Genomic DNA, 72,089 nt, shown 5'->3' on the forward strand with positions numbered 1-72,089 from the left:
TACTCTGTTGAACATACACAGCTGTTCTTTCTTAACTTGTCAGATAAACACAATCGTGGAACCCCTTTTCCCCCTCATTCCTTGTATTTGTTTTCCAGGGTTGCCACAACAAAGTAGGACAGGCTGGGTGGCTTCAACTCCTAAATAACAGGAGTTGGTTTTCCCACAATCAGGCTGCTAGAAGCCTGAGGTCAAGGTGTGGGCAGGGTGGGTCTCTGCGGAGCGCTCCCACCTTGGCTTGCACAGGGCCACCCTTCTGCTGAGTCTTCACGTGGTCTTCCCTGTGGTCCGTGTTCTAACTTCCTCTTCTTGTGGGGACGCCAGTCCTACTGGGTTAGAGCCTGCCATGATGCCTTCATTTTATCTGAATTACCTCCTGAGGGACTCTTTTTCCAAATACAGTCGCCTTCTGAGGCCCTGAGGCTTAGGGCTTCTACATGAATTCTGGGGAGGTGCGATTCAGCCCATAACACTCCTCACAGTGTAATCAGCACCCAGTTCTGGTTTATCCTGTTTCCCCAATGACTCGGAAGTTTGTTCATCCCCTCATTGGGCTGCTCTATCCCTGCCTTTCCAGATGCACTTCTCATTTCAGTCATCACTCCTTTCCCCATGCACCGACTGTTTTCGTAACCTGGGTACCCCCCTCCCCCAGTCTCTCTTATATAATGTGTGCATATGTCAAGCTCCAGACCATATCCTAGGTCAGTGATGGTGAACCTTTTGAGCTCAGCGCGTCAGCATTTTGAAAAACCCTAACTTAACTCTGGTGCCGTGTCACATATAGAAATTTTTTGATATTTGCAACCATAGTAAAAGAAAGATTTATATTTTTGATATTTATTTTATATATTTAAATGCCATTTAACAAAGAAAAATCAACCAAAAAAATGAGTTCGCATGTCAGAGGTGACACGCGTGTCATAGGTTCGCCATCACTGTCCTAGGTTCTTCTTTAGTTCAAGTCCTCTTGAATTTCTGTTCTCTGTTCTTCTTCACCAGTTAGTTCACACTGCACTGAATTATTTGCTTCCAGGAGGTGGTGTGAGTGTGGCATAATGGACAGAAAAGGCGCTCTGGAGCCAGGCAGTCATAGGTTAGAAGTGCAGCTCTGCCCCCACCCCCACCCCTGCCCAGCCCCCGCCAGCTGTGGAAGTTTGGGCAAGTCAGTAAACTCTCTGAAATTCCATTTCCTTACGGGTAAGAATGGGATGGCGATGCCCATCTCATAGGATTATTGTAAGGATGAAAATAAATTAAATATATTAAATGTACTAAAATGTTGGCACACGGCAGGCACTCAGAAACACTTGTCATCACCTGTTATTATTATCATTATAGGCGTTATTACTATTACTATAGTGTTTTTTAATCACTTCCTACCAGACTGTGAGCATTATGAGCAATAGCAGTAAATAACTTGATCACCTTTCCATGCCCTATAGCAGCAGGAGCAGTGATTTTCCTATTTTAATGCTCAACAAATATTCATGAAGTTCAATTTGAGCTCCTCTGCGAGACCCCTGCTATCCACGATGTATTACTTGGCACCATAAAAAAGGTATTAGTCTCCATAATTGGGCTGACGATCATAATAAGTCAGGACTGCTTTGGGGCTTAAATAGAACAATCTTTATAAATTATAAAGAACTACACAAATGGTAGCAATCCTTCAGAAATAAGCTTACAAAAACAGAGATCCTGCCCTAACCGGTTTGGCTCAGTGGATAGAGCGTCGGCCTGCGGATTGAGGGGTACCAGGTTTGATTCCGGTCAAGGGCGTGTACCTTGGTTGCGGGCCCATCCCCAGTGGGGAGTGTGCAGGAGGCAGCTGATCGATGTTTCTCTCTCATCCGATGTTTCTGACTCTCTATCCCTCTCCCTTCCTCTATGTAAAAATCAATAAAATATATATTTTTTTAAAAAGAGAGACCCTAAGAGGTGGAGCTGTTTAAAGGCAAGGTGGGAAGACCTGTCCGAGGGGAGAGGAGGTGGAGCACACGGGTGGAGGTCTCCAAAAGTAAGGCATATGGAGAGGCAGGGAGATCGACCTAGCAGATGCTCAAGACAGAAAGGATAGAAACTTGACAGCTTTTAGTAAAAATATAATTTCCATGCCTAGCTTACTTCCTAGTGCGGTATTGTCATTAATGACTAGCTCAGACATTAGAATTTGGATTGATCAGCCTTTCAGAGTTGTCAAAGGAGGTAGCTTCCTAGAATTTTCCAGGAAGACAGCAGAGTAGATTTGAAAAAAAAAAAAAAGCTGGAATTTGGAAGCAGATTAATAGTTGAATCTCTGCTGGTATTCACCAGCTGTGTGACTTAGAAAACATTCTTTAACCTCTCTGAGTCTCAAGAGAAATAGGAGTATAGACACTTGCCTGCAGTTCTGTGTGTGCACATGAGTGTGTGTGAGGAGCAAATGAAATAGCGAGCGTGAAGATGCTTTCTGGGTGCTCGCCGTGTATTTACAGTCCTCGGTGATGCCACAGCGGGTGGCAAGACTGTGCAAGATCAGCTACTCCTGTGGGGGAAACGTGGGATGTTTGGAGGCCAGACCCATCTCATCTCTGTTCCCCCTCTCTCCCTTCATTCCTTATCTCTGCTCAGAGTCCACCTGACCTCACAGCGAGTCTAAAGACAATTTCATGGGTTCAAATGACCCCATCCCTGTACCTTTCACCCTTTTGTTCAATGCCAACCCCCAAACTGTGTGTGCCACATTCTTCCTGGTTATCAATTTCCCAACAGACTACCCTTTCACATGTTCTAAAGTGGCATATATGTTCTATTGGTCCAACATATTGAGTTTTAAATGACTTCGTTTTCTGTTGTGTCTCCCATAGAGTCAAAAGGGACAAAGAGTTAGCCCAATCAGCATGGCTCAGTGGTCGATCTATGAACCAGGAGGTCGAAGCTCCATTCCCTGTCAGGGCACAGGCCTGGGTTGTGGGCTTGATCCCCATTAGGGGGCATGCAGGAGGCAGTTGATCAATATTCTCTTTCATCATTGATGTTTCTATTCCTCTCTCCCTCTTTCCCTCTCTGAAATCAGTAAAAAATATTTTTTAAAAAATAGGACAAAGATTTAAAGGTCCAGTACTGGGACAGTGGTTCTGATGAGAACTGGCTGGTTGGGCCATTTTCTTGGTTGTCTTTAGGCTAGATGGAATTTAAACCTTAAGGGCCTCCTTTACAACACCTCCACTCTTTTAAAACATTCGTCATAAGTTGGAACACATCCAACAAGACCGACTGGGCCTCTTCACACTATGAATTCAATTCTCTTGGTAATAGAAAACTGAACCAATATCTTATTGTCATCATCAAATTCCATTATTTTTGCTCAGTTCAATTCAGAACAAAGGTCAATTGAAAAACAAAACAAAGCAACAGTCAAATGAAGGCCGGAGGAGAATTTTAAGCTGGAAAGGCATGTTCTGTAACTTTCTAGTAACTATCAATTAACAGGCAGAAATGAATCTCTATTCAAAGCAAGTATTTACACCCTCCAAGCCTCAGTTTCTTCATCTGTCAAGTAAAAACAATAATATTCATTTTTCAGGGTCGTATGGAAAGCATACTATAAGAGCTCAGTGAGCTGAGGTTATTATCTGCACTGTTTTAGCACCTGGCTTCCCCTTCAGAGGAGCTACTCTCCACACTCTCAAACTCCATGGCACGGTCACCTGTCTCTGAGGGCAGGATGGAGGGCTGGTCAGGTGATAGGGGGTTGGAGAGTTTGTGTGGACAGAGGAGGGCTATGGAACACAGATAATCTGTAATGATCTCAACAAGTTCCGGAAACCACCTTGCCACCATGTGAATTATTCTGTCATTCGAATTAAATCTCCAGATGGTCCTGAGGGTCCCTAGGACTCGCAGCTTCAGCTGCTGGAGAGGAGAAAGGGGGCTGGAGGCAGAGAGCAGGGCCTTCTCCAAAGTCACCCTCGCCACATGCATCTCAGGCAGCTTCAAGTGCCTAGCTGAGCGAATCCTTTATTATCCAAATAAAACACTGCACAGAAAACCAACATACCACAGCAGTAGCAGGAAAATTCTGTTGACTCAGTGGTCGGTTGAAATCTACATTTGAATCCATGGACTCACAGTCTCTTAGACTTGGAAGATTTTATAGAGAATTTAACCTAAAAAAATAAAATAATTGTTTTATAAATGGGAGAATGAGAGCTCAAGATTAAGCAGTTTAGATAGAACTAGATTCCGGAACTCCATTTCCCTTTTTAAATATGGAGATCATCTCAAGAGAGGGCTTATCAACCTGGGCACTAGCGGCACTTGGGTCAAATAATTCCTTGTTGTGGGGGTTTGTCCTGTGCATTGGAGGGTGGTTAGCAGCTTCTCTCTTCCCAAGAGAGTAGATCCGGTTCTCGCAGAGCCTTGTTTTGCTGAGAGGGAAATGCAAGGTTGGGCCAGAGAAGAACCGCCCAGCACCCAGTGTGACCATCCGAAAAGTCTCCAGACACTGCCCGATGTCGCCTATGAGTGCAATCGTCCGAGTTGAGCCTCACGCCATAAGGCTTATGTAGAAAATCAAGTGAGATCATGAGCATGGGTTTGCTTAAGTAACAGTAAAGCACTGGACGTTAGTGGTTAGTATTAGATCCCGGACTTCTGACACCCACTGTCGTCCTCACTCTTTCATGGCCGAAGATTTTGGGCAAGAGTGAGATAACCCCCAGGGTGAGCACTGGGGAAGGCAAGCTGATCCCGTCTGCGGGATGAAGCCATAGATTCAACTCCAGATGGACCAGATCCTGTTCCGTTCTGGCTTGTGTGCCCTCCCCCACCCCTAGGACGCTGTTCACTGCTGGAGCAGCCCCTCCCAGGAGGCCTCTGAAGCCCCATCTGGTTCTCAGGTTCGTCCCCATTGTCTGCATTCCCAAGCTTTCTCCACTGATGCACTCACCACACTGAGTTACGGCCATCTGCTCGCCTGCCTGCCTCCCCGCTCCATGTGGATCTTAGGGAACAGGCTATGCGTTGTTCTTCTTTACATATTTAACTTGTGCAGGGTGCAACCGGGATGGTGATCAGTGACCATTCGCCGCATAGATGGATACATAGGTGGCGGGATGATTTTTTAAATCAAAATGAATGGACAGGCTTGGGAGATATGCAACCTATTTACTCTAAATCGTAAATTGAGCTTAAGGTTCCCAAACCAGGCAAAGATTTCTTTCTGAATTTAGCTGGACTGAGCAACAAGGCAGCAGGTAGCTGCATTTAGCACTGATTCAAACTATTCTGAAATGCCCTTGGATTAAAACAAAGAGTGTGTGTATTAGAAGAAGATGAAATTAATCTACAAGAACCTATTTCCTGGAGGACTATTTCCTGTGGTTAGAAGGACAGTTGTGTTATGGCAGGTCAACTAGACCGGCTTTAAGCTGCCTTGTTAGGAAAGTAGATCCGGGTCTCGCAGAGCCTTGTTTTGCTGAGAGGGAAATGCAAGGTTGGGCCAGAGAAGAACTGCCTGGAACAGAGAGAGGCTGAGCATCACCCCCAGCTCCTGCTTTCAAGCGTCACCCTGTGCAGAGCTCAACTTCTCCTCGGAAGAAGCGCTGAGCAAATATTTAAGGAACATATCATTTTGCAGAGAAGCCAAATGATTGGCCTGGCCCCAATTTTAATGTAATTGGAAGCATTATCACAATTAAAGAAAGATGCAGGGCTTGCATTGGGGAGAACATCAACAATGGCAGGCCCGGAAGGAAGAGCTGCAGAGGGAGGCATTGGAGTGGCCACCAAGGCTCCCAGGGCCCGAGCGGGCTGTTGGCTGCTTAAGGCATTCCGTCATGCCCGTGTGAGCTGTGATTAGTGAAGGTGGGTGCAGCAGCCCACACGCAGTTTATGAAACCATCTGCCTTTCCCTGATGCCAAGCTTACCAGCGATCTTGACGCCCTGTGTAGTTTGCCTACTGGGGTACGTACTGATTAAGGCAAAAAGAAGGGCTGGCCTGTCTGACGGTCCTATTTCTCCTGGTAAATAAACACCATCGTGGCTGGTTTATATGCCTGAGTGAACTCGGTATGAATCGGCCTTCCCAAATATGATCAACTCGGGGACACGGGTAAGATTGGCTTTCTAGACCCGTGAGACTGAGGGCCAGGCCTGGGACTTGTGTGGCTTCACCAAGCAGCAAGGCCTCCTGATAGCCCGTCTCACTCTGCCACCACATCCGTCCTTGCCAAGGTCATTCTTTCCAGTTTCTCCAGGGAGCGTTAAAATAGCCATCCTTGGGATCCAATCCAACTGTTTCACAACGAATTGCAATTATAAACTCCTACATTATGTCACAATAACATCAGTTCAGTCACAATTCTCTTGCCAAGTAAGCGCTCCTGACTGTAGCCATGACTGTTTGTTTACAGAAATCACTCCGTCCCAGATGCGCAGACTCGGAGAGAGCAGCGCATCTCCAAATCCGACAGACACCGAGACGGCTCCCTGGAAATGTTGCTGGCGCTGATTATTTTAAAGCGCCAGGGCTGCCCAGGACTCTGAGAACTGCTCTGGTTTTGTCACTTTAAATCTGTTCTTGCTCTACAAATAGAAACGATTCGTTTGTGATTGACAGGTCTTGGAAAATACAAAAGAAAAACTTAAACCGGCTAATGTATTTTTAATATTTACAGGGCATCAGCCATATGTGTGTATCTGGTCCACTGCCTAGTGCTTCCGGAGCTCAGATTGTGAAATAATAGTCGCTGGAAAAACCTCTCATTTGCAGGGGGCAGAGTACAGCCTTTTCCCAGAATGCCTTGCAGAGAGCTCCCCGTCTCACCCTGTGTGTACAGACGCTTTGGAGATGCTGCATAAAGCTGGAGGAAGATCAGGAGTTATTTATAAACGCTGATAAGATCAAGGAGAAGGAATGAATGTTGAGACCCAGAAACATCTTGTAAGTTTTCATTTCCTCACTCTCCACCTCCCTCCAGCTCTCTTCTTCCAAAATGATGCTTAAATTGGTTCCCTTCCAAGCTGGGGTGGGGAGATGGCTTCAGCAAACACGCTGCCGGCTGCCCAGGCTATCCTACGAGGTCTGTCATGTCTTGTCACCAGCTCCCTCCCTCTGAGCTGCGCACACACCTCTGAAACCTGCAACCCCCGCCCGCCAGTGGCTCAGCACCTGTAATCCTCCGCAGAAAATCTCTTTTCCTGCGGATCAGCATGGCGTCGTCAGGGAAAATGGCCATCCTCAGGAAAAGTAAAGATGATGAAACTTCCACAGGGGGGGATCTCACAAAAGCATAGCCGCATTTCAAAGCCAAACTACCCGAGAGAAGGCGGAACAGCAGCTGTACCGCCCCACGGATGGGACCTGGCGGAGGCAGACACATCTGCTGGCTCCTGTTTGGTTTCTATATGAACCTGCCAGAGTCCTCTGCCGGTGGTGGGTGAGCACCACTAAAGCTGTCATTGTGCTGCTTAACGACGCTGCCTGGGACCTGGGACACTCCACGCCAGAAATAGCCATTTTAAAAAAATGTATTTTTATGATTTCAGAGAGGAAGGGAGAGGGAGAGAAACATCAATGATGAGAGAGAATCATTGACCACTGCCTCCTGCAACATCCCCCTACTGGGGATCGAGCCTGCAACCAGGGCATGTGCTCTTGACCGGAATCTAACCCGGGACCCTTCAGTCCATAGGCTGACACTCTATCCACTGAGCCAAACCGGCGAGGACAGGAAATACCAATTTGTGGCAGGGAGCATATAAAATATTTTTCCCAGGAAGATCACACTAAAAGATTACATGCTTGAATGCTTAGATTTTTATTTTTGTAATAACTCTCCCCTATACATTCTCTTTGAAATCCGGTCACTAATCTATGTGTGGTGAGGATTATATAAATGTGGGAATAAAGGCTGGTCACTGTGGTCCATGGCTGGTTGTTGGCACCAATTCAACATCAACAGGGATCCCCAATTTGGGGTGTGGTGAAGAAGGAAACGATTCAGTGCAAAACAGCTCAATGGTGATGTCACAGGGCTGTGAACACACATGGGCATGAGGTGGCCCTGGGGCCAGGCGGCCTGCTCTGCACCGGTCTGGTCTGCTCTGTGCCCACTTGCTCTGCCCTGTGCTGAGCTGGTCAGCTCTGCTCTGGTGAGACATCAGGCATCTTGGCAGGGGAAAGGTAGTCTTCAGCCTTGGATGGGGAGGGAAAGTGTACTCTCAGAGCCAGAGGGAAGCTGACTTACATAGACAAAAGTCCCACCCTGGTCCCTGATTGGTCTGTTCTCATGCAAATGAGGGCTCCAAAGGCACCCAGGTGGAGTGATCCAAATGACACTACTGTCCTGGTTGGTCAGAATGGAGCTGCTCTGATTGGTCAATGAAGAAGTTGATGGGAACATAGCTGCACATCTCCAGTTGCATGAGGAAAGCCTCCGCCCTATTGGTTGAAATAGGATTCCAGGAACTCCTTTGCAAGAGATGCCTCAGATGCAGGAACACGGAGCAGGCAGGCTGCTCAGGGCAGGCTTCTCTGTGAAGGGCAGTTTGTGGGAGAGGCCCCTGGGTAGAAAGGGCTCCTAGGCTCTGTTTTGTTGTTGTTGTTGTTTAATTTGTGCCCCGCTAGCCACTGGGAACCCTTTTTAGTAGGTATCTTCTTTCTAAGGTCCACCCCAAACACTAGAGGCAATGACCATACCTGTGACTCCAAGTCTGATTGTCTTCAACTCTTTAAATGGATCACGTGTAAGCAGGCAGAAGGTACAGCTCCATAACGGGGGCTCCCAAAGCTCTGGAGTCTGTTAGGCCTTTGCTCCAAAGATTCTTCTGCAAATACCCAACTTGGATCTGAGTAATTTTTGAAGATGACTGAGGTCTGTGTAGTATATAATGTGTGTATACACATTATACGATTATTTGAGCATATATATACTGATATGTATGTATGTTAAATTATTGGTTTTTTATTTTCTAAAACGAAATCATAATAAATTATTTCCCAGTCAAGTTTGGAATATGGACGGCACTTGTGGATGAAGATGTGGTAAGCTCAGCTCCAAGAACGAGGACGTAGAGAAAAGACCAGGTCCACTCTATCTGCTACTTGACCAGATTTACGCCATGATGTTGCCACATGCAAAGAAAGAATATGCTCTTTTAAATGAATGCTGGGCACGGGAAGAGGAATTGAGAAAAGAAAACCTCCATAAGCCCAGGGAAGAGGAGTGATGACTAGAAGATTCTTCCTGTGGGGAGGTGAAGCTGTAATGGGAATGCATCCAGGAACACATGTAAATAAATGAGCATGGCTTTGTTCCAATAAAACTTTATTTACAAAAAGAGGTGGCAGGTCATATTTAGCCTGAGAGTCATAGCTTTTCAGCCACTAGACTACATGGATCCCTTCTTTGTTTGGATCCCAAGCTCATCAAGCTCTCCTGTGTTGCCAATCACATTTCCCAGATGACCTTGACATCTAGGGGAAGGACACCGTCATCATCTCCCTTGGGAAAGGACATCTTAGGTGTCAGTTAAAATTGGCATCTGTTTTGTAAGCTCCTTTTAAAGACATCAGTGAGTGTTGGTCTCAGGTGTTAGCTAACTGTGATGCATCAAGAAAGCCCAGGTTCTTGCTCTCAAAGCCCGGACATGAGAACCTTGCAATGTCAAAGCATTGAGGTCATGGCCCCGTTAGGCAGCCTGCCCTCTCTTCCTAGCACCCCCTCTACCACACAGAGGACCACCCCCGCTCTGGCAAACTTCACCAACAACTGCAGTGTCACCGAAACAACCCTCCTGGTGACTCTGTAGGAAGCAGCAGCAGTAAGAAGGGGCCAGATACCCTATTTCCAACTACAGTGAATTTACCCCCTGCCTCCTCTTTCTCACACTGTCTGTTCTATCTTAATGCTTTCACCTTCTGTTCGCCCTGCTGCAAACTGCTAAAAGGTACCAGATGCTAAATGTTTCACTTTGGGTACATCTCTTCGTTTCCCTTAATGCCACTGTGCTCATCTGCAAATAGAACTAATCGCTACCTCACGGGTTCACTCAGACAGTGAAATTGGATGACAAATAGGACAAGGTCCATGGCGTATCCGGCCTATGGAAGATGCTGAACGCACGCACCATGGCTCTGGAGGAGAGGGGAGGCGCTGGGTGAATTATGCAGCCTCTGTGGCCCTTGAGCTCCTGCCCCCCACAGAGAGGTGCTCAAAAATGGTTCATTCCATTGGTCGCTCCGCTGGGTGGGCTGGGACCTGTTGGAACAGGACCCGTACCCTGCATGCCTCTGCAGGAGCCTCGGGAAAGCCAGGCCGGGGTGTTTTGCAAATAGCTGGAGTAACAGATGGGTGGAGTTAGATATTTTGTCAACATGGAAATCACTTTTCCAAAGTGAGCTTCCCCGTCTGAGGATAGTGCCCTTAATTTCTACAATTAAAAATACCTGCCATATGTTAAACTCTCCTTGCAGCAGCTCTGGAGTGAGGCTGCACTTCCTCTGGAGTCCTTTGCTATAGAGAGACAACTGGAATTACACACTTCAGGAGAACGTGGATCCTCTCACCGGGTCCCGGCTCTCAGGGGGCTCGGCAGGGCACTCTGCACCCTGCACCCATTCCCTGGGCCGGAAACAGAAAGCGAGAGTCAGTGCCGTCTAACACTCGGTGTCTAGTCCGTCTCTGACTACAATGGGCTGCCTTGAGATGGGACTGAAGAAGAGAGTAACTTTCAGAGGCGACTCCCTCAGAATGGCGCCCGCGGTGGTACAGGGGTGTGGGTGCTCAGGGAGGCAGGTTCAGAAGTGTCCGCAGGTGGGGCTGGCGTGACCCTCCAATGAATACAGCTCAGATGCCTCGTCAGTGACCCTGCGATCCAGGGGCCTTCGGAGTCGGGCAGATCTGGGCTCAAATCCCAGCTCAGCCACGAATTTGCTTCGTGAACTTTAGCAATGTAGGTGCTCTCTTTAGTCTCAGGAAGCTCATCTTCCAAATGGGCAGGAGAATGCGTACCCTCTAAGACAGCGGTTCTCAACCTGTGGGTCGCGACCCCTTTGGCGGTCAAAGGACCCTTCCACAGGGGTCACCTAAGACCATCCTGCATACCAGAGATTTACATGACGATTCATAACAGTAGCAACATTACAGTTATGAAGTAGCAACGAAAGTAATTTTATGGTTGGGTCACAACATGAGGAACTGTATTTAAAGGGCCAGAAGGTTGAGAACCACTGCCTAAGACTTTCATGATGACCAGAGAGTTCTGAATGACGGCCGATGCGCCGTGGAGACATTCAAGGATGATAACGAAGCCAGGCGCCGGCCTCTCTGCCTCATTCCTTTCCCAAGGAAGCCAGGCTCTCAGACTTCGCTCACAGTGTCCACAACTGAGAGTTACCATTGTCCTTTTTAGCTTGTAGGAACCCTGTTCCTCCAAGAAATATTTCCTCAATCTCAACTGCCATTCGCCCATGCACCGCTCAGTCACACTAACCACGTATTGACTACCTACTTGTGTCAGAAACCACGCTTGTTCGTAAGAAGACGGAGAGTGCTCAGTCTATGGGAGACGGGAGTACATGGTCATCTCATAAAGGCCACAAGGCGAAGGCCTCTTAGAGGAGAGAAGCACAGAGTCCTGGGGTGGGCGAAAACTCTGCGTGGCCTGGCCAGGGAAGGTGTCACTCCTGCCCATCGCACCGCGCCAGCGTCTGTTAGCACCTGCCTGGCTGCTGTAACTGTGCATGTGCCTGAAGCCCTCGCTCATAGATATGGGGACTCCTGGCATTTGCTCCCTGCCCCCAGGCCCCCGGCATAAGACGTGAGATGGGGCAGAATGTTCTGTCCTCAGTGGCCAAGGAGTCCCTGGTGACCAAGTGCTGACAGGCTGGTACTTGGCTGATGCTTGGCCACAGCCCACTTCCAGGTCAGCCCCAAAGCTGTGGTGCCTGAATTAGCAACAATATTTAGCAAAAGTGAGCTCATGCCAATGACAGGAAGGGGACACACCCCTTTTTATTTCAAATAGCAAATCTGCGGGCTTTGTTTCCATCGTTAACAAAGAAGACGGACCTGAATTCCAGCTTGGGGGATTTCGTGCCGGATTTGACTTGACAACAATGAACCCACATGTCTGCGCAGCGTTCTGTCCGGTGGTAACAAGTACCCAGAATGACGCCCTTACAAACGTGTCGGAGCGAAAGCAGCTGGAGGAGACTGCGGGCCAGCGCCTCTTGGACATGTCTCTGGGACTGATTCAAAGAGAGAACCGTGGAGTGTTCTCAGCCATTGTCATTAGGAAAGCTGTCCAGTGTACAAGGCTTGACAATTTAGAGTATTTCACACGCACTTTGTCATGTGAGCCTCCCAAATTTAGGGAATACCCTTCTCCCCATTTCACAGGAAATGACACATAGATGAGTAAAGCAATGAATGCGAGGTCACGCAGGTCCACAGCCCAGGCTCTGTCTGCCAACCATGAAACACCTGTGTGCGTGGGTGCATGTGGGGAGCACAAAGACCCCCAATGTGCGGGCACATCCAATCGCACCCAACGCAACAGCATCTCCAACTCTTCACTGTAACTCCGAGTGTTGATTTCACACCCAGGCAGACCCTGACAAGCACCATGGGGACCTGGGGCTGCTGAGATCCGGGGAAAGTGGCCGATGCACTCACCATCTGGAAGGCCCCACAGGAAGAGGAAATGGACTCACTCTGTGCCATCCCAGAGGTCAGAGCAAGGAACCAGGAATGAGCGACGGGTGGATAAGGCCATGTTCCACCTGGAGAAGAACTCTTTTGTCTATTCTCTTCTGTTCTGAAGTTCACAGCTGGTCAAAGTGCTGAGCCCGCCACCCCCAAGGGGCCAGGCAGTGATGGAGGGGTCTTGCTGGCAGGCGACAGCGGGGATTCCAGCATCTGCTGGGCCTGAACCAATGACTCCTCTGAAATCGTTGTCTAGTGCACTTCTGGGTCCTTTTGTTAAATCCTATTGGCTGCTGAGCATGCCCGCCTCTGCCCCCTGGGCCTGGCACTCAGAGCAGGTGCCATCCGAAAGCCCTCTGCTTACCTTGGTGACACAGGGCAGGGGGCAGCAAGAATGTCCCATGTGCACATTCGCTGTCTCTGTCTGTCTCTGTCACCTCTCTCTCTCTCTCTCTTTCTCTCTCTCTCTCTCTCTCTCTCTCTCTCTCTCTCTCTCTCTCTCTCTGACACACACACACACACACACACACACAACCACACACACTTCCTATCTTTCTCCCAAGTAATTAAGTGTTATATGAAGGGACCAACAAGCCCCATCACCCACGGCTAATAATCAGCTCACAAGCTCTATCAAAAACTGCCCAGCTCTGGTTCACACGGAATTCTCCTGCTTTTTTAAAAAATATATATTTTATTGATTTTTTACAGAGAGGAAGGGAGAGGGATAGAGAGCTAGAAACATCGATGGGAGAGAAACATCGATCAGCTGCCTCCTGCCCACCTCCTACTGGGGATGTGCCCACAACCAAGGTACATGCCCTTGACCGGAATCGAACCTGGGACCCTTCAGTCCGCAGGCCAATGCTCTATCCACTGAGCCAAACTGGTTAGGGCTTCTCCTGCTTTTTGAAATGAATCTGTGTCTATGCCTCCAATATAACCTGCATTTTACCAGCTCTGTAAATTCCACAACATAAATCGAATGACAATCTACGTCTATGTCTAAAGAGGAAATGGACATTAATGATGCAATGACAGTTGTCCTTTCAGCAAAAGCCTGCTAGACAACAGGAACTGTGCCAGAGACTTCAGCCGTCATCCTGATTCTCACCCGGGACGCCCCATTACAGATTTGACGGATGCTCACAGAGGTGAACTTCTCAGACTGCCAATCCCCTGCAATTCAAACTCCAAGAAGGAAGAGGTGTTTCCACCGGCAATGCCGGCTGCTAATTGAGCTGGGATTCAACCCTCAGCCTGTCTGACCCATACGTAGGAGCTATTTCCCATTGCAGCACGCTGCCACCAACATCCCGAAGTGAGGCAACGGGAGTGTGGGTTCTACGTTTTATGTATGAAAAGGTAACTTTTATTCAGAGTTGCTCTGAGAACAGCGTGGTGGAGAGGGTGGGGATCCCAATACCTGCTGTATGGTTATTGATTACCAATGCTGATTTCTTTCTCTCTCCATTATTTACTTGTTCAGGGAGCTAGAAACAGGGGAACAGCCCTGGCAACTCAGCAGTTATTTAAATAGAACAGTGCGGCCTGGTGCACTCCGCCGGCTGTAATTGGAAACCATTTCCACCACGCACCCATATTTCAAAGGCAATACAACCCAACTCTCTGACCCAGGAACCAGGGCTTTCCTCTCCAGCATGAAAGATTGGGGCCAGGGAGGATCGGGAGGAAGATTGCTCTCAGGCACAGCTTTTGCAGAAGAAAGCTGACACAGGAGAATGCAGTTGACTGGGTTTTTAATTGTACATTAGGATAAATTAAATGCGTGGCGCTAGCTTGGCTTGCGCGGTGGGTGCCGCTGGAACACGCGCTCTGAGTTCTGCAGACCGAGTCACATGCCTCTCTGAACACTCGTAACAGCCCCTGGAACTCTGTGTCTTGAAACTAAGTCACTTCGATATAATTGTGTTCAAGCAAGATGTGTTGCTGGCGAAGCCATTCCCTTTCAAACCCAAGTTCATCCTCCTCGGATTGGAGCGCAGTGGTTTGGGTCCTGGTGCCCCTGGCCATGGAGCTCCTCCATGGGGAAGTTTACATCACAGGCTCCGAAACTGAGCAAACCTGCCCTGACCACACGCCGCTCGATGGGAAATTTTCCCTGAACCTCAGTGATCTCCCTGAAAACGGGTCAGAAACAGGTACCCAAATGGGCCTGAGAGATGAAAGGAGGGCCTGAGTGTCTGACGCTTAGTAGGTACGCAACCAAGAATTACCCGGGCCCCAACCACAACAGCGCTGCTGCGGAAAAAGCCTGCTCCAGCATTTATCAAAATCTGTCTTATTTTAATATCAGTGAATGTACTGGCTGCATACTTCTGAACTCAGACCTTCATTCTTACAGATCTGTGCTCTTTCTTTACTCTGTGAGTAAAGGTGCGACAGACATGGCTGGGTGTTCCCCTCACCCGTATAAGAATGCAAACAGCTGTTCATGATTTGTGCCTTTTCCTACCCTGAGTAGTGCTGGCATGCCCTCTTCTTAATGCCCACCAGCCTGGCCCTCCCACACTGGGCACCTACAGTCTAGTGCCTGCACGTTTATCTTCGTTGATCTGACCCACGCAGCACACTACGATTCTCAATGTTAGCTCCCAGCTTACAAAGACAGGCAGCTTGTCTGCCATCAAATAGCTGGGAAACAGCAGAGCCAAGACCCAGTCCCGGGTCTGCCTGGCTGCGAAGCCCGAGCTCATTCCCGTTAGCCATGTCCACGCCAGCCCAGCGGTCCTCCAATGGAGGTCACGTCTGTCCTCCAGGGGTCACTCACCAATGTCTGGAGATATTTTTAACTTCCCAGTGGGGGAAGGGAGGCGATGCTAACGGCATCCAGGGGCCGAGGCCAGGGTTGGTGCTAAGCTTGCTCCACGGCATACGCCAGCCCCACACAAGGAAGAATTATCTAGGCCAAAACCTCAACAGCGCCGCTGTTGAAAAATCCTGCTCCAGCATTTATCAAAATTTGTCGTATTTTAATATAAGTGAGTGTAATAGCATCATATTTCTTAACTCAGACCTTCATTCTTATTGATGTGCAAGCACCAAAAGATCTTATTTTTCCAAGTCTTCTGCAAGGCAGAAATTTCCCCACAGCGAGTTACATGTTCATACTGCCGGCTTTACTCATTTCCACAGCACAACGTCTATTGCCTCCTGGTTTCCATGGTAAAAGGTCGATCTATTGTTTGCTTAGCTCATTTTTTGCTTGTTCATGCCATTTTGAAAACAGCTTTTCAAATGAAACTTCCAAGGTCAAATCTAATACATTCTTACCTCTTTTTCTCTTATTTATTTTTCCTACATAAAATATCTGGCATGCCACAGAATGTAAACAATCCACAAGATGGCTAACATGTGCACCAGCTCCAAGATGTGATAGAAGGGATTACTTATAAAATAAACACGTTGTGTCTGATAAGGTTCTCAGAAGCCTAGTTCAGTTTCTAACTCCATCTGACAGAAGAAAACAGGCCTAGGTAGGCTGTGCTTTACCCAGAGTTAAATAGCTAACTTCCTAGGAGCAAGAATAAGATCATAGGTATGCTCACTCCTGGCTGGTGCTTTTGGGATGTTTGACCAGTGTGCACATGTGTGAACATGCACACGTGGGGGCAGGCACATGTGCACCCATGCATGCCTGTGGACACACACACACACACACACACACACACTTAATTATATGTTCCCTCCTTATCTCTTAGGTTTCAAATAGTGATGGTTACCCAACTGTTAAGTGAAAATCTAAAACCAGGAGTCAACTGTTCTCTGTTATATGGAGGGGCTTAGAGGGAATAGGGGCTTGGGACAACCTAGACACACAAATGAGAGCTGGAGATACACAAACCAATCACTCCACATCTGAAGCGCCAGACTGAGGCACCAATGAAGCCCGACAGAGCCTGCTAAGAGTAAGCCTGGATACTTACCATCTCTCCTCCCCTGCCCATCCCCACGCTGCCTCCAGAGTTCCGTTTATTAAATAGAAACGTAATGCGTGGCCACCTGGCTCGAAAGACTAGAACTGCCTCCTATTTCCTAAGTGAGAGCTAAGATCGCCGCCTTGCAGATCAGATGAGCTTACCTCTCTAGGCAGCACGACTGGGATACATGCTCTCACCTGTGATGTCCACGAGCTTCCCAGGAGACTGCCTTGCACAACCTGGAACAAGTTCCTCCAATCCTTCTGCCTGGCCTCCGGGCCAGTTTCCATGCTTCCTCCTCTATGGCCGCTGACTTTTGCCTCCCTGACACCCCAGTTTGTATCACAGGGAGACACCGTTCTCATTGATTTCCCATCGCAGAACCCAGACCCACGTTATGTCGAGAAGACATACCCAAGGATCTGAGCAAACAGAGAAAATAATGTAGCAGCTCCTAGAAGTGCCAACTCGAAGGCCCGATGACACAAACCCACCGCAGAATCCCCACCCAACTCCTGCCTAACTTCTTCTCATCAGAGCAACTCTACCTTTCCCCAACACACTTTCTAGGCCTCTCCACCCCTAGGAGTTTAGACCTCAGTAGACAAATGTCTTAGTCTGTGCAGGCTGCTGGCTGACAAACAACAGACATTGATTTCTCCTGGTTCCAAAGGCTGGGAAGTCCAAGATCAATGAATGGACAGAGTCAGTGTCTGGGGAGGACCTGCATCCTGGTCCATAGAAGGCTGTGTCCTCATAAATCCCATTTATGAGGGCTCCACCCTCATCACCTAATTTCCTTCATAGTTGCACCTTTTAATACCATCACAATGAGGTCTAGGACTTCATTGTATACATTGGGGTTGGGGAATACACACATGTAGTTCACACCAATAAAAATGAAAATCTACTTCCAAGACCATAGAATTTCTGGCTCCAGGAGGAGTGGCAGTGGGGTGACCTATTTCCTTCTCCAAAGGTGCAATCTGACCACCACCCTCACCCCACTCTTGTTTGAGGGGTATTTTCTAACATTTGGATTGCTCAGTCCCAGCAGCCTGTCTCACCAGCCGAACTCTGTCAAGTTCCTGCAGCTCTATTTCCTGCAGCCTGAGAGGCGTGTGCCCTGAGCCTTCTATACTCTGCAGGAAACAGGCCATCTATTCCAGAGGTCTCCTTTCACGGAGCTGAAAAATGAAGCTAGAAGGGCTGGCCCAAGGCACGCAGCAAGTCAGCAGCAGAGCCAGGACTAGACCTCAGGCCATCCCAAGTCTAGTCAAATACTCTTTCTTTTAATATGCTCTTCAAATCTCAATAATGAGACATTTTAATTTTATATGAGTATGAAGACACACACGAGTAGTCAGCAAGTGAACAGATATGAGAACCCCGGGAAGCAGTGAACATATGGAAACCGAATCTGGGTCACAGTATTCCTTGGGGACCCATCATTCCTTGGCCACAAACTGAAACAGGAAGGTAAATTCAATGGCAGGGGTACAATACACACTGTACTAGTAATTGATTTAGAAGATGTATTTAGAGGCTGTTAATAATGCATGTAAGATGCTGAATATGACTTTTCTCATTATAAATATTTCAGAGCATATCGTTTTTATAGCACAAGATATCTGCAGTGATCAGCTCATATAAAGGACTCTACCCACTGATGACACGAAGCCCAAGGAAAGAGATCAGCTCCTGTACCTGGGATGATGGTGAGAGTGGTATCTGAAGTGAAAAAATAAGTTCATTCTGAAAGGCCCCAGAGTGACATAGCTTTCATTCAAGGTGAACTACCATCCTTGCCGCAAGAAGCTGTGCAGACTCAGTTCATGTCATGCAAACATAAATTTCCCATGTGATCCCCAGGGTTACTTTCCTGCTTTGCATCTTTAGTAGGTTTTTAATAGCAACGATCAAGTTGGAAATTTTTTTATTCTTTTACAGCCCAGGAAGCCTTTGGATCTCTTTCGATACCAATTCAGCCCCAGGTTTAAAATGGGAAACAGAAGAATTGGCAGCTGCAGGAGTGCTAATTAGAGCTAATTATAAATCTGATTGAGTGGTCTGGTCAATAACATTAGGGCAAATACTACCCTGTCAGAGTGGGACCACGTTCTGATGGGGCACACACGGCTCTCAATGTCTAGCGAATAATCAAGTCAAAAGACAGTTGTACCTCAGTCGATATATTGCAATGCTTTCCCTAGAAATAAGTCCCACATGGTCAATCAGTGGAAAGACCCAGACAGAATAGCAAAGACCCAGACCCAGAGTCAAACACACTTGACTTAGAATTCTAGAACCACTGTTTGCCAGCTGTGTGGCCTAAGGCAAGTTACAAGTCTTCCCTGAACCTCAATTTTCATATTCATGTTTGTGAACTGGAGGCAATAATACCTATACTCAATGGCTTGAGAGGATTACAATCAATATATGCCCTGTTGGCCATTGTCTGACATTGCCCACCAATCATCTTAGCTAGATTCAGAGGAGATAAATAGCTGCCCTCGCATCAGTGGGTCATCAGGAAGGTTGTTTATACCACCTGATGCGCTCTGTGTCATGTACAAAGACAGGGTTTCAATGTTTTATTGATCTCGAATAAAACACTTTGCATCACTAAGAATCCTTTATTTTTTTACAATCTTCTTCCCAGATGAGAAAAGTCTGTGGGTCCTGAGGACCCAACTAGCTTGTCATGTCCCAGGTATCTAAAAGCACGGGGGTCACTCATTGCCTGTGTGTGTGCAAAGCCAAAGGAGTGACATGCACAGAAGCCAGAGAAAAACGCCAAACACACCCACCACACAGATCGCCAGTCTCGGGGTGTCAATTCCCAGCTGCACGGAAAGCAGAGAGACCGAACTGAGCAGTGTCTGAACTGAGGCTTAAAGCTGAGACAGAAAAGCTTCGGGGACTTTATCTCAAGCACCTGCAACCTCCAAGGGAGTGCGAAGGGAGCAGCAAGGATCCTGGCGTGACATGGACCAAAAAGATTGACTTGCTACTGGCTTCCTTTCAATATTTAGTTTCTCAAATAGAATGGAAATCATTGCTTTGTTCCTTATGTTTCCAAGTTCAAAACAAGTGAAATTACATGTATTCCCGTGAGCCATAAATGTGCCAGTCTCTTCTTCCTTCTCTTGAGGGGTAAAAACACCGCCAGGTGCGTGCCCAACCATGACTAGATCGTTCAGCATTACAACACACCACCCAGAAACGTGGCAGCTGCTCCTGGTTCAAATTCTGCTCTAGAATTTGAGTCCAAATGCTCACATGCAGCCAACCGCCCCTCAGTAGAGACGCCTACAGGCTGAGCACCAAGGTGCACAAGGTGCTAAGATTCAAGCTGCAAGAAGGGAAGAGGCATGTGGCAGACGTGTGTCTCCTGCTATAGATCTAGGAAGAGAAGAGCGCCTTGACCCCCCTACAGCCACCCTGGATTCCTACTTAGAAGCACGTGACAAGACAGACGGTCAGCAATGAAAAGCCGCCACTGAGAATGAGTGTGGCTCAGATCGACCAAGTTCCTCCTGCCCCATGCCCTGTGGGACGGTCTACACTCCAAAACCCGGCATTGGAGGCCTCAGGATCTGGCCCAGCCTTCCCTGCCCTTCTCTTTGCTTCTGCCCCAAATCAGTCACTGTTTACCACAGGTAGATGTTCTTGCGCTTCGGTGCCTTTGCTCATAATGCTGTGTCAGCTGGGAGCTTCAGTCCAGGCTCTACCCATTTAAAATCCATTTCAAATGTCCACTCACTCACATATTCATTCAGCAAATGTTTATTGATTGTCTAATGCATGCTGTTCTGGGCACGGGGAACACAGATATTAATCAGGAACAAGAAACTGCTCATACACTGGAGCAGGTGAAGGAGTGAGGTTCCCTGAAGGAAGGGCTGTGTCCTTCCCGGGGTCCCAGGAGGGAGACTGCTGTCTTGTGTGCAGTCCCACACACGCCGAATCTGCTGTGTTCTCAAAACACGTATGACCCCCAAACTCGAATTAGAACTACGGAGTCAATTTCAGGGTTTCAGAGTAAAAATACCATCTTCAGGAGCATCTACTGGTTATAGGGAAGGGCCAATGGTCCATTCTCAAGCACATCTAACTTCCTGCAAAGCAGGATTAATCCTTGACTGTGGATTCTATTTACATCAGCACCGTGTTTACTCATAGCTCACTTCCTACTTGTCCCAAAGGCAAGTCTATAGGACACATTTCACGCATCTCATTTCTCGCATTCCTCATTTTGGGATTCTCCCAAAGCTCTCCGAGGCACCTCCCACCTGCCCTCTTCTCTGCCCCTCCCTGCATTTCCCCCTCAGCTCATCCAGGGAAGTGTCACCACGCTTCCTGCACTCTAAGGACCAGCATGGAGGCAAGGGAGGTGTTTGCTTTGGGTGCCAAGTTTAACAAGCACGGAACAACTTGGTAATGAAAATAAGTGATGTTTGATGAAATATTTGTAAATAAAAATTAATGCAAACAAATGCAAGATGGACAAAGTAGCAATACATTATTAAAGTCAGAAATCTGTTCCTTTTGCCTCAGGCTCACACATGGCTCAGCAAGGCTGTGCCCCCAGTGACAGAGCGCAGCACGGACGCTACTGCACACGGTTCCTGGGAGACACGGGACACCTTTGTCAGCTGACTTGGGCTCCAGGCCTCTCTTCCAGCTTTGCTGACGCTTCCTTCAAGAGCTCAGCAGTCTCAGACATTCCCACCCAAAATCTCTTATCTACTTCATTCTGGAACCAACTTGCAGAGAGGGCTGACTGCTCGTTTGGCCTGCCCTGGCTCTACCCACCATTATGCATGCATCTCCCACAACAAAATCTTTCATCATAGCTTGGTGCCTGCTTCTCACAGACTAACATAAAAGAGAATGATTCCCTTTTCTCTAAATGGCAAGATTGGGATAAGGTTTACTACCCAAGCATGGTCTATCTATCAGGCAACTTGCCCGCCCTCCGACATCAATATTCTCTTTCTTCCTACATGTAGAAGTAGGCATTCCTGTGGCAGGACCCAAGTCCTGGGCGGGGGTGGGTATGTATTACACAAGTACCTATTGTACATGCAAATTTCAAATAATTAGACCTTCTTGGTAATTAAACCATTTTTCAAGCAGAGATTTTATGTTTTATTTGCTGATGAATGGATTGCATTTCCAGCCAGGACTGTAAACCATGAATATCTAGATTAATGACTAGCTGATCATTAGCACAAAGCTTTTACCTTGAAAACATTAGTGCCAGAAGGAAATCAGTGGCTCCAGATCAGCAACTTCAAATGGATTCTTCTTTTTCTTTGGTTGAACTCCTTCCAAAGGGAAGAAGGGTATTGGGGCTCCTTTATGAGTAGACTTTGTCCCTAACCTCTTAAAAGCAGCTGGTCTCTGCCTAGTGTCTGGTCATCCCTGGACTTAACCCCTGACCCAGGCCATGGATTTCAGAGATCCAGGCTGTGGGCTCAGCCACAGAGGCATAGATTTTATCAATGACTTGTTTGAGTGGAATGGGGCTAAGATAGAAATTTTTGGTTGTCTACCCACATCCAGTTCCTCTCTCTAGTGACCATCTAGTCCTTTTCTAGACATTTCTGTACACGGATATGAGGTCCAAACTGCTGCAAATAGGCTGAGAATAAAATCAACCCAAAGAACAAGGAGGAGCTAAGAGAGAAAGAATGAAGCCGGACCCCTGGCTGGGCTCATTCTGAGGCATGGCTTTGCTCTGGGCATCCAGATAAGTGAAGCGAGAAACTTATGTTCTCCTGCTGAAGTGGGACTTGGCATTGCTCTGACCCAAGAGCCTTCTAAATGTTATAAGGGACTCATCATAGAAGAGAACAAAACCCCACATATTGGGCTAAGATCTAGAACAACTCAATGCAAGTAAACATTTGGAATTTTTAGCTTCTAGAAATCAGATCTAATAAGGGACTCAAAAGGGAACGACTCACAGAGGAAACAGGGTTTGAATCTTTCCTTCGGAAGAATTTCAGGGGGCGAGTGAATGAAAAATTGAGAATGGCATCTCGACTGAGCTGGAGGAAGAAAGAGCTTTCCTCAGGAGAAAGGTTGTGAGCGTGGAGGCCAGGCTGAACAGACATAAAAGAGAGAAGAGATATAGCTGATATATCTGGGTGACTCTTCTTTTAAAGGAAAAGAGGCATTTCAGGCATTCAGTCCATGAATGTGGGAGCCCAGATCTAGAGACCTCGCAGAGGAAAGGCTGATTGGAGCTGAAGCAGTAAATGTATGACCCCTCTCCCTTTTCTAAGTTCAAAACCCAACGGAGAAACTGAAACGTGTACCAGTTCAGGATTAAAAATTATAGCATTATTGCTAGAGGCTCTGGTTTGAGGAACTTAGCTTTAATTTGGGTGAGGGGGAAAGGGAGGGAGAGAGAGGGAGAGATTGGTCCTAAGTTCGATTTTTGACTGAAGGAAGAGTAGGTCTTTTTGGATTTTATTATTGTTATATTTTTGTTGAAGGCATTATGGATGTTCCCCTTTTCTCCCCCATTGACCACCGCCCCCAACTGCCACCCCCTCCCAGGCCTTCACCGAACGATTGTCTGTGTCCTTGGGTTAAGCTTATATGCTTATAAATTTGGTTAATCTCCTGAGTGGAGACTTCTGACTCAGGAGGGTGAGAGTAAAATTTATGTGAAGAACAGAGGTTCTCAAATGTGGGCCCTTTGAAAGCTGAAGAAAGAAAGTTGAGAGGCACAAGTGGCAGATTTTCCTGTCAGTAGCAACAACCCAAGTCCAGGACCTGCTGGGAGTGACTCTTCGGCTGAGACAAATATGAGAACAAGACTCAGGGGAAGCTGAAGTCTTTGAGTGGGAAGCAGTAGCAGCGACCACTGTGGCACAGGATTCCCACTGGATTGGGGCAACATAGAGAAAAGGGCGAAAGACAGAGAGTGGGGGGCATGTGGGTCCTTGTCCGTGTCTGCTCAACACAGGGCAGAACCTAATCATCCAAACCCACATTCGGTTCACAGCTGGGGACTGAGGAGCTCAGGCTCCAAGAGAAAGAGAGGATGTGGGCACTTAGATGTTTAAAGGTGTTGGATGAGCCTTAACCTGGGAGGAAGGACCTCATGTGAGCCCTGACGCCTGAAGGGGCCACCAAAGGAAGCATCCAAACTTTGTGGGGAATTAGAAATGCTTGCATTTCCAGTGTTACACTCTGAGAGAGCAGGCTGTGCACAATAGGGGTGTGTTACCCCAAATAGAAATAGTGTCACAGCCCCTTCATAGAATCTTTCTTCCTATTGCCCTTCATGTCTGCGTAAGGTGATTCCTGGACTTCCAGCAGTTAGAATAAATGGTATCCCAGCAAGACGGAAACAGGCATTTGTTCAATTGCTGCTGCTTTTGTTGTCTCTCTATAATTTGCTTCATAGATACTGCTCAACATCTGCTTTGGTCTCTGGCTGTCAAAAGCTATGTAGGTCTGGTTTGTATTGTATATTTTGTTTGGAAACGGCAGTGTTTCCTTTGTTGTTGTACCTTGCAGCCCAATGCATATCAAAATGTAGCTGAAATGCTGTTTCGAGTGCCCAGCTCTGGACAGCCCGCCTCTTCATTTCAGAACCGGGCTCACGCTGAGAGCCGTCTCTGGGTTCTGACCACTCTTTCCCTGAAGTTTTGTTGTTTGTCTAAGAACACTCCTCACTCAGAAGCTGTTTTGTATTTATTGACTCAACAATGGGTGAGGCTCCTCATTCCCAGCCTCAAAGCCCGGCTGGTTCAGCTGGTTTCCAGACTCAAAGGTGGAGGAGACAGCATTGCCCAGGTGATTCATCAGGGTGAGGACCAACCCTCCTAGTCCTGGGGTGACAACACACCAGGAACAGAACACAAGACGTCACCTTGACATCTCAGCAAAGGTATGACAAAGCGCAAGGACCTACCAGTAAACACCTACTACGCGCTGGGTTCAGTGTTGTCATACTGCGCCAATTCTGTGCCAAGCATTCCTGTAGTCAAGGTTGTCATGGGCAACATAGAAACAAACAAAAACCTTCGTCTTCATGGGGTTCATATTCTAGTCAGGGTAGGAAAACCAAACGAAACAATAAACAACCAAATAAGTTGTATGTTCATCTACATAGATGTGTGTATACACTCACACACACACCCATATGCACACCTATTAGAAGGGGTGGTAACACTGTAGAGAAAAATACCATCAGGAGGGGACATAACAAGTGTTGGATGACACCTCCCATGTCGGTGGTCTTCGGGGCCTCAGCCCCCGCATCTGTGAAAGGAAGGGCTTGCCCCAGGCGCCCTCCATCACTGGCCTCCTCTGAGACTGTGACACACTCTGTCTGCCCATGCACTGGCTCACTCCTAAATGCTTCCAGACTCTTGTGAATGAACTGCATCCCCACTAGCTTTCAACTTACTTTATAGGTCAATTCTCCCCTTAGTGGCTCCTGTGAGAACCACTCTTCTTTATAGCACTAGTCACAGTTGCGATTTTATATTCGTGTGATTAATTAATCATATTGTATTGATTAAGTTATGTTAGCTCCATTAAATGTCTATGCTCACTATTATACTCCCATCGTTAACACAGTGCTGGGTGCCCAGTACATGATCAATAGGATTATGATTGAGAGAATGAATGGATGAATAATGAATATGCTCTATCTCGTCTTCCTTGCTTCTGTTCTAAAGAATCTGACATTTTTCTTTTCTTTAGCATTCCTTCTTCAAGCTGATATTCTCCTCTTTTCAAAATGCATGCTTTCAAAGCCAGAGGACCTAGGGACATATTCATTCATGTTCTAGACAGAGTAAAATTTTGTTTACATACTATGGAATGTGTGAGCAGAGGTGGAGGCAAGGAATTTACATACAGAAAGCTCTGAAGATGCTTTCTTAAAGGGAATAGAATGGCACCTGAGCATGCACACACACACACACACATGCACACATGCACACGAACATATATACAGACTTCCTCTATCATTTATAAAGGGGGTGCGTGCTGATGCCAGGTCTGTGTCCTGCCTCAGGCACCAGGCTGTCTTCCTACTGCCTCTGGGCATCTCTCTGTGGGCTCCTTTACACAGAGTGTCTCATCGTAAAGGCTGTTCTGAAATGCAGATACACCAGGCGGTGCGGAGACAACATTTAGAGAACAATGGGAAGCATAACTGGCAGGGGATGGCTGGACCGCATGGAAGAGTTACATGGGAGAAATAACAACAGACTGGTCATGTGGCACCTGCTGTCCTAAGGGCACCTAGCCCAAATCCTCCAGGCCTACGCAGTCGTATATCAATTATTTATACACTTTTCTGAAAATCCTTTATAATTTATGTAATTACATATGTGCCAAAGTAATATTCTCTTCTCATTCCACAATGTGGGTTTGGCCAATTCTACAGTCATAGTCAGAAGACTGAAGGACCACTCTGGGTATTATCCTACTGTGCCTGGACTCAGTAGCCCCTTGGCTATCAGGGTCAAGTTCTGGGACCTGGAGGGTGGGGTGCAATATCATAGGTTGGCCTCAACCCAGCCCTCTTATAAGATGATGCTTTTATTCTGACAGGTAGGTTATAATACTATAGCAACTAGAGTCACATCTGGTAGAAAACAGAAACTTACACCCCTGTGGTTTTCTGACAACGAAGGCAAAAATCAAATAACCATAAAAACCACACATTATCAGTGCCATCATTCCCCGCTAAGAAGATAAACAGGGTGACAGGAAGGACAAACCTTCCTCTATCAGTGACGTTGAAGAGGCCATCAGTACAGAGAGCCCGATGGAAGGAACACAGGACACTGGAAGGGATGCGCTCTTTAGGGGCATTTTTATAGAAAATACAGAACCAAGCTTTCTTCAGTCATTTCTTAATGGCCCCTCGATAAAAGAAAAAGACATCCTCTTCCATAGGCATTCTCTGGAGACATGCTTACAGGTGTGAGAGTGATGGTAGCGAGACCTGTAGCTTTGGGTGATCTGACTTGATACAGGATTAGTTTGCTCACCAAATATTGAAGTGGAAGGGATGAGGCCGCAATGAGCATCTCAAATACTGTTTGTTTTCTTGGCAGGTGGGGTGATAGGAGTTGGTCCCAGACACTCCTGACACACAGTACGTGTTTGATAAAAGTTAGGTATTAGAAGAGAGAGGAGGTAATGGAGGAGAAGAACCAAATAGTAGTAGTACTAGGAGCAGTAGTAGTAGAAGTAACAGTAACAGCTATACTAGTCTCTAGTTACCTCAGAGCACCAGTGAAGCATGGCCAGTAGAAAATAATGCAGTAGAAGCAACAAATTAGACTTGGCATTAAAGTTACTCTGCTGAATCCTCTGGACATATGAAGAATGTCAGTCAACTGATCAACAAGCCAGCCAATCACTCTCCCAACTGTGCCTGTTGTCCCAAGTGAAACACTGAATGGTATCAGGGCCAAGTTGTCCAAAAGTCACACTACAGCAGCCAGACCCATCGCCCACTGTGCTGGCAGACTAAGGGCCTCCCGAAGATGTCCATGTCCTCATTCCAGGAACTCGTGCCTAGGTTATACCACATGGCAAAGGGGGATTGAGGTAGTACGTGGAATTAAGGTTGATGATCATCTGACCTCAAGATAGGGAGAGTGTCCTGAATGATCCAGGAGGGCCCAAGGTAATCACGAGGGTCCTTTACTATGGAAGCCAATGTCAGAATGATGCAATATGACAAAGGCTTGATCAGCAACTGCTGGCTGTACAGATGGAAGGGCCATTAGCCAAGGAAAGCAGGCAGCCTCGAGAAGCAGGAAAAGGCAAGGGGTGGTTTATCCCCTAAAGCCTCTACAAGGGAACTCAGTCCTACTGACATCTTGATCTGAGTCAAGCAAGACCCACGTGGACTTCTGACTTCCAGAACCGTAGATAATTTTGTGTTGCCATAGAAAACAAATACATCTATCAATTACCAGACGGAGCTACTTCCCAGCCAACCCCAACCCCAGGGCTATGCTCCCTGAGCATATCCAACAATATTCAACAGAGAGTTATCCTCTCAAATAAGCAATCAGCAGGCCTTCTAAGAGGAGTGGAGTTCTTGACGGGGTGAGCCCTTGAGAGGCAGCAGCTTGGACTCAGAAGAATGAGCACTTGACCCTATTCGTCTCCCCCTGGACTCTAGAGCCCCTTTCTCCCTGCCAACTTCCTGGAGCTCTCCTCTGCCCTCCTCTGGAGGCTCTCATACTAGTTGGAGTTATCCCCTCGGAGCAGGTGGCAACATTTCTGGGAATGTGAGCAGTGGAGTGTCTGTGGGGATAAGTTTGAACTCCATACCTGGGGACTCCCCCTTCACGGAAAGGCTCATAGAGAGGTCTAGTTTATTGAAAACTTGGGAGCATCCTTGAGGGAATTCCCATGAATGTCAAACCCTCATTTCAGATATTAGATAGGGAACCATTCTCCAGTTTGCCACACAAATGTAGGTCCTGCCACTAATGTTGAAGGCTTAAGTACTATTTAGTGGTGTTTTTATTACAATAGCAGCATAGAATGTGGAGGAATTAAGAGGATCATGTATTAATTAATTAGCAACAAGTTATGCTTCTAGTAATATCCTTCATTATTAAAATCTCTGTCTTGGGGGCAAACAGCGAGCATGAGGTTATCCCACAACTGCCCAGCATGCCCCTTGCTCGGTGCCCAGGCCTTGTTTTAGAAGCAAGTCTATTGCACTTGACACTGGGATTCTACATAATTAATTGTGACTGACTTTGAGGGAACATTTTAGAATATTAAGTAAGGGTAGGGTTAGTCTTGCAGGGAATTCAGGAGAAGGTACTTCCATAGAAATTAACTGAACTCTCTCTAATTCCTCTGTAACAAACACCCTTCCAGAACCTCTCCCTTCCGCTGACCCCTCACCTTTATCCCTACCCCCACCCCATCCCACTGCATCTGCAAAGTTTATTGTAACTATTATATGATTTCTGAGAGTTTTACACACAGGAACATATTAAGACACTGTTTGAATAAATCAATATATATTGGCAGAGTGTTTGTTTCTCTTCATATGGCCATCACATGGACAAGTCTTAAGTGAATCACTACATGTCATGGTGAACATGAAAAATCACAAGTGTGTGACCTACTGGAGTCAAATGTCAAGGCAGCCCCCAGAGAAAGGGACCAGACCAGAGCTCTGGCTGCCCCAAGTCCCACCCACCTGTCCCTGGACTGAGGAGATTAATGTCTTGGACCACTTCTAACCACCTGGGCCACGCCACACCCTGCTTGGGAAGGTCTGGGATACACAGTAGAAGGTAAGACAATGAACAGGCAGCATGGCACAGTAGTTAAGCAGTGGGTTCCGGGGTCCCGTCTAGCCTCTGCCATTTCTAGCTCTGTGGCCTTGGACAAGTTACTTACTGCTCTGCACCTCCATTTTATTATTTGTAAAATGAGAACGAGAGTCATAGTGTCTACTTTATAGAGTTATGACAATTATAGCTGTAGAATTCTTAGAACAGTGCCTGGTATTCAGTGAGTCCTAAATGAATGTTTGAAGTCCTAAGACCTGGGTTCAGGTCCTCTTGTGCTGTACAACATGGAGAAGGTGGCTTTGGTCTCTCCCCGCCACATGTTCACTGTGAGTGAACAATCATCTGCCAAACTGTTTTGTTGGTAGAACACTCCTATCCCAGTCCCTCTGCGAGAGTCACATTACATATGTTTTTCAAAGCTCACTCCCATGTGTTCTGAAAGAGGCTCTGTGAAGTGTCCCAATTTGATGATAACTGCATTGTCACCTAAACATCGTCAGCACTGTAATGGCAGTGAGTCTGGCAACCAGGAGGTCATGGTTGCCCAGCTGAGAGCTGTTCTGGAGGGTGGTCAGGGCAGAACAAGGGCAGACAGTCTGAGTGAAGATGCAGAATTGGAGGTGCTTGTCCTAGAGACATAAACGAGGACAATGAGGCCCAAACCAGAGGGGGATGTGGCTGAAGGAGAATGGGATTTGTGTTTGCTAAGATGGAGACGTGAGTGTGTTTATATGCGGAGAGCAAAGCACCAGCATAGAGCACAAGGCTCTGAACCAGGAGAGAGGGAAAGGGGATGATTAATGGAGTGAGATGCCAGAGGTTGTGGAAGGGAAGCGTAGGATGTCAAATCCTCTCTCCAGGAACCAGTGACTTGTACATTGGCAACTGGATGACTTAATTGAGCTCTCTGATTTCAATGATGCCCAGGAAGAGATAAGCACATGTTAAATTCTAGGCTATCCCCAGTTGATTTCTGTATTGCAGTTGGTGATGAAATAAAAGCAAAATGATAGAGATTGATTGCAGGCTTCTCAGGAGGCCTGGCTGCACTGATAATGCAGTGGATGCTATAATTACTCTGGGAGACCTTGCGCCAGAGCCCCTGGAAGAGACGTCTGGGTCATCTCACGGGACTGTCACTCTTCACAGGGCTTGAGCATCACACCACCTCCAGGAAAATGCACCCACCAGGCAGAGCGACAAACCCTCCTGCCAGCAAGTCTCCTAATGCAAGTCTCCAAAGGGCTTGATTAACAGGCACTCCCTCTACAAATATGAAGCCCAAAGTTGCTCTTCAGAATGCAGGTCCCATGAGGTCCCCACTTTTTTCAGCATCTCCCCAGGTCACTCAGTCACCAGAGGGGACCTGAGACATCTCACTCTGGCTGCTACTATCTTGAACTTGGCAACTGGTCGCCCCAACATCTCTCACTGCTACCTTTTCTCAGCCCTTCCTGGACCAGCTGATCTGCATGGCCTGGGGCAACAAGAGAGCCATCCCTGCATTGACTCATTCCTTCATGGATCCATTCATCCAACAAAGTATGTACCAGGCACTGTGCTGGACACTAGGACTCACAGATGAGGAAGACATGGAGCCTTCCAGGAGCTCAATATCCAGAGTACAGATCACTCCTCCTGGAGGGACTGGAGCCGCCCAGACCTATAGGCCATGGGCAATTCCCCAGAGCACACCAGCCACACTAGGCCCGTTAGCCCTCCTGGCCTTCCTCATGCTTTACTCTCCGCTGGGAACTCCTTCCAGCCCTCGGGCAGCCTCACCACCGGGAAGACTTTTACCCATTCTCCCGCCAGGTGTACACCCCCCTCCTCGTACCAGTTAGTTTGTTTTATGTTGCAAATAATAGAACAACCAATGTAGCTAATTTAAATCATGAATAAGTCACTTGGTTCACATAATCAGAAGTCTGGAGTAGAGCAGGTTTCCTGGTTGCCTGAATCCCGTTCCTCGGGCTGCTTCTGTGCTAGTCACTCAGCTGCGTTCTCCTCTATGTACTGAGTTCATTTCAATGCTCATAGAGGGGAAATGTCTGTGCTGCTTTTCAGAGGATCTGAGGGAGTGGGAAGCCACTCCCCACATTTTCCAACGCAATTCCTCTCACATCTCATTGACCTGAAATGGACCATGAGGCCATTACAGAATCAATCCCCATGGCCAGGAGACAGCCAGGTATTGATCAGTTTAGGCCTGTGTAGCCCACACTAATTACTGTGGCAAAGCAATGAGATTTCTCTGATTAATTAGGAAAAACAGAGCCTATTCCTGGAGCTGAAGATGGAGGCATTCCTTGACATTTCTTGGCCGCCCTATCCAGGGATGAGAGCAGAATGGATGCCATGATTATTGGTGCATGACATGAGCACAGCATGGGAATGGGACCGCTCACTATGGCTCGGACCTTGACGTGATTGACAAATGCCTGTGACCTCTGGATGCAAAGTTTCCCCAGGACCCAGGCTCCAGCCCTTGACCAGAGGGTCTCAGGACGCTACACCTCCCCTCAGGATATTCCCTCCCATTGCACAACCCTGCTCTCAAAGGCCTGGGATATTTGTTCTACACAATGTTATAGAGAGACCAGGAGCAGAACTGAATTCCTTGTAAGCTGTTCTATTTGTTTGCTGGTAGATGGGCCTCTGATGATGGAAACAAACATTGTCCACCTTGCCTCCTTTAGAGACTTCATTTTAGTCTGGGTCAGACAGTTTTCCACAGGGCAAGGCTACAACCTCGGGACCAGAAACACTCGTTGACTTATTTTCATGTTGGGGTTAAAGGAAAGACTCCCTCTTAGAAAGCAACTTTTTCTCATTATGAGGGCTGAAGCCAGGATGGTCACAGTGGTTACAACTCGGGACTCCTGTCCCCGGTGCCTCCTGACCTCATATGCCTTGAACCTGTGATTCTGAGACTTAGGATCAGTCCTGCAGTGTCTCTAACTCATGGCTTTGGCCTTCTCTGGCCTTGAGTCCACATTCTTCTAAGACGGAGGCCGGGGGAAGGCTTCGGAGAAAGCACCTTCCTTGAAGACGAGGGCATTCAGAGTGAGGAAAGCAGGATCGAGTTCTATTTCCTGCTGGACCCAGGCAGGTAAAAGCATTTCTAAGAGCCCGAAGCAGCAGCGTCTATGATTCATGGGGTCATGTCAGAGCCCGTCATCTGAGCCTCCCACGAAAAGAATTGTAAGGGAACTTGAGCTCCAAGGACAATTGCTCTGTAATGGGTTTCAGCACTCAACGCCATGGGCTTTCGAGATTCAAAAGGAAAGATTAAACCCCCAGGGGATAGGAAAACAGTCTACATCTTATTTGTGGGAGAGAAGAAGCCAGCCTGCACCTCCCACCCCACTCGCACTAGCTTTTGAGAATGACCTCCACCCGGGCTTGTTAGGGATCCTGCTAATTGTTTCAGTGATTCAATCCCACCTCATTCAGTTCAGTGGAGTCTCATAAAGCCCCTACTCTGTGCAGGGTACTAAGGAGATGGGAATGGATGAGCCAGCCATTTGACTCCTCTGGGAGTTCAATTCTAATCAAAAGAGACAGACACATTCTCCAGGTTACAGATAAATGGCTTTCTCTTAAGAATGTTCTGATTCAGTACAAGGGAGCCAGCTTTGCTCCTCCCCAGGCCTCCCCAGCTGCCTTGACTCCCAGGTCAAGAATCACATGCTCCAGAGACCCCAACCCCACGTGCAGTGGGGCATCTGATTCCTCCCTGGGGAGGAGAAGGCTGAGGTGCATGCGAGGGACATTCCAGATTATAAGGAACTTGAGGGAGGGGGACATTTGGGGCATGAGGACCCTTTTGGGGGGCCCTAACATCTCCCCATATCACAATTTAGAACCCAAGGCCTTGGAGAAGCACTGTGCCAGTGTCTCTGACATTGTGAGCCTAAGGACTAGGCAAGGATCACCGTCACCACTTTACAAACGAGGAAGCAGAGGCCTGGACCAGGAGGGTGGCGGACCCGGAATCACCCAGCAAGGCGCACTGACGCCAGAGGACACCTGGCCTCTTCCCAGAGCCACAGGTGCTCCCTCGGCTGATCCCTGGAGCTTTCAATCAAACTCGCTACCCTTCAGTCCTCATGCCCTAACCACTGAGCAACGCTGGCTAGAGAAAGGGGAGGAACATGTTGATCTGCTCTGAGCTAGCGGCTCACCGTTCCAGACACCCAGGCCCAGCCGGGCACTCGAGTGCTGGTGGCCGTGGCCGCTGGTTTCCGTGAAAACCCTCGAGTGAGAGCCGGGCATCGCACACTGAAACCTCCACGTCCCGCACTGTTGCTCCTCAGACCTTTCATGTTCTCAAGGCTTCTTCCTGCAAATCTGAGTTTAAAAAAAGCACGGTTCTTCCGGCAGAAAGGGCCTTGGGAAGGATTTTCCCAAGAGGCTCTGCTTCTCTGCGATGGTTTGCTTGAAAGCCTCAGAGAGTTTGGGTAACTTGGCCCGAACACGCTCCCAATGTTCATTCCCCTCATGCACACGCTTCCCCGTCGGCTGCTAGTTACTCCTCATGAGGAATGAGAGTCAGCAGCCCCGTTCGGCATGCTCACCTGGACATCTGGAACCAAAAGCGCGTCAAATGCATTCACTCTAATGCGCACATTTCAAGTGACGGCTTTATGGCTATCTATCTTGCAACGCCTCAAGCTGGTGCTCCTCCAAAAATACAACCTCTGGAAACTGCTTCTGACTCCTGCCCCCTTCCTCCTGCCACATCATCATCATCATCAAAATAGTGGCTACAGAGGACTTATTATGCTACCCACTGAGGTATACTTGACAGACAACGACATTGACTTTTGAAGCATACAGGTGAGAGAGTAGTGGTGAATCAATATATCAAACACTCCCTCCCCCAAACATTGCTCTGTGTCCATCTGCAGTACTTCCCTTCCCCAACTCGCTGGCTGATGCCTATCACTACAGTTTGCCATTTCTGGGATATCACATAAATGGAGTCAGACTGTATGTGGTCCCTTGTGTTGGCTTCTTTCACTAAGCACAATGCTCCTGAACTCCATCTTTGTTAGACCCACTAGTTCTTACCCTCAAGGGTTTCCCAGTCTTCTGGAACATTTAAAACTTACTCCAACGTGTGGCCTCACCCACCAGAGAATCCAACCCCTTTTGTCCGGGATGAGGGCCACTTTTGTTTTCAAAGCTCCCAGGTGGTTCCAGGAGGCACCCAGGTTTGAGAACCACCAGCCTATACCACGCTTTTCTGTTTTACATGCGAACCCCTGTCCTTCCCGTGAACTTGAAAGGTCCCATTTCATAGGTGAGGAACACAAGGCCTGGGTGAAGGGTAAGTATGTTGCCCAAGATCACACACAGTGGTGGGAAAAGTGTGACGCAAACTCGAGTCCTTTTCCAGCCCACATTCCTTCTCCCACATCGCTTCAGGCGAAGGAGAAAGCCTCCCACTGTGACAAAGAATCTGTTCCTGCACTCCAAAGAGGCCCTGGAAAATTCTTACTTAAAAAGGAAAAAAAAAGAGTAAGAATTTGGCTGGAGGTGGGTGGAAAGCATCTAAACAATTTCAGAGTATGACAGCTCTGCTTCATGCTTCCACAGTGTAAAAATGGCTGAGTACAAATTTACCGAACTCCCAGGAGAGGAAAACACCTTGGAGCCCAGAAGAAGGCTCATAAGTTCCAGCCCAGAGGGTGAGTGGAAGAAGGCCACGGGTGTCTGAGACACAGACGTGTGATGAACACGACTGGTGGTGTCACTGTGATGCTGCCTACAGGGCAGCCAGGGCCGCCGGGCCGCCAGGCAGGCAGCTGGTTGTGGGGGTCAGAGTGGCCGGAAGCAAGAGCTCCCTCCAGCCTCTGGTTTACGCTGCTCACTGGGCTTGTCCGGGAAGAAGTCCGCGGTTTGTCAGCGAGAACGCTGCGTCCCATGGACATTTTCAAACGAAAGGCAGTCTCTTTCTAGTGAGCAAACAGCCCAGGAGCCACAGTTTAAAGTGCATTATTCAAACGCTTTGTAATGAGAAACGCTTTCCAAAGGACCTTGCGTTAGTGTGTCACCAGGGCGAGGCTGGCTGCTGAGCATACAGCGGTAAGTTTGGTTTTTTCCTGTGTGGTGTTATGTACCAGGATTTACCAGCATTTTTTTTAAAAAAATATTTTCTTATTGATTTCAGAGAGGAAGGGAGAGAGTGAGAAAGAAACATCAATGATGAGAGAGAATCATTGGTCGGCTGCCTCCTGCACACCCCGCACTGGGGATCGAGCCTGCAACCCGGGCATGTGCCCTGACCGGGAATCGAACTGTGACCTCCTGGTTCATAGGTCGACGCTCAACCACTGAACCACAGGGCGGAGCTTTACCAACATTTCTTTAACCAGAAGAATGTCAACCAATATCTGTTTCAAGAAGTGAACAGTTCCAACTAGACTGACTCATTGGCGACTGCAACACGTCCACACCTCCCACGAGGGCCCTGAGCAGTGCTGAGCGCATCAGTGAGGGTGGCAGGAGCTCAGATGCCAGGGACAGCCGGGGGAGGGAACTGTGCAGCAGAGCCCACCCCTCCTCCAGGCCCTGAGGCTCCTGCAGAGTCCGGCCCCTGCCCCTCCCCCTGAGATCCCGGTCACCAGGAGTGGCGTGGGGGTGGGGCTGTGTATTCTTTTCCTAGGGCAGCTACCGCAAAGTGCCACACACTGTGTGGCTTCAACAACAGAAACTCACCCTCTCACAGCTGTGGAGGCTGGAAGTCCAAGGCCAAGGTGTCTGCAGGGCTGGTTCCTTCCGAGGCCGTGGGGGAGAATCCACGCCAGGCCTCTCTCCCAGCTGGTGGGGGGGTTGCTGGTGACCTTTGGGTTCCTCGGCTTCTGCAGCATCACCCTGATCTCTGCCTTCATCTTCACAGGCTGTTCTCCCTCCGTGTGTCCAAATGTCCCCTTTTTAGAAGCACACAAGTCATATTGGAGTAGAGGCCCAGCCTAAACCAGCATGAGCCTACCCTGGCTTACCCAATAATGTCTGCAAGTACCTTCTTTCCAAAACAGGTCACCTGTGAGGTACTAGGTATGAAGACGAGGGGAGACACCATCCAGCTCATAGCAGGCTGGGACTGTTCTTTTAACCGGTGACCCAGGCGAGCTTATCAGCCTGGTTAGAGAACCACTGACTTACAGTGGAGGCAGCACCCTCGGATATACCCACGCCCTTCGCAGGAAGAAATAAACAATACAAATGCCCCCTTTCCCCTAATTCTCTTCTTACTCCCCTAATACCTCATCTTTGTTTCCCTGAACGTACTTTCTCAGACCAAAGGAGAAATCATTGGTTTAGAGCAGGGGTGGGGAACATCTCATCCGTGGGCCACATAAGGCCCGAGAAATATCTGGTCTGGCCCTGCCGAGGCATTGGGGTAAGTTAATTAAATGTTTGACCAAACAGGGTAGGCTAATGTTTAAGTTGATAATTTTGTATGGCCCAGGAATTATGTTACAAATATCCAAATGGCCCTTGGCAGAACAGAGGTTCCCCATCTCTGGTTTAGAGGGTGGTGGCGTAGTTCTACAGGAGGTTATGACAAAAGGGACCACACTCAGCTGGGCCTCAGGCACCATCTTTGCGACCCCCTCCCCACTGGTGACCACAGGAGGAGCCAGAGATGAGTTTTACCAAGAGAGTGACTCCTATTAGATGACATTCAAAGTCTGTGAACATTTCTTCTTGTCCCTAAAGATGCTTGCTCTTCCAAGCACCAAATAGTGTGGGGAGCAGCTATAGGGTTAAGCCTAGGACTGACCTGTTGGCAAAGTCACAAACAAGTCCCAGCTTAGAGGGCACAGTCCTCTTAGCATAATTAGGCTTGACCTTATGACTGCTCCCTAGGTCTTATCTGGGAAGCTAATGGGCTGAGGGAAGTGCAACAAGAACAAAAACAAGTGAAACTCACAAGAACAGTGTAAACAAGTGAAACTCACAAGAACAGTGTAACTATGGTAACCACTACCTTGTTTACCTCTGACTATAAAATAAAGGCTCAGCTTGCCTAGGGATCTTTTTCTGTGGCCTCAGCCAGGCACAGGGAAGATCCACGGAGACTAGAGAGCTATGCTGATCATATGAACGCTGTCTCCGTGTAAATCATTCTTTGCCGACTCCATCCACACCTTTGGGAACCCCTGGACCGCTGGGGCTGGACCCCGGCAAAATAGAACTGGACATCAGTAAAGAGCAGGTTCCTCTCTGTGACAAGTTCAAAACAAGGGTCTCTGCTCCTTTCGGCCATTCGCCTTCCATTCAGTTTTCTCAGGAAAGGGCACAGGCAGATGCCAGCATAGATGGTGCGTGTGAACAGCGTGGGGATGTCAGGGATGTGGTGACAAGAAGGAGGAGAAGGTCATTTGCAACTATCATCATTGACAGCACCATCCATATGTGGCCCAAACAGAAAGCATTCTGTGTGGCACAGATCTTTGTGTTTTGTCTGGTATGTTGTCTGGTGTGTGTGTTTTTGTGTCGTGTATGTTGGTGTTGAGTTTTTAAGGTGTGTGTTTGTGTGTACTTGTGTAGGGTGTGCTGTTTGTGTGGTGTGTACTTGTGTAATTTCTGGGGCGGTGGGAGAGGTGTCATGTGACCAGCCTGCACAGAAGCCCTTGCTCAGCTTGGCAATGCCCTTGGCAGCTGCATCCGAGTCTCAGGTCTCAGCATGGATGGCATCACCTCTGAGGACCTTCCCGCCACAATAGCCCCATCCTCAGCCCTTCACTTTCCTACCCTGTTCATTCTCCTCACAGCACGCATACTACTCACCATGACCTCGTGCAAGGGCTGCGTCCCGGCTCACTCTGCCTCCTCTCTGTAGAATGTAAGAAGGATGCAGACAGGGGCCATCTTGGCCTCATTTCCTGATGGCTCTAGACCAGAGCCTTAAGCTGTTGAAATGAATAAACAAATGAGTGAATGTATGAATGAATGAATTCACCTGCATCTTAGAGACCTCTACCAAATATTACAACCTGTTATCATGGTGTAAGCATTCTAATTTTCAAAAGGATTTGATTTATACTTCTAGTTAAATGTTCTGATCTACATCACAACTCAACTAGGAAATCCTAGTGAAATCTGCAAATGTCCTAGTGGTCTCCTCTTCTGTCGTCTCTGGGACCTTGCACTTCACCTGCCATGGGGTGAGGAAGAAGGAGAGAACAGGGTGGCTGGGCAGAAGGGACCCAGAGCGGCTTCTTGACCCACCAGGACATGTAGAATGGAGTGGAGCCAAGGGTGGAGGGACCCTGAAGGCAGAGAAACTGGAGGAAGCTCTGCAGTATCCAGTGGAAGGGACCGACGAAAGGCCATGCAGGGCGCTGAGGATGAGTGAGCATGGGGACATGCCAGTGGCAACCACAGGTACATCAACAGAGGACTGGGGTGAGGAGGGAGGCTGTGGAATCAGGGCCCTTACGAAGACCAAGCTCTCAGATTATACCAATGCTGATCACAGGAGACTAAACAATCCTCAGGAGACTGGACAGGTTCTCTCACAGAGGGGCCAGCGGTATCTGGGAATTACGGAAGGAAGGGAGAGCTCCGTGGGGCCTGGTGACTTCCTATTGGTTGGGAGGGGCACTGGGGGATGCGTATGAGGTTGGCAGATGAAGCTGGAAGATGAATGATTCCCAGCAGGAAGAGAAATGTGAAAACAGCTGGTGAAAAGGCAGGTCTAAGGCGGAATCGTGCACAAAGCCAGAGTGAAAAGGATTAAGGGTGTTTTGTTCTTTAGCCTGTGGAGGTCTGGGTGTCATCAAAGCCAGCTCAGCTCCTGCAGCCTGACCATTGTCCTGTCATCTTTCTAATTCATCCAGGACCTGAGCTCTCCTCGCTTCCTTCCCCCGTGGCCTGTGCTGATGACAGGAGCGGCTGTTAGCTGGTCTCGCAGGCCAGTCTCCTCCACACAGACCATCTGAGCTGTGCTCAGGGCCAGGCCTTCGTCCTGCACTAAAGAAGGTTTCCTCATGCAGACCTCATGGGCATGGGCACCCGGGCCAGGGGAGCCAAATGCACTGGTTAGCGTGCATTTCCACCGGAGCCTCCCCTTTCCAAAGATCAGCAGTGCCAAGAGGTCCATGAGGCTAACAGTTCACATTGGTGAGTGGAGCGACGAGTGGGGCTCCCGGCGGGAAGCCCGGCGGGCACCGTGCCAGCCAGCCCGGCAGTGCCCACGTGGGGAGACGAAACACTTCCCGGTGGCTGCATGGAATTCAGAGTAACGCAATTTCATTCTCAGGAGCCAGTCCCCTTGCCGGCCCTGTTTAGTATCACAGTGTTTTCTCAAGAGCAGCAGGAAGCCCACGGAACTGCCCCCACAGCCCACATTTCCATCACTGCTCACAGCCGTGAGGAGAGGGGAGGCGGGGGGAGTGCGCTCCTTACCCAGGAGCCCCTGGTTGCTGGTCCCCCCCCCACTCGCAGCCCTGAGAACCCCACACTGTGGCCAGGCGGGCAGTCCAGAGCCCGAGGGGCCAGCAGAAACCAGGGAGGGACCAGCCAGAGGTGTCCAAGCTGCTCAGGTCCAAGGCTGACCACCAGGAAATGTGTTGCCATCGCTCCGCTGGGGTTTGGACCTGGTAGAAAAGATGTGAACAAGCACCGCAGGCAAAAGCTTGAGCACCTGACGGCTGTTTCCCAAACTGCAGGTCCAGGCTTTGAGGTGGGTAAGGAAATGAATGTAATGAATCGTGACCGGTGTTTTGGAATAAAGGAGAACATAGATGTCTGGAGGGAGAGTACTCGTTTTAAAAACGTTTGCCTCTGTGTGGGTGTGTGCACGAGTGTGCGTGTGCCTCTCACACTGAACAATCATTTCTTACTGTGGGTTGATGTCAAAAAAGGTTTGCTACACATCATTGACGACTCAAGCCTTCGAGGACAAGCGGGGAAGCAGGCAGACCGCCCCGTGAGAGACCCTATTTCCAATGCATCCGATTACCCCATTACCAATGCTCTCTCTGCCATCTGCAGCCCTGCAAAACCATTCCAGTCCGGCTTCAGCGGAGCCCTAGGACAACAGTCCCCAAGAGTATCAGGGGGATCGACCCAGCTATTTAAAAATAAAGATTGCCAGGCCACTCCACGGAGAGTCTGTCTCCGGCCTAGTGTGGCACTCGGGGATGTGCCCTTTCTTTTCTTTTTTTCTTCTCCTGCCCTTCCCCTCCCTCCACCCACTCAGACTCCATGCCCTTTCTTATAAGCTGCTCAGTGACTGTGCAACACACCCAGTTTCTGGGCCTTTGCCCGGGGAAGGGACACAAAGCAGTCATCCTGAGACTTAGATTCGTTCTTCATGGTGACAGGACATTTCCCAGCAAAGATGGTTCTCATACTTCCTGTTCTTAAGAATTTCCCAGGGGATTATCAACCTGGGGAAGTGATTGGCGGCGGGGGAGTGGGTGGGGGTGGGGGGGCAGGGGAGGGGCAAGGATCCCTCACTCAAAACCGATACACAGAATCCCGAAGTGAGAGCTGACAGGAACCTCAGAGGCGCTTCTCATACTCTCTGGTACACGAATCAACCATGTGAGGTTCTTGCAGACTCTGAGCCAGCAGGTCTGGAGTGGGACCTGAAGCTCACCTTTCTGCTCAGGTCCCAGGGTGTGCGATGCTGCAGGTCGGTGGGCCACGCTCTGAATAGCAAGAGGAGCCACATTACAGCCATGTGGGCTGCCACTCTGGCTAAATAATAGCATCGCCTAGAGAGCTTCTCAAAACTGCCAACGCCTGTGCCCTGCGCTGAAAATTATTAAAATCAAAAGAGTTGGGGATGGAACAGAGGGCGGAATCTCAAAGGGAAGGTGGGGGAGGGTGGGTGGCTGGGAGGTAAGCAACCAAGGCTCTTGTGTGCGTGTATGCATGGCCCACGGACACAGACCATGGGGTGGTGAGGGCCTGGGGGGCTGGAGGGGGAGCATGGACATTGATCATTTGAAACGCCCTCAGTGATTCTAATGTGCAACCAGAGCTGAGATGCTAATTCTCAAGCCACCGCTCCTGGCTGCAGGAAAAGGGGACCCAGAGCAAGACAGTGACCTGCACCAGGTCACTCATTTCGTGAGGGAGTCTTCCCGCGGGGTCACAGCCTTTCCTGCAGGGATCTTTGAAAGTCCTTCAAAAACAATGGCAGGAGGCTGCGAATAGTGTCTGGGGTATTTTTCTGGGAATGGTCTTGGGTGCTATTCTGGGAGTTTATTCTCATCTGCATATACTAACTTCTAATCTTCTTGATTAGTGAGTGAAGAGAAGACCCCTGAACTCCCATTCCCATTCTGTCAGCTGCAAGATCCTGTAACAAAGTGTGTCGAAAGCTTAATAGGAAAAACTGGCAATGTGTTGCAATTATGCTTGGCTGGCTAGAAATTGAATTCTGCAAATGCAAATCATTTAAAATTTAAAGGCGTTGGTGACGGGGGTTTTCACTTAGGAAAAACAAACGGGAAAACGTGCCTCTTGGACTGTTTTTTCCTCATCTCGGAGGCAGCATTGCCTTGAGGGGAACCACTGGACTGAGCTCTCCTTGAGGCCTCTGGATTCATTGTGTGACCTTGAGCAAGTGACTGCAGTTTTGAGCCTCAGTTCTCTCAGCAATGAAATAAAGAGGTGGAATTAGATGATCGCTAGCCCTCCTACTCAGAAAAGCTACAGTTCTAATTAAAACATAATTGGGGGGTGTGGGGGGGCAGGAACTGAAAAAAAAAACACCCAGCAAAGTAATGAATTAAAATGTAAGCAGAAAAGACAATGAGAACGAAAAACTTTCATTCTGGCAATTAGGTACTGCTACTTTTCCAATATCTAAGTCCTCTTTCTTTCTTCTGATCAGAACTCCAGTTATGTTTGATGGAGCAATGGGTTAAGGTAAAAATTACATTTCCCAGACTCTCTTGCAGCTAAGATTGACCATGTGATACAAATCTGGCCAATGAGATGTCAGCAGAAGTCACTGGGAATATTCTGGGAAAGTTTTGCTTTCCCAGTGTAGATGGGATCTCTTTCCTCTTTTAGCTTTTTAGTCCTTCTTCCTGAACAAAGCATATTTGTAAATTTCCAATCCATGCTATCCACAATGCTTTCAAGTAGTATTACCTACTAGTGTATATAAACAACTAGTAAACATACAACTAAATTGTTACCAGCAAGACCACTGTGACACTGCTTATAGTGATCACCCAGCACAATCTCCAAGCCAACTAATTCTCCAATAATCATTATCTCGCTGATTCATCAAATGACAAGTTTGTTGAATTATTATTGATTCATTAAAGAAAAAGGTTTCTATTTCCCAATGACTATAAAATGTATACCCATTCTGTTTCCTTTAACAATAGCTACTGTTAAGGATACTTGTGGTTTGCAATTTTTTATATATTGAATTTTGCCTGTCTGGCAGGTCACAGATGTTGAATATACATAAAGGATGGGTTTCTTTCACGCAGTGTATTTTCAATCCAGATTACTGCCATTTCTATTCGGCTGATTCACTGGCTTGTTTTTATGATTGAGAGAAAAGGGATGGTACTTGGTACTTGGGTAGTGCACCAAGATGTGGAATATTTCACTCATTTATCTGCACATATCACACATCCAGCAAATCAGTACACTCACACCCCTCATGCACACTCAAGCCCATATCCACACAGACCTGACTTGCTTAGTCAGGCTGGCAAATGTATATGATGACACTGTAGACCTTGTATAAGGAATAGATGATGCAGAAATCATACAGTACCAAGTGGTAAGTGGGCATCGTTTGAGATGAGAAACACAGAGTTGCAATACGCTATACAATGAATAACTTGCATAGACTCTCTAAGAATAAAGATGAGCCTCTGTGTCTTTTGGGCATGGACGTATGTGTGTCTGAGTGATACATGCATCGCAAGGCGAGTGTGCAAAGGCACTTGTGCCAAATCCTTCCCCAGTACAAAATCCTGGTGCACTCAGTGCAAATCCATCCTTTTTCTCCTACTCAAGAAAGTGAATCCACGGACTGAGGAAAGTAGGAAAGACAGAAGGTTGGATTTAAAATGTACTTGGGGGCAGAATCCACACATTCATCACAACCCTTGACATTCATGTGTACATTACTCTGCAATTCAAAATTGACAAAACATAATACACAAAACGCACAGGATGTTGGGCCAGCCTCAGTGAAACACAAATATGTGCCATAAGCTTTCTAAGTGAATAAAAAGTTTGGGTTTTTTTTGGCCGGGATGGTTAACTACGTGTTGGGGTAATAGGTCCTTCAGCAACAGGTTCTATTGACAATGGCTGTTGTAGAACTGGAGTTGGGTCACTTGGTCATGCCAAGGTAACTAGTAAACTATTCAGCAAAGTACTATGGGACTGATTGTCAGTGAAATCACCCAGGGCTATATCTTGAGCATTACAAGCAGGTTATTTTTAAGCATTATAGACATTTTTATTATAACAATGGTGTTATTTTTTAAAAGACTATTCATTAATGAACTCAATTCCATTGTTTCATAGGTCTGGTGTGGAGGCTTCCAGCTGATATTATATCCTAATATTAACAATACTCCTAAATTACATTGAAAACTCTTAACTAGAAGGGAAAAAGAAGTTCTCCCCTTTCATTGTTCAGATCCTGCGGGCGATCTGTGTGCTCCACACCTTTCCAGTCCCACACAACCTGCACTGGAAATACCATTTTCCTTTCAAAGGCAGTGAATCACAAGAGAAATAATTTTGTGTCTAGCTGTAATTGTTTCAAGTTCTTCCTTAATGGAGACTTGTCATCAAGGACATTTATTTAAAAATGATCTTTGAAATGCTAGGCACCATTAGTTATTTCAGAGAGGCCCTGAAGGTGTTCTGCCTTGTGTGTGTGTGTGCGCGTGCGAGCGTGCGCGCGCGCGCGCGTGCGCACATGTGCATGCATGGAGAGCACAGTGGTAAATCACACCCTTTCTGATAGGAAGATAACATCATAGTTGATTCCAAACTGAAATGAACCTCCGATGGTCAAAAAATGGAGTCCCTCTCACTTCCGGCTTTCCCCCCATTGGTCCCCTTACTAGTTGTAGCCCCTCTGGGACTCCTGTTTAAAATTCACACCCCCTTCTCTCCTTACCTTAACGCTAAGAAGGAGATCAACAGTGCTTAGCCACACCTTCATTCATCCTCCATGTTTCAACTACCCTCTACATTAGGTCTTTACCATTTTTAATGTATTTATTTTTATATTTAATGTATTGGGGTGACATTGGTTAATATGATATCTTCCAGGTGTGGGTTTCTATGCTACAAGAGGCCGTAGAGAACATGTTATGAACTTGACCCCAAAGGCAAGGGAAGTGAAGGCAAAAATACATGAATGGGACTATATCAAACGAAATGGCTGCTGCACAGCCAAAGAAACGCCAACAAAACAAAGAGGCAGCCGACCAAATGGGAGGCCTTACCCCTCACAGTCCTCGGGCTTATCTAATATTAAAATCCAAATCTGTCGCCGCCCCACTTAACCACGCTGACAAATCCCATCTCCGACAGGGTGGAGGGCAGGCGCTATGCTGGGCCCACCCCGCTGGCCTCCTCCAGGACTAATTCCTTAGCTAAGTGGGTGGCAGTGGCATTCAGATCCCCGCTCCACCCACAGAAAGGCCTCCGATGTTTTCCTCTCCCAGGCCACTCAATTGGAGCTTTCCTCCGCCTGGGCAAATCCCCCACAGCCACGATTCAGCTTTATAACCAACCCATCAGCTGTGCGAGGAAGAAAGTGAAGGGGACATCGCTGTCATCACCCGCAACAGGGAATGGTCTGAAGTCATCGCTCCCCAGCGCAGCCAGGAACCTGTGAATTCCTGGAGGAGCACAGGCAGGCAGATAGCTAGCTTCCAAGAACGCTCACAGCTGACTCCCGGCCTTTAATATACAGGCGTGTGTTATTCTTTCCGTAAATCCCGGCTGCATTAAAGCTTCGGGTGATGAATGGCTACAATGAAAGCGTCTCTGAATGCCCCTTGTCATTTTTACTACTTCCCCACTCAACGAAGTGCCGGTCGGGTTATTATTTTGCAGTTAACACACCCTCAGATCCGAAAGGTTCCCGAAACCCAGGCCTCCTGCTCGAGAACATCCTCATAATTTAGACACGAGCCTTTTTTATTAACTACATAAAGGTGCAGGATTTATACGCCTCATAAACGCCTTCCCCGGTCAGCTCGCCGTGGGTCTCACCTGCCCCTGCTCCCATCACAGACGCCGGCTCACACAGAGGAGCCCACCGAGGCGACTGGGTGACTCATGTCTGCAAAGCCTCTTTGGAAAGTGGAAGTGCACCCTCTATGTACCTAACTGGCGACTGGCGAAGCAGTAAACCCGGCTGTCAGCTCCCTGCCCGGGTCCATGTGGCGCCCAAGGAGAGCCAGCCAGCCCTGCGCGCAGAGGGGAAAGGGGGCTGTTCTTCAGCTAAAGATGTTCTCCTCCCCCTCCCCGTAGCATCTTGACAGCATACTGCTTAGAGATGATGGAGGTGCCCAGCTGGAAGGTCAAGTCAAACTGCCCCTAAAGCAGTGGTTCTCAACCTTCCGGATGTCGCGACCCTTTAATACAGTTCCTCATGTTGTGGTGACCCCCAACCATAAAATTATTTTTGTTTCTACTTCATAACTAGAATTTTGCTACTGTTATGAATCGTAATGTAAATATCTGATATGCAGGATGTATTTTCATTGTTACAGATTGAACATAATGAAAGCATAGTGGTTAATTACAAAAACAATATGTAATTACATATGTGTTTTCCGATGGTCTTAGGCGTCCCCTGTGAAAGGGTCTTTCGACCCCCAAAGGGGTAGCGACCCACAGGTTGAGAACCGCTGCCCTAAAGGGACAGCCGGCGCGATGAGAAAGCATGAGCCTGTCCTCCTGTCCTCGGAGAGGCTGGGAAAGGCTGTGACCCCACAAACATCTCTCCACCAAGACCCACTCCAGACCCTGCGATGACCCTCCGATGCCCTCCTGGAGGGAGAGTTGCTAGTGCCCTAGAGCCCCGGGGGGTCCAGTCAATGAGATCATGTGGGGGAGACCACTTGGTCATTTTACGATGTTCTTTGTTAAACCTCAGGTACAGAGGGTGGTAAATGTTCTTTGTAGATGATACACTATTAGATGAACTAAGATGACGTTGTTATAATGAGCAGAGTGTCTCTGCTCCCCAAGGAGTTCTGAAGGTGGGGAACTATGTCACATACCTCTCTCTGCCCCTCAGAGAGGAGATCCACACTGAGAACTTGGTCTGGCCCAAGAAAAAGATGAAACTATACATTGAAAGCAGCCTCCTCGTCTTTGCATGGCTAATTGGAGGTGACGAGACCAATGAGAGCCCTCTGGAAGACATAGTTATGAGCCCCATATCATATGTCTGAGTGGGTCCTTTGCCATGGAACAATGCATGATGGGAAAGGGAGAAATCGAGAAGGGGAAGGAACGCTGTTTCCCAATATAAAATGCCATCCCCCTTGGGCACAGGAGAAATCCTGGCAGCCTGCATACACTGTGGAAAAATGTTCTCGTGTATTGATTTAGTCTGTATTGTCTCGGAGATTTATTATCTGCTTATCTGCCCTGGAGGCAACATGGGCACATGCATGGGTGGAGGGACATGGGGGCCGAGACCCAGGAAGAATGAGGGCAGGGCTAGTTTTTCCTTCCAGCAGGGAGATGTGAAATGTGAGCCGCCTTGGGAGTCCATCACCTACTTGAACTGTTCTCAGATGCCCCACATGCATTGGTCTTGCGAGAACAATTCGGTCTTTGGTCTTGCGAGAACAATTCGGTCTTTAGGGAATTGTGAAGGTGGGGGGAGAGGTTGGATCTAGGTGAGACCAATCCCTGAAGGTGGATGTGGGTTTTCTTAGCAGGAGACTGAAACCCACACTCTGAGGGATTAAGGAAGTGCCTATGGCTCTCAGATATCCGGCCATGTCAGGACCCCTGTAAGTGACACGGCTTATTTCTGTCCCTTGATTTCTGAAAACAATCTTTTTAGTATCTAATATTAAGAGTCTTACTCTCAATGCTGTAAATCCCTTCCATTACCCTCAAACCTTAGTAAAAATTCTTAGACAATACAACTGAATTATATTAGTAGAGTTATATAAAATTATGGGCCCAGGCAGTAGGGGTGGCCTACACAACATGAGGCTAGTGTGATAACAACAACCATGGAAAGACAACAATGGCCCAGAGTTCTAATCCCTGAATACCTGAGAGTGAGCACAGGTTCAAAGTGACAATTGCAAGATGGATTTATCTGTCCACAAAGTAGCAGCTGCCTCATGGACAATTCCTGAACAGATACTGGGAAATCCCCTCTTTTCACAAATATTCTAGTGGAAGTTTCCCCTTGTTTACATGATTACTACTTATTATGGTTCTAATTATCATTAAACGGTTCCATAAATATTTATAGAATTGAACAAATGGAATAATTCATTCACTGTACAAATATTTACTATGTGCCAACTCCTGGCATACACAACACTTTCCCAAAAGTGTGTACTCTATCCTCATATCTGCACACTCAAGCATGCATATACCCGTACCCACCCATGTAGAAGTATGTATGTCTCTATTCACACATACACACATGTATACATAGGCACTTAATGTTCACATATATACATACAAGAGGCCCAGTGCATGAAATTTGTGCACGGGTAGGTCCCTAGTGGCTTCCACGCCACCCCTTGGTGGTCAGCACACATCATAGTGAGTGATTGAACTCCCAGTTGGTCGAACTTCCAAGTGGACACTTTGAATATTAGGCTTTTATATATATAAGATGGAATACACAGAAGGACATACTCCTTGTACTTGCAAGTTCAGACACTAGCTGCAGTATTGATGATCTAAGATCCCAGACATTAGTTCAGGCAGAGGCAAAACCTCATGATTTCCTCAATGCTGCCTCCCTCCAGTTCTCTGCTCTGACTGTAGGAATCCTGGCAAAGCAATGGCCCAAGTTGCCCCCTTTACAAATAGAGCTTGGTCCTTAGGGGACTTTTAACTCTGAATAGTGAGGAACCATTTTTCAAATACCTGGTCTTAGGCTAAAGATTGCTAGGTTGGTTCCAGTCCCTGTGAGACGTCTGTTCCTTCCTCTGCCTGCTGCTCTCAGTCTGTTCATGTTGCCCATCACCTGGCCAGCTACTGGGGCACACACAGGTCTGCCTGGCTCAGAGGGCTGTTAAGGCACCACCAGAACCAAAAGGAGACGGAATTGCAAGAGGGAAGACACAGACAAAGGCAGGTAAAGACTCCTGTGGAAGAGTGAAAGGGAGGTAGAAATAGTGCATGAACAATAAGATCAATGGTCAATGGAGGTGATGGAATGGAGGCAAGATTACAATATGGAACGAGTCAAATGTGAAGGCTCAGAATCAAGTTGGTAAATGTTGAGAAGGCAGCAGGGTGTTCCTTATACTCAAAACCTGCTGTGTCTTTCCAAGGCAGGGACAGGTCCTTGGGAACTTCAATGAGCGGACCCAGCATTAAATAAAAATAAAAGTAAATGGCAATTTAAAAATGTACACAAAAACACAAATTAAAAATAAGCATTAGAAAGAAATGAAAATGTACTGTGTCGTCAACAGGCTTCCTGTCTCTTTTGTGCAGATATTGAACAGCAGGCAGACTGGTTGGGTATTTGTCTGAAATACTTTTTTTCGTTAGGGTTAGGGTTTGCACGGGCCAGGGTCTGTACATACTTGTGCACTAGAAGAACTTGGTAAGTGTGAAACCAGAACAATCAACCAGAAATAGAATGGATGCGGTTTCTGAAAGGGAAGGACAAATGACAAAATCGGGGCATTCTCTTGCAAAATACAAAACTGAATACATTACATCCCTATGTCTTTATTCAGTGTTCATTCTATTTGAGGGAACAGTCATATTTTACCTGAGACACTTTTTAAAAATATATATATATATTTTATTGATTTTTTACAGAGAGGAAGGGAGAGGGATAGAGAGTTAGAAATATCGACGAAACACCGATCAGCTGCCTCCTGCACACTCCCTACTGGGGATGTGCCCGCAACCAAGGTACATGCCCTTGACTGGAATCGAACCTGGGATCCTTGAGTCCGCAGGCCGATGCTCTATCCACTGTGCCAAACCAGTTAGGGCTACCTGAGACACTTTTATTGGTACAGGCTAATTGTTTCTGGCTCAGCTTCTCAATATTTGGGGAGTTTTCACAATGATAAAAATCATTCTTTATTTCTCTGATTCATCCTTTTTTTTGTAGAGTGAAAATACTGGTGATTCTACTGAGGTTATAAATATGATCAATGATGTTATATGATAGTGATTAAATAAATTGTTGTATTACCTTTAAATGGTCTGTATTCATTATTAGCTGTTTAGCAAATAAAATACTTATCTGGATCTAATATATTAAAGAAATGAAAATGAGCATTTTTATCAATGTGGCTTAGTTTAAGACTTTTTAAATTAACCTCTTGAGAGACTTTTGAAAGGGCTTACTCCCTCCAGAGATAGTTGACTTCTAACCATTTGACTTAGTCAACATAGCTATGTAACAACTATTTATTGGTTTCAGAAAATGTTAGAGGCTGTTGTAAATAATTTTCATATTAAAAGAGAAATATCTCAGGATTTATTCCCTACTCTTTTATTCAAAATATGTTTAAAGTGTGGTGTCATAGAGGCCAAGGGAAAAATAATAATTCCATGGTTTACAGAATCAAATACCATAGAATGTTCAAGTAGGATCGATCTGGAAAAACTCTCCAGGATTTGGAAAATAGGAGATTGTTGGTATCATTTCTTTGAGACATTTCAAAGGAATGAAGAGAGTATGACCTAGGTTACAGAAGATTGAGAACAACTGAAGAGAACAATTGCTTTCTGGCTGTATCAGTTAGCATATTCTAGGGTACACTGTGTAACAAGCAGCCCCAAAGTGTGAGTGGTTTAATGTAACACATTTATTTCTCACTGATGCCACATGTCCAGAATGGGCCAGTAGGAGAATCTGCTCATTGTGCACAGGCACCCCAACCCCCTGAGTCTCCATCTCAACAAATCTGTCCATATCTCTATGTAGGAACAGAAAAGATGGAGTCAAAAATTTTTTAAAAAGCAGTTAACAGCTTCAACCTGGGAAAGACAACTCTGCTCTTTCTGTAGCAACATGTATATGTCCTGCCTTGGTGTGTTGTGCCTGCATCACAGTAGTTACCCCGTTCAGCCTTAGATGTGTATGTGTGTATCCACCAGAGCAGTGGTCACCAACCTTTCGTGGACCACTGGTTGGTGACCGCTGTACCAGAGCATCGGCCACTAGATTCTATCTCCTTGAGGGGGAGAAGTCTGCAAATCTTCAACTTTTTATCATTCCAGTGCCAGCAAGATGCCTGTCCAACAACATCTGTCTACGTTTATTTCAATGCAAAGTTCTTGTTTTATTTTTTCCTCATTTCACATAGATTAGGGCCCAGCTACAGAGCTGACAGATGGCATCATCTATAATCACCAGACAGCACAGAATTTGGAATGTCAGGGAGAATTGCCCTCGCATAATCAATGGACTGAGTCAAGGCCTTCGTGGGTAACCCTGTGGCAGTTGCCTAACTGGCATGGCCCATCCCATCTTCAAGTCCACCCTCCCTCCCAGCCCTACTCCGGCCCCCAAGGGTCTTGGTTTCTTGGCCTGGAGGGAAGCAGTCTCTGAATCAGGGAGTGCCAGTGCTGGAAAGGGTCATAAGCCACAGCTAATCCTTTGGTTCTCGAACTCTCTGTCTGAGGAATGCAGAGCTAAGCAGAGATGACCTGCCTTTAACATCAAATGGGATGACTCTCAAGGAGCTTCCATTTCATGTCAAGCAATAAATTACATACTCTACCCACATGATCACATTATATTCTACAAACCAACCAATGAGGTCTTTCCAAGTCCTCATGGAAAAAAGAAATGCTACCAAATACAATTTCTAATTATAACATTTCCTTGCATTAATTTTCATAAACTTTTAGCCCTTGCATTGCTTTTCTGCCAGTAGGCAATTTAAAAAAATTAGTAAATATCACATCTGATATCAAGTGTCTTTGCTCAGATATGTGGTAGGTAGACCTAGATTGTTTTTATCCTGCTCATATGGTTTCTTAAAAGCATTTTACCTGATATTCCCATTTGAGATTTGGAAGAATAAAGAAATATAAAATATGTTCTTCTAGAAAAATCTTTCTGGTTGGTATGGAGGAGTTACAATAATTTCACTGCATGTGGGAGTGGAGAAACCAAACTTCTGTTGCTCTGCTCTCTAAACAACTTTGAGAACGAGGCTGTGCTCCCACCCTTCTTGTATAGATGAGAAACGTGATGCTTAGGGAGAAACGACTTACCCTAAGTCACACAGTAATTTAGCATCAGAGGCAAGAGTAGATCTCAGCAAATTCCTTCTCCTGAATCTATGTCCGTTCTTCCTTGTGACGGCACAGAAATGCTTTATTAATGCTAAGGGCCTAGAACTGGGTTCTAAAAAAAGCCACCAGGAGGAAAAGGTGGTTAAATAGAACAATTTCTTTCAAATTTCACACTTAGGTTCACAAGGGAAAAAGATGTCCAACTGTCAGAAAATTCCTTTTAGTCCCTGGAAGAAACAAACACCGAATAAATCCATGGCTTTTGCTGTCATTATTGGTTTTATGTGTAAATGTGGGGTCAAGATCAAGAACCATCCATCATTACCCCAGCAAGGTACCCACCACCTGCAGCAGGAACTACAAGTACAGATAGGTAGGGCCAGGAGTAAGGAGGAGCGTGAGGGGCCACTCAGGATGAAGGCCATATCCAAGGCTTTTCTGACTCAGCTAAGTCCCTTACACTGGAGTACCTGGCATCCAGCTCCCATCACTGAGAACAAACGTGCATGAACTGAAACATCTAAGGGAAACAGATAGGATTTCAAACAACCCTGGGATCAAATCCCAGCTGCATTTCCCAGTTGTGTGAACCTGGGCAGTGATTCGAACTCTGTGGATGTCAGTCCTTTGTGATCTGGAAATGATAGGATTTAAAGGAGACGGCACACGGAAAGCTCAGCACTAGCCACGTGCTTAGTGACTATACCGTCCACCTTCCCACCCCTGCTCGAAGTCCTCGCGTGCATCTTAAGCATCTAGTCCTCTCCCAGCTCTTCCACTGCTGCTTTGAGATGTCCTGTTTTCCAAGCAACATCCCTCCTCCCATCAAAGATGTCTACTCAGAACCTCACAGATGCCTCCCCCCGTATTAATTCCTCCCAAGCCATCCAGCCACAGGTGCCACGCGCATTCATATCACAGAAATTGAAGGCTGACTCAGCAAATCCCAAGTGCTCTTCCTGGGTGCAAAAGCTAGAACAAAACTGTCTGTTAAAAAACCCTTTATTTTTCAAAGCCCAGACACCTCGCCTTCTGAGGCCAGCTGGAAAAGCTGATGAAAAATCAATGGCGTTTGATTGTAAACCTGTCAAAATGATAGCAGCGGCAGTACATTAATGGTGGCTCCCGGTATTGATTCCTCCCCCTTCCTTTCTCCATCATCGCACATCACCATCATACTCGTAACAGATTCTTTTTTCTAAATTAATCTCTGCACAAGGGAAATCAATAGCATTTGCCATGTGTAAATTTTCCTCCCCTCTAGAGCCAGCGGTTCCTGGAGCTTTGAACTTACGGAGCAGTGCCGTCCACAGCACACGCTACAAGAGCTGATGTCTGTCTATCTAACTGTGCTCATTCCTTTTAGTGTAAGGGCTGAACCAGTCCAGCAAATAACAGGAAGGAAGGAAGACACGGCATTGCCCCCACGTGTGTTTAAATGATGAAAATATGGTTTCTATGCACAGAGATTTTGGAGAGGCAAATGAGGTCGCTCAACCAAAGTCCAGTATCATTTCTTGACAGAAAAGAAGACAGAGGTGAGTGTCTCTCTCCCCCAAAAGCCGCAGAATTGGGCCACATATTAGATCTGGAGGGGACAGGAGAGGACACCTAGTTCTCTGAGTTCCATCGTCAGGATGTGGTTTGAAAAGAGAGAATCATTTTGCCCCAGTGATAGGATCTTAAGCACAATATTGAATTCTTTTTCATTTTAAATGACACTAAAGAAAAAAGTGAAAGTGTATAGAAGATGCAGAAATGACACAGTTTTGAAGTATTTGAAAAACGCTGGTCTAGTTCAACTCCCTCAACCACCAGCTGAGTCCAGCAGAGCGAGGCCTGAAGTTCTCACGGATGATATGACAATCATTTTATGATAATACCAGTAATGCTTATAATAATGGCTATAATACACTGAGCATTTACTTCTAGGGTCAGTCTCAGTAGGCACTTTGCACAAGTGTTTCTAATCCTCAGAGCAATTCCACATGATAGCTACTATTACAACCATTTTAAAGCTGAGAAAATGAGGCTCAGAAATGTTAAATAATTCATCCAAGATCACACAGTGAATGCTCAGAGGATCCGGATTCACAGCCTGGCCTGTTTAGCTCCAGGTCTCCTTAAAAGCCACGCTGACCTTGCAGATACTTACAGCAACCATGGATCTTGTGCTGCGCTAGGGACCGAGGACCACCTAAAGGTGGTCTGATTAGGAAGTGAGACATGAGTGGAAATATATGGAAGTATATGGAAGTGAGCAGCACCATATAGCAGAAATACTTAGTTGCTTGGTGAGTGAGGAATGAGGGTAGGTCAGAATAGCAGGAACAGTATTAGTGAAGACTGGAGAGTTTGGGATAGGAGGAAAGAGAGAGAGATTATTTCAGATAGAAGTGGTTAATCTAATGAACAGAAACTAGAATAGTGAGACTTGGTCGGGGGTCGTAAGGAAATTCTGGAACCATCAGGTTCATAGAACAGAACCAGAGGACATGAGCTGAAGAAGAGGGTGAAATCCAAACAAGATCTGGTGTAGGGGAAGAGCGTAGACCATGATCTACAAAGGTAAGAGAAGATGCAGGAAAACTCCCCCAAAAGGTTATTTCAATGGCCTTGATATCACCCTCCAAGGACCTGGTCTCCAGGGGCTAAAACAGAAGGACAAATGGGAGAGACATTGTGAGAGAAAAGCTTGGATAAAATCGGGAAGCTGTAGGGATTGGGGGACAGAGGAAAAGCAGCAGTTGTAGACATGTTACACTGATGCTCAGTGACTGAGGGTCACTGTAAAATCATTAGCAAAATAACAGGAATGTTGAGAAGTATATGAGACCCCCTAATTTATGTAGTGTTTTTCTATTAATAAGTGTCTTTTCTTTTTTAAAAATGAACAAATTAGATGGCACTCTCATCATTCTAAAATGGGCACCCAGGAGTCTAGAGAATTCAAGTGACTTGCCCAAGGCTATTGGACCTTGTGAGAGCTCAGGTAATCAATATTGTGAAATAAGTAACAGCAGAACAGCTAATTCAGAGACTGAAGATGGAATAAGAGGCACTGGGCATCTTCGGCCCAGAGGAGTGGTGTCCACACGGGATCACACATCTTGTCTTGAGGATTAACATTTTGGTCCATTGAATCATGTCCCCCCATCCTGCCCCCCAGACTCTACAGTGGCCTCCTAACAAGCCTCCCTGCTTCCACCCAGGGTCCCTCCAGCCCACTCTCAGTGCAACAGTCAAAACAAGCCTGCTCCATATGCTAATTCCCTCAGTCCCCTGCTCCAGAGCTCCACCACTTTCCCTCTGAGCGCAGTCCGAGGTCAGTGTGTAATCTGCCCTGTGACCCCCCAACCTCATCTCAGCTCCCCACTGCGCTCTCTACCCTGCAAACTGGCCTCCTTGCTATGACTCCAGCCCACCTCAGGGCTTTGCTCCAGATGCCCCTCTGCCCAGAGCAGTTTCCCCTGGACGATTGGGAGATACACTTCTTTTTATTGATTTTTTTACAGAGAGGAAGGGAGAGGGATAGAGAGTTCGAAACATCGTTGAGAGAGAAACACTGACCAGCTTCCTCCTGTATGCCCCTACTGGGGATCAAGCCCACAATCAAGGTACATGCCCTTGACCGTAATTGAACTCAGGACCTTTCAGTCCCCGGGGCCAATGCTCTATCCACTGAGCCAAACCGGTTAGGGTGAGATTCACTTCTTAGTGCCCTTGAGTTCTCACCTTATCAGCCCTTCCCTGGCTGTTCTCTGCAAAGTAACAGCGCTCCTGCCACCCTTATCAGCTTTATCTTTCTTCATTAAACTTATCTCTGTTTTACATATTATACATTATACTCTGCTGTTGTCTGACACCCAATTCTAGAATATTCCCAGAAGGAAAGCAGACGTGTTATTTTGGTTGTTCCCCGCTATATGCCCAGAGCCTTGAAGAGTTTCTTGCATTAATAAAAACTCTAAACATATTTGTTGGATGACTAGGCGGATGGATTCTATAGCATTGTGAAGTCCTTTACTTGTTTGTTTTAATATCTGATCAGTATAACTCTCGGGCAACCAGAAGAGCTCATATCTTTGTCATTATGTCACTAGCAGGCACTTAATCACCTGCCAGGGTCTATTCACTGTGACCCCTAAACTTCACCCACTTCAGGCCTCCAGGTGCCATCAGAGGTGGAAGAAGGGGACTTGAATTTTCTTCATATTCAGACTTAGTTTCCTACCAGTGGGGTTAACCTAAGCATTTAACCTCCCCAAATCTCAGTGACCCTATCAGCAAAATGAGGGTCAGAGTAGCTTCCTCGTGGGCTTGAGAATGAATGGTTGCATGCTTAGATGTGATAAGAGAAATGATATGTAAAATTAGTATAACCTTTGGGGGCCTGCACTTCAAATTAAACAAACACACTAATGTCTTTGAAGCCAAAACTCGATGCAATTGCTGTACATGCAGCAAAATTCAGCCAAGATTTTGGATTCAGTCTGGAAGCTGATGTTCTGCCTAAAACACATAAGGAGTGAAATGCAATAAAACCCAGGAAATGACATTCTGTGCGAGGGGACCTTGCCCAGACTCCTCTAAATCAGGCGTTCATTTGATTTGGAGAGCTAGGAATTTCTAGGTTGGCACTGCCACATGCACACATAAGCAGAAGAGGTCCATTAAGAAGTCAGAGAGGAAGATCTGCTCATCACTGCATTACCAAGCTGGCCATGCTGTGGAAGTATGGCTACTTGGGCCTTCTTCAGAAAGCTGGCTTTCACCAGACAGTTACCAGAGGAGAGCTGCTCTATTTTCGGCTCCCAGACATCTTCAAAGGGGTGGTTAGGTTGTCCCCCCACCCCCAGGTAACTCAGGGAAACTCCTTTGGGTTGCAAATAACTGGAACCAAGTCATTTCTCATGTTGCATTGTGATTATCTGCTGACGCGTTGTAGGCATCTGTTTCCCCCAACAGACCACACGTTCCTTACAAATAGGAAATTCCATCTTCGTAAATTTTGTCCAGAATTGTCACTGACATATTACAGGCGCTGAATAAATAAATGTTTGTGGAAGGAAAGGGGAAGGGAGAACAAGAGGAGGAGAGGGAGGAAGGTAGGGCAGGAGGGTGGGAGGGAGCAAAAACCAAAAGGAAGGCTAGAGGAGGAGAAGTCTACTTTCCAATTTTAATTTAGCCATCTGAGAAATAAAAATTTCACAAGCGATCCCCATAAATTATACATGCATTTTAGAAAGTCTGCACCAGAGGAAAGGAGACTGTTCTTCGCCATGCTCCCCCTTCCCCCGACTCTGCCGGGACTGAAACGATGCTCTAAAAGCAGACGTATTTTAAGTGAGGAGACTTCTCTCCCTGGAACAGACATCAATAACACTGAAGTGCCTGTCCCTGTAGTGTCCTTACAATGTAGCACTTGTAAGAATGAGACTTTCCAGCTCATTAATTTGCTTACGCAAATAGAGCCCAGAACCAGTTAATCCCGAAAAGCGATGGTTCTGTTTTCATCTTGTGGTGACTATTTCCTGCCCAGACTCGGGCCTCAGCTAGACAGAGACTCCTCAGTTCCCACCTGCGCTGCTGCAGAGGGAATTCTAAAGCAGCCTGGGCAGGTCCTGCTCATTTCTTTTCCTGAAAGTGGCCGAGGACAACATTATTCAACCAGAAGGCAAGGCCACGGCCACCAGGTCAACGTGGTTATCAATCAACATGGGGTGGTAGCAAAATGCTCTAGTGGCATTCCTCGGCGCCATCATCAGGTCGGGGTCCCTGGTGATCTGTCCACTTTGTAACGTAGCATTCTCATTTTGAGTAGACATGTCTAATGGCTATCGTGGCAAGAAAAATCTGCCATGGTTGAGGTATGTTTAATACCCATGTTCTTTAAAATGTAGAGATGCCAGGAGCAGAGCATTTGTTGACAACACAATAATGACAAGCTCGCTCTTGCAATCCCCACTCTCACCGCCCATGACCTCTCTGTGTCCTACAGCATGAGGCCCAGCGTCCATCCTCCTCCGGATGACAGTCATGACCTTAAGAGTTCACCCCCCAGCCAGTCAGTCCGCTCCTCCTCAAGCTCGCGTCCCCAGTGCCACCTTCCACTTACAGAGCCCCAGCCTTTGATCAGCATGTCTTTGTCCATCATAATGACCCCCTCATTTCCGCCTTTCAATGATGGGTCAAAAGTGTTTCATAGTCCTGGGCTAATAAATGAAATTAACTTCTGCATCTCCTGTCGCATTTCTCTGCATGTCTCTGCAACACGTGCTTCTGGCTTCTGAGCTGATCGTTCGTTGATGAGAACTTGTCCTTACAACTGGGCCTTCCACATTCGGTCTGATAATTAAACAGCAAACAGTCTGAATGAACTCCTGGGCACCCGGCTGTGACCCACGTGCTGTAAAGGCTGACTCTACGAGACTTCAGCCTCGGCAGACGACTGCTGACTCAGAACTAGTTCCTCCTGCTTCTAGAGCCATGATCCCCTGCGTAGCCAAGGTACATACAGATGGGAACGTTTCTAACATTAGAAATCCTCATTTCCGAAAACGATTGGGCCAATTGCCTTGCAGCCAGTTGCTCCTTACAGCCAATACCTTAGGCTCGGCCATCTTGCAGCACACAGATAACAATAAAAGAACCCTAAAACTAATTCCCCAAGATAGAGGGGCCCCCTCCGATCCCCCTGCCACTGTGCCCTGTGCACCCCTCTATGCCAACCCCTTTGTTTATGGGGCCATCTCCCCACGAGAGAGAAAGCCCCAGGAGGCAACAGGGGTGTTTAATTCATCTCTGTATCTCCAGTGCTGGTGTACACAGCAGGTGCTCAACAAAGGCTTAGGAACAGAGGAGTGAAAGAACAAAGTACGCAGACCTACTGGGGAAAGTAAAATTGGTTCGCCACAGTGGAGCAGGGGCCTCTCTGGGCTAACGCTGAGGTCTCTGTGATGGTGGGAATTATATGTATTCAGCTCTTTGTTTTCCTGGCACTGAACAGGGATTATCTTACTGAATCCTCACAATACCACTGAGGACATAAAATTAGATGAGATAAAGAACTTGTCCAAGACCATGCAGCCAGGAAGTGTTGTTTTGATCGGCTCAGGCAAACCAGCAACACTTGGGCTCCCTTGGTCCCTCCTGGATCTGCCTAAGGGGTGGAAGCGATTTCCCCAAGCCAGGCCAGCAGGTATCTCTGCACTGGGAGGGGGTGGGTCGGCTCCCCCTGCTGCTGCCCTGCCAGCCCTACTTCCTCCAGGCTTTGCCCGTGTCTCTGGGTAGCGAAGGAGAGCCTTGGACCCAAGAGAACAAAGAGGTGGCCGCCACCAGGTTGCTTCCAGTTCTTCCACCTGCCCCATTCATATCCATTTTATTTTCTCTTCCCCTTGCCTACATTTTAGCCCTCAGGGCAATGTTTTGCACATAGTAGATGCTCCATTGTTACTTTACTTGTATTACTCATCAAGGTGTTGGTCAAGATGGTTTGATTTTATTCCACTCGCAGGGGTTTGTATAGATCCCTGTAAGCCAGAGATATGCCTCTCACATGTGGTTATTTACAGGGCATGGATTCTTCCTGTGGGAAGTGTCTACCTTCACAGAAGCAGGGGAATGGCTTGGAGGTAGCACGCTATTCTGTTGAGATGTTTTTGTTTCTGTCACACAGAGTCCACTTGAGAGGCAAGCACGAAAAACCACTGCCTCCCCTCCTTGGTGTCTGTACAGGAAATCTAAAGGATTTCAGACGGGAGTTTCAAGCTTTTACATTGCAAAACCGGGTACTTGGTTGAGATGAGAAGAATCCATAAACAGGTAACTGTTCTATCCCATGTCACAGTGGCTGGCTTAAAAGCACACATTCCTTAATTGTGGTTGATAGGATTATAGACATCAGAACTGAATGAGATAGTAGAGAAAAACTGGTCCCAAGCCTCTGTGTTGCCAGTGTGGGGAATGAGGCTTATATTTAAAGTAACGAAAGAGTTAGCAGGAGATGGGCGGTAGCAGAGAAGAACTAGACTGAAAGAAATGCCTTGAGGACCAGTGGGATTAAAAAATAATCCAAAATTTCATCCGAGTTCCAGAAGGATTGAAAAGAAAGTGGGAAGTAGAAAGAGTATCAGAAGAAACAATGGTTGGAAATATCCGAAATTTGCTGAAGACACACTCCTCCACATTCAAGAGACTGAGCAGACACTGAAGAGGATGAAGTCAAAGACATCCATGCCAGGACACATCATAATTACAGCTTTAAAAACTGAACATAAAGGACAAGTCTTGAAAGCAGATAAATGACACAATTCTGATAGGAGAACACCAATTCAAATGACAGCGGATTTCTCATCGGAAACCATGGAGGGACAGAAGGAAGTGGCACAATATTTTTCAAGGGTTGAGAGAAAAGAACTGTCAAACATGAATTCTAAATCTTCAGAAGTCATCCCTCAGGAATGAAGGAGAAATATCAACCCTCTCAGGTGATGAAAAACTAAAAGAATTTGTCATTAGCAGACCGGCTCTTACAGACTACATAAGAGGAAGTTCTTCAAACAGCAAGGAAATGATCAATGAAAGAATCATGGCAGGTCAGGAAGCAGGAACAACAGAAAGATCATTAATATGGGGAAGTGCATTAGAATATCTTTTTTCTCCAGAGCTTTATAAATCTTATCTGGGGATTAGAACAATAATAACACCATCTGACACCCAAAACATCATTTAAATTGTAGAAGGTAGAGACCCAAATGGAAGTATGGTTTCCTACCCTTTGCTCAAAGTGGTAAAGGGTGGATGTCAGTAGACTGTCATGTGCCACATACATATATTAAACTACCCAGAGCAACCACTATGAAATCTATAAACACAGATATACTCAATAACGTGATAAATAAATCAGAAATGCATCCTAAAAATTTTCAAGGTTCTCACAGGGAGGTAAGAAGGAGAGAAACATGCCCTGGCCGGCTTGGCTCAGTGGATAGAGCATCAGCCTGCGGACTGAGGGGTCCCAGGTTCGATTCCGGCTAAGGGCACATGCCTGGGTTGCGGGCTCCATCCCCAGTGGGGGGTGTGCAGGAGGCAGCCAATCAATGATTCCCTCTCATCATTGATGTTTCTATCTCTCTCTCTCTCCTTCTCCCTTCCTCTCTGAAATCAATAAAGAAATATATTTTTTAAAAAAAGAATGAGAGAAACATAAGAATCCTAATCAGAGGGCAAAAAAATTTTAAAGTAAAATAAAATGGCAGACTTGCATGATTGCATATTGATCATTATCTTAAATGTCCAAATACACTAATCAAAAGACAAACTTTCCTTTCATTTATGTGGTTTGGTGTGTACACATTTGGGCCCTTCATATTTTCCTGGTATACTTATCCTTCCATCATTATGTAATGTCCCTCTTTATTTTAGTAATTCTTTTGCTCAGGCATCTATTTTATTGGATAGTAATATAGCCATTCCTGCTTTTTAAAAAATCTTTGCATGGCATATTGTGTTCTGTTCCTTTACTCTTAGTCTGCCTATGTCAGTGAACTTGAAGTGAGTTTCTTTTAAGCAACGTAGAGTTGAGTCGTATATTTTTACCTAACTCTGCCAATCGCTGTCTCTTCCATTTACCTCCTCACACACACCCACCTGTGCTGTAGCAACCAGACCACTCTGAGTCCCCACCCATCACAGGCACACCTCGCTTCACCTCACTTCACGGGTGTCCTGGGTTTTACAAACGGAAGACAAGACCCTCCACCAGCAAAAAGATTAAGACTTGCTTTTTGTGACTCTCGCTTCACTGCAGTGGTCTGCAACCCGACCCTCACTGCCTCTGAGGTCTGCCCCCAGTAGGTGCCCTAGAAATACTCTCCTCCCCCTGCTCCGTGGCAATTGAATCACGAACAACAACAAAAAAGCCCCATTTTTAGCCAAAATAATCAATGCAACGCGGCAGCTCATTTTAAAAATCTGAACTATTGTCCTGATGACTAAAAGGTGCAAAGGCTGACGATGGCAGGGGAAGAAGAGGCAAAGCCTCTGATGGCCGAGAATGGTCTCAGATGTTCTGTCCAGGCGCGAAGTGCTGTTCATTGCATTACCAAGGCCGTTTTTCTTTGTAAAATCTATCCTGTTTCATTTCCAGTCTGCTGGCAGGCCTCCCCGGGGGTCCATGTTCTACTCAGTTCATTTATTTTGTGAAATTCTGCATCACATTTTCTTTTGTTTTCTTTGTCGTCTCCTGATATCTCCAGTTTCTCTATGAAAAACAATAACGAAAACCCTGCGCTAGCAGATGGAAGTGATTTCCTGGTCCTTTTCTCTACTCGGATCCAATGAGCATCCCTGGGGCCCAGCTATGTAAATGGAGGTGGGCTGCTGACATGCTTGCTACTTCGTGGGTTCACACAGAAGGTTTCAACATCTCAATCATGACGCCCTCTCTTTTATTTACGAGGTTTTCACTGAACTTTAAAATGATTACAAAGTTAGCAATTATCTCAAGGTCATTTCTGTTGCTTATGGAGCCTAATTTCCCCAGGGCTCTCTTGTAGAGTGGCTTCCATAAATGTCCACGCTGTTTTCTCCAGGTTCTTTTAACACAAAGTCATTTTCCACAGCCCTTTGCTTTATGGCGAAGACTTTTCAGATTGGGCATGAGCACATACATTCAAGGGTGTGTGTGTGTGAGAGAGAGAGACAGACAGAGAGACAGAGACAGAGAGACAGATAGAGAAACATGGTGGATATTTTAACCCTTATATCTGCTCTCTTCTTGGCCTGTTTGGCTCAGGGGCAGCTCTGCCATGTGGGTGCTAAGCTGCTATGTTTATTATCATTGAGGGGCTTCATTTAAGAAAGAACATGAACACCTATAGATTGATTTTTACATAATTAGCATTGGGCACTTGTGTATTTTGAATTATATGATACAGCTATGAAACTTTAAAGTGTCACACAAAGGCAAAGTCACGCATCTGAACCTGGATTTCAAACCCCAATGGACCCGAGTTTGAATGACAGCTCTGTTACTCACTAGCGATATGACATTGGGTAAGCTGCAACTTCCCTCTGAGCCTGTTTTCTTAGCAATTAAATCAAGACGATGACAAGTACTCTAAAGATAATTAAATGAGGTCATTCATACAAGTACTTGCAGAAAGTAGATGTTACAGAAAAACAATGCGCTCTCTCTCTCCCCCACCCCCTCTCGATGTCAGTAGAAGTGGGGCCCTTGTGGTGTCACAAAAAAGGCATTTTCAGGAACCCACAAGGGAGGATTAGGTCTGGTGGTAAGTTCTATTTGGATGAAAATAGAAGATGGCCTCTGAGTTTTCAATGTCCCATCACTGGGATCTGGGGAGAGAGAGAGAGAGACATCAATTGGTTGCTTCTCATATGTGTGCCAACTGAGGACTGAACCTGCAATCTAGGTATGTGCCCTGACTCTGAATAGAACCCCCAACCTTTCAGTGTCTGGGACGACACTCTGACCAACTGAGCCACACAAGCCAAGGCTAAATGTCCTCTTCTTATAAGAATGCTATTCAGATTAGATAAGGGCCTACCCTCATGGCCTTAATATAATTTGATCATCACTTTAAAAGCCCTACCTCCATACACAGGGACGTTCTGAAGTACAGGGGTTAGGGATTCAACCCTATAAATCTGGAGGGTGGGGTGCACAACTGAGCCCATAACAGCAGATAAGGAAGGAAGAACAGTCAAGTGACTGGAGAAACCACTATTAAGAAACTACAAATCCTGCTTCAGTTAAATAATAGCAACAAACCAATTCAAAAGTTTGTGGCTGAAAACAACATCAATTTGTCATTTCTCATGATTCTGCTTCTTTGGCCAACTTATTGTTCTGCTCCACGACACTGGCTGGGACAATGGGTTTGCTGGATAGCACCAATGTCCTCATTCACATGGCGGCAGTTGGTACCAGCCACCAGGGGGCAGCTCGGCTGTGTCTCTAGGGTAGAGGTCCTCTGCATGTGGCTATTTGACCTTTCTCACAGAACAGTGACCAGGTTGCAAAAAGGAGCATTCCAAGAAGACAAGACCCAATGTGCAAGGGCTTATGCAGCCTCTGCTTGCACCATACTAGCCAGTGTCCTATTGGTCAACGTTAATCACATGCTCAAGCCCAGAGTCAGTGAGAGCGGGATCACACAAGGAGTGCTGGACGAGATAGTTCATTGAAGACACCAAAGCAACAGCACCATAAGCACCCAGCACATCTTTTCATCTCCATCACATCACCCTTCACATTGCCCAACAAGCATTCGCTTACATTACCACCTTCCCTGGTAGACCACCCTCCTCAAGGGCGAGGACTATGTTGTACTGATCAAATCCCCAACCATAGTACCTGGAGGAAAATAGATGTTAGATTAACATTCACTGATTCATAGAAAATGTTGGAGGAAGGAAAGGAGAAATGGAAAGAGGAAGGAAGACAGGTTAGACTTTTCAAATATTCCCATGTCTTTTATTCTGCATGAGATGGTTAATTTTACATGTCAAGAATCATAGAGCACCTACATATTTGGCTAAACATTGTTTCCGGGTGTGTCTATGAGAATGTTTCCAGATGAAATTGGTGTTTGAATCAGTGAACTCAGAAAGTGGTTTGCTCTCCCCAATGTGGGTAGGTACCCTCCAATTCTTTGAGGGCATGAATAAAACCAAAAGATGGTAGAAGGAAGAACTCAGCCCTGCCTGATGGAGCTGGGACATCAATCTTCTCCCGCCCTCAGGGCTCCTGGTTCTCAGGTCTTCAATCTGGACAGAATGCTACCACCAACTGTCCTGGGTCTCCAACATGCAGAGAGCAATTTGTAGGACTTCTCAGCCTCCATCATGGTATGAACAAATTCCTTTGAAATATATCTTCCCCTCTCCACATATATCCTATTGATCTGTTTCTCTAGAGAAGTCTAATACACTGGGGTAGAAAGAACAAGTTATCTGGTCACCTTCGTTTTTAAAAGATAAAAAAAACCCTTTGTGTCATAAGAAAACCTGAAGATCAAACGTCCAAACTGGTTCAGATCAAAACAGGTGACTGTGAGGTTTAGAGAACTCATCCACATCCAGGAATCAAAACGATTTCATTCAAAATACAAGTGTGAAAATAGTGGCCCAACTGTGATCCAAACTACCAACTACCAAGAGTTGTTTTGAGGCTGAGCACACACAGTCTCAGAGTGGGAGCCAAAATTTCTTACTTTGGGAAGAATTTCTTTACAGAATAAATCTAACTCCTGGCGCTTACACTTTGTTGTCAGCCAAAGTCTGCACACTGGAAAAATACCCAAAGCTTTGTCAACAATGAATAAGATCTGAAGTTTCTGATTTATAATTTCCAATAGAGAGTCACTTAATCCAACCCTCAGCATCCTCTCTGTCTGTTAATTTGTTCTTGGAAAGCTCAGTCACCTTCCCTCTCCACTTATAACTACTTCTAATGAGATCGTAACACTCAAATCTTTATCTTAATCCCAGATATTTCTTCTCAGCTCCATGATACTGTCTTGCAGTCACCTCCTACTTCATGTCCAATGAGTTGTCTTCTCACCTCTTTCAAAAAGTTCCTTGAGGTTCAGCAGTCTGTTCATGCTTCTATTATCAGTTTATTTGTTTTATTAGATTACACATACGAGTGAGATCATGTGATACTTATCTTTCTCAGAGGGAAGGCAAGGGAGGGTGGGTGGAAAGAGATCAGCCAATGAACTTGTATGCATATATGCATAAACGGTGGACACAGACAATGGGGTGGTGAGGGCCTGGGTGGGGGGGAGGCAGGGGAGGATGGGAGCAGGCTGGAAGAGGTTAATGGGGGGAAAGGAGGACCTATGTAATACTTTCAACAATATATTTTTTTAAAAAGCTTCTTGAGATATTTTCCTAAACATTCAGATTTATCCTGAACCACTCCCTATGAGATTGTGTGATATGTAATAATACTCATCATTAATTAGGACATCCTAATCTTTTAAAATTCTATCTGCACCCATTATCTCATTTACTCTTCTCAATAACCCTATAATGTAGTTAATGTTATTAATCATAATTTTGCAGAGAGCTGAGACTCAGCATTTACGTGGGTTGCCCAGAATCACAGTTAGGTTACAGAAGAGTAAGGATTTGTTCTCAGGCCCATTGTCCCATTTTTGTGTTATTTTCACTCTTCCCACCATGTCTCTCACAACAGAAATTATATATACACAACTGAAAACAAAACCTTTACATATAGTGAGTATCAAATGCTCTTAATGATTTGATCAGTTTGTAGCAGCCATGACAGTGTCAAGGTGAGCCCTATCTGAGTGGCACCATTCAGTCCAACTTCCAAAATTCCGCCCAAACCTCCCCAAAGCAGTCAGTGGGGAGAAATGAGCCCTGAACGAGCAAGGCCAGCTGGTGAGGATGCTCGGAGGTGACGGCAGGAAGGACTCCCTGCTCCATGGTACTCAAGCACATCTTGCATTTTTATTAACTTATAATGCTTATCTATTTTTAGCTCTTTGAACAGCTACATCTTCTGCCTGAAATGCCCTTTCCTACCTATGCTTTTTTATCTGAACAATTCCTACTTATTCTTCAAAACCAAGGTCAAGTTAACTCCTCTACAGAGTTTTCCCTGAACAGCCTAGGCAGGGCCCTGAGCCACTGCTCTGGGCTCCTCTGCTGGGTGTGTTTTTCCCCCATACAACCAAGCAATTAACTCCATTCTGACATTAGCTACCTGGAGATAGTGTGTGATCCCACAGGCCAAGGACTCAGTCCTACAAGACTGCACCCCCTCACAGCACAGACCATCAAGAAAACTTGACCTAATTGATACAGAGCAGTGAGTGGTGAGATTTGACCAAAAATCATGTACTCTTCTGTCTTGTTAGAAAAATAAAAAGTGACACCCCAAAATGCTGATGTCATCATTGTATAGATGATAAACAGCTCTAAATCTGGAATCAGAACACTCACAGCCATGCAAATGCTCCCAAAGAATGAGGTGGGTAGCATTTGTCTCATTAAAATAGAGGGACGAGCTGGGTCATCTGGCAGTTGAAAATTTGTTCTTTGTTTTTCCATGTTTCTACTATTTCCAGAAGAAACTGTCAAAATATCAGTTTTCTATTTCAACAGGAAATAGCTCTAGTTATCAATTTCTCCAGAACATCTGTTCCCCTGAGTGATTTCACCAAAATTCCAATGTTCTGTAGTTGGGGGACTTCAGAGTCAAAAGGGAAGCTAAGGATCCTTGAGACAGGAGGCTCTTAATTCTTCCTGGACCCGTCTCAGAGTCCGATGAGTGGTATAGACCTTCACCCTAGAATACTGCACCTACACACGATACTTTAGACACAATTTTTGCCTATTTATCAGCCCTCCAAAGGCCATGAACCCCCAGTGAAGTAGATCTAATCTAATCATTGAATCCGACCCACCTTCTTAGTTATGAAGACAGCCAGATCCATGAGAGAGATGAAACACCAAAGTGACATTTGCTTGTCTCCCTGTCCACTTTCCTTCCATCACATGGTGTGACCTCCCAATGAAAACTGTAACCATATGAGTAACTTGAATAGGCAATGGACATTTTAAGAATAAATGTAAGTGGTGAATATAAGACTGCAGTTTGATATAAGATTATAGATCATATTGTAAAGTAAATCACTAAAATGAAGCTATCATAATAACATAAAGCAATTACTGAACATCTACTATACACCAGGCAGCATTCAAAACATAATACCTCATTCATTCTCATCACCACCCTGCTACACTTAGGAAGCTGCTTCTACAGGGGGGGTTCAATGACTTGCCCAAGGTCAAATAGGCTGCCAGTGACAGAGTCAGAGTTTGACCTCTAAATCTCACAGCAGCGCCTGTGCCAGGAACCACTGTGTGACACTGTTCTGTCACAAACCGAATTAGCAAAACACACATGGATTGTAGATAGGAGGCTTTTCTAACAAATGATACTTTTATTCCTGTCAAGAATCTACAGGGACTCAATTTAAGTAAAGCATGTTTCCCTGGCATGCATTAATTAATAGTTAAGAATGGTTTGCAATTCGCCCATCTTTTTATATCTAAATCCACGCTCTTCAAGGACTTCGAATTACTTGAAAGTGTTCTCTTCAAGCATTTTAAACATGTCTCCCTATTTCTCATTTACACTATTCATTTGTAAAACTTATAAAGAAGATGTTTTACTTGACTGAAGTTTTCATTTCCCCAATACTCATACTAACATTAATAAGAATCATAGTTGGCTTCTTGTTTCTGAAGAGCAAAAAGGGACCTTACAGATCATTTGGTCTGACCCACTCAGAAGAAAGAGCCTGGACACATCAAAAGCAATTTTCATGAGGATCTCACAGCACATTGTTGGAAAAGCAGGACTAACGCACAGTTCTGCTCGTCTACAGCCGGCCAGAGTCCGATCCCACATCCCGCTATAGTCGTTCAAGGTTTTAATTGTTTCCCAGTGATTACTTCATTCTTTTCCAATGAAAAGCAAACCCCAAGTAACATTAGAATTTTTTAAGGAGTTGAAATTGCAGCTGAATTGAGCGATAAACCCAATGGTAATAAAAATATACTAGCTTTTACTTATTTTTTTATAATAGACGAAATGCATAGTGTTTCTTTTAAAGCCTAGTTACCATATACACCATCTTTCCTTGTAGTTTAAAATGGGAATTTCAAAGCATTGTCTTATAGGAAATTTAAAAATAACAAAAATGTAAATATTTTCCACCACACCATGAAGTCTTTCAACTGAAGTTCCAAATGCGAAGGAAGGCCACCCCCCTTTGGGCTCTGCTTCCCTGACACTCTGCCCAACCCACCTAGAACTTGGGACACGCTGGACGTCCAAGTGTCAGGCAGGTGAGGAATGGGACGGGCATGTCTCAGAGCCAGAGGAGCCCAGCCCTGTGCCGGACACTTCTCGAGCAGCCCCTGTCCTATGCACAGGCAACTCCTGCCTGCTTCCCAGGTGACCACACGGAGGCTCAGAGGCTAAGGAACTTGCCCACATGTCACCTGTAGTGAATGAGAAGTAACGTTGGGACTTGAGCTCAGATTTGTTGATTCCAGTGTGTGCTCTTTGCACTAAAATACTCCTTAGACGTAGACAATGGTCTGCCTTCGAGGTCCTTACAATTGGTTGGGGCAGACAAGCCATCTTCGAGGGAGGTTGGCTTTCCTTCTCAATTTGCACATTAGTGTGAAAGTATAAAATGTGTAGGTAAATAAAGACAAAAATATAAAGGTATTAAGAGGCGACTTCTAAGTCTTAAATGGCAGCACACAACGCTAATTATAAGATAAAGAAGGAGCCCAGTAAACAGACAAAGAACGGGGAAAGGAAGGGGGGAAGGAAGGAACTGTGGTCTATGCCTCTGTGATTGAAAGCGTGGTCCAGGGACCAACGCAAGGACATTCTCAGAATGGAAATACAGGCTCTCGGGCCCTCGTCCAGACCCACGAATCAGAACCTGCATTCTAACGAGTCCCCAGGTGATGTGAATGCACATGGAAGTCTGAGAAGCGTGGTCTATATGAAGCACCAAACCACAAACACGACTGGAATTCCCAAAAGTCTGGTGGGCATTGACTAGTAGGAAGTTATGACCGCGGAAGTGTTGAAGGCTATGAAGTTATGGATACGACTGCAGATGCTGGAATCAAGTAGTTCAGGGTTCCAATAGGCTTTGCAACTTAGTACCAGCAGATCCCCAGAAAGTATGTGAGAGAATAAATAGCTGTAGTTGTAAGCAGCTAAGTTTGGTGGGGGGAGGAAGGGGAAAGAGATCATTTTTAACACAACTATAAACAGTGGGCACCCCGTGAAAGGAATGAAGCTCACCTTTCAGGGCTCTTCACACACTGAGCTCTTCCAAAAAACTGGGGGAGGTGAAGGAGGGAAATGGGGAGTTCCCTAGCAATGTGTTCACAAGGTCACAAGATCTTGTAAATATGTAAACGTAAGGTATTGGATTCTGTGGTGTTTTAGAGATTTGTTCAAATTTTAAATTTTTAATCATTTGCACTTGCTTATTCATTCGAAACAAACATCCACTTTGATGGCAAAATAAATATGTAAATGACAAACACGCACACTCACATATACATGAGACCTGTGTTTAATGGTATATGGTGAGTGTGACACTGGGCCTAGTGAGATGTGTGTTTGTTACTATATATCAACAGGTTACCATTTGGAGATTTAAATGTTTCATTTTCTGAATGTGGATGAATCCAGAGTCATGCTAGGCAATCTCTCCTCTTGCATCTATCTTTCCATCCCTTTCTTTTTGTAACTAAATTTATCTGGGTGACATTGGTTAATACGATTATGTATTGGTTAATAAGATGGTGTGCCCATCCAAAGTTAAATCGTCTTCTGTCACCATATATTTTACCCTCTTTACCCTTTACTCTGCCCCCCCATTCCTTTTCCCCCCAGTAACCACCATTGTGTTGTCTGTGTCTATGAGTTTTTGTTTATTTTTCTTGTTTGCTCACTTGTTGCTTTCAGTTTTATATCTCACATATGAGTGAAATGATAGGGTTCTTAATTTTTTCTGTCTGACTTGTTTCACTTAGCATGATGTTCTCAAGGTCCCTCCATGTTATTGCAAATAGCAGTATCTCATCCTTCCCTATGGCTGAGGCACTCTCATCCCTCTCTTGTGAGCCTTCCATGCAGAGCTCTGCCCCTCACCAGCTTCCTCAAGGAATCCAATCTCACCAGACAATGCCTGATGTTCTCATGTCTCAGGAGGGCTGGTAGAGTCAGGAGGAAAAGCTCACATGGTTCCCTCTAAGGCATCCCATCGCCACCTGGCCGACCTCCTCTCAGAGGCCATCTGTTCCCCATTTGGCCCCACTCCAAACCCTAAAATGTGACCTTTGATGTCACTTGCAGACCCCTGGGATGTCTGGTCCCATCCCTGCTTCTGACTCCATTTCTCCAGAAGATATCTCTCTGGAATTGCAGGGAGCAATGTGTCCCAACTCACTGTAAATCTGTGCTGGAATATCTGGATGAGCATCTCCTTAAGAACAAGCCTGAGACATGATTCCACTGGCCTCATTTACCTTCAGTTAAAGATCACGTCGCACCCAGCAGCAGGACTTAATTGAGAAAGGTTAATGAGAAAACACGAGGTAAGTGTGTTTCCAGCATATAACACTCATTGCAAATAAATACAACTCACAGCGTGATGTAGAAATTAAGGTTTTAAAATAGCTCAAAGAGAGAAAAGTCATGGAAAAAAACTGGACCATCAAAGAACAATGGACAGGATCAACCTCTGAACTGAAAGGAGCCTGCATTATAGCAATCAGCATCTCATTCAATCTATGAGTGCTGATTTAGTTTCTTCACAATATCATCTACCGCATTATCAATATAGTCCATTTGAATTGTATTTGTTTTGTAGCTTTATATGTAGTTTGTAAATATGTTTTGATTTTAGATTCACAAGAAATTATAAGCATGAGAAACTTAAATGCATTCCACATTTGTTCATGCGTAAGTCAACACTTGGGGTGGGGAGGGGGTCTGTGGGCATTTTTTCAGATTTAAGAAACACTGGCTTAACATTTTAGAAAGTGAAAAAGAAAAACACAGGAAGGAATAGTCACTCTTGTCTCAGTTACTCATTCATTGGTCCACTTAGTCATTTTAGTCCTCCAACCCTTCTCCCCTCCCTGTGCCCAGGGGTGTGTTGGTAAAGGTTTAACAACCGGCTCCCTGATATGCAGAGCGTTATAGTTTGTGTGCTGCAAATATGCCACCGTGGTCCATTTTAAGCAGCGGATGAAATATCAGTAAACATGGACTTGGGAAGACGAATGCATAGTCAGCGCTCCCAAGAGGTGTGAGCCAGTATCCGCACACTTTGGCCGAGGAAGCTCCTGTGAAGGAGGCAACCCACTGGCCTGCCTGTATCTACGCGGCCCCATGGGGAGAAACTACCAAAATAGAACTGAAATAGCAGAAACTTCATAGATGTTAAGTAACACAATGATCATGACGATAAATTATTACTCGTTAGTGGAAAAGAACATCTTACTTTTAAGAGTTGGATTCAAAAAAGAGGCTAAGAAGAGAATTAACCACTTTTTATAAATAACATCAAAGGAAGTAATTATACCTTTGAATTGCATTGAAAGCTCAAAATTTAAGAAAATTTCTACCCCTGATACTACTTAATAACATAAAGGAACCTTAAGCAATCTATTACATAGTCACGAAAGTTTTCCTTTGCCTCAGATGCTTACTTAAAATGGTGTTTATGTAAATGCTGGCATGGCCCTTTATGGCCTGGGAGTCGGGAGACTTGGACTCTAACCCGAGTCCTAATCCGCTGTGTGCCTGGGAATCTGACACGTGACCCTCTGAGACTATTTTGTTGTCTGATATTTAGAAGATTGAGCTGCATGACAGCTCAGATCTCTTCCAAATGTCTTGTTCTTTGAACCTACGTATGTAAGGTGACCATCTACTACAATATTAAAACAACAGGCTCCTCTAAGCCATTTCCGTGACTTGCTATGGAATGTAATTTAGAGCTGCAAAAAAAACAATAATCAGGTCACCAAACATATAAGTTAGCTCTCATGA

The sequence above is a fragment of the Myotis lucifugus genome, unplaced genomic scaffold, assembly GCF_000147115.1.
Source record: "Myotis lucifugus unplaced genomic scaffold, Myoluc2.0 scaffold_165, whole genome shotgun sequence".
Lineage (NCBI taxonomy): Eukaryota > Metazoa > Chordata > Mammalia > Chiroptera > Vespertilionidae > Myotis > Myotis lucifugus.